Consider the following 62,033-nt stretch of genomic DNA (forward strand, 5'->3'; position numbering starts at 1 on the left):
CAGGCAGGAAACCCTATACCATTTCGGACAAATGGCTGTCCAGTTTCTTCTTAAAAACTTCCAGTGTTGGCGCGTTCACCGCTTCTGGAGGCAGGTTGTTCCACTGGTTAATTGTTCTAACTGTCAGGAAGTTTCTCCTTAGTTCTAGGTTGCTTCTCTCCTTGATTAGTTTCCATCTGTTGCTTCTTGTCCTGCCTTCAGGCGCCTTGGAGAATAGCTTGACTCCCTCTTCGTTGTGGTGGCCCCGGAGATAGTGGAATAATGCTATCATGGAGTGGCCAATATGGAGGCTGCACCTTGCCCTTCAGATCTCTGTCTCTCCTGCAGATCTCTGGAGAGGAGGGGGTGGCAGGGGAGCTGTGTGAGGGAAGGCTGCCCCAACAAGCCAGCATCCTTACCACCCACGATTGGAAATGGGAATTCCCTTTCGAGAAGGGCCAGCCTCCCTTGTGCAGGACCTAGGAATGCTGCTCTCCTGATGCCTCCTCTTGCTCTCTAGGGATCTGTTAAGACAGAAGTTGGACTTGGAGGAAACTGCTTCCTGCAAATGTCCTCCACTTCCTGCTTTGCCAGGAGGGGGCACCAGACAGGGAAACAACCTCTGAGATTGGGAAAAGAACATCTCTTGAGCGTGCTATACACACACACACACACACACACACACAGAGAGAGAGAGAGATGCGTGCACACACAAATATTCCAAGCTTGGAGATTTGTTTCCACATCTGAGCTAGCAAATTGCCAATTGTGCCTGGGTTTGAGGAGAAGGCCCTCTCCTTTCTCTGTGGCTAAAAATCCCCAAACCTGGAATGCGGTGCGTGTGCATATGTGCGCGTGCGCATGCGCTTGGCTGCTAGCAGTTTGGGGAGGCGAGCTTGTGGGGCACCAAGTTGTCTCCACATCGAGTTAGCCGGTGCGACTTGTTCCGTGGTGACCCAGGTGTCCAGTGAGCAGGCCACACCCACCTGCTAGGCGACTGCTGGTACTTAAATATTGCCATATCCTAAAAGTGGTGCAATCTCTGAAAAGGTTGAAAAGCCCTGCTCTAAATACGTACCGGTTGTCACAAGCATCCGAATTTTGATAAAGTGACCAATGGTTGTAAGTGTGAAAATGGGTCATGTCACTTTTTTCAGTGCTGTTGTAAATTTGAATAGTGACTAAATGAATGGTTGTAAATCAAGGACTGCTTTTATTTAAAAAGTTCTTGGGTCTCCCCACAGTCTTCTTTTCTTTAAATTAAGATTAGATTAGATTAGGATTAGATTGCCCTAAATTCTTTGCTATTCCTTCAAGGCCTTTGTCATCCCAGTTGCTCTTCGTCACATGCTCCAGCTTCTCAAGTGTTATTTATAAAATGTGGCACCCAAATATAACAGGATGTGTGTGTGTGTGCTATATTCCAAAGCAGAATAGGAAGGAGGAATGACTTCCCTTGATCCACTTCAATACTGTTTTCAAAAAAGTTACTCGTGACCTGGACTTAAAGTTACAACTGCTCCCCCCGCAACTGCCATTGCAGTCATGTGATCACATTTTGGGTGCTCAGGAAATGGGCTGCATTTACGTCCGTTTGCAGTGTTCCCTGGTTATGTGAGTGCTATTTATGACATTTCTTGCTGGAAATTGACATTTATTTCTAGTTTCTGGCAAAAAATGCAGATCACATATTATGGTTTTGCTCAATCAGTTGCCTTAGTGACTACCACAAAAATTTGTGAAATCAGCCACATGAGCCACTAAATAATAATAATAATAATAATAATAATAATAATAATAATAATAATAATAATAATAATAATAATAATAAAGTTGGAAGGGACCTTGGAGGTCATCTAGCCCAACCCCCTGTTCAGGCAGGAAACCCTACACCATTTCAGACAAATGGCTGTCCAGTCTCTTCTTAAAAACCTCCAGTGTTGGAGCATTCACCGCTTCTGGAGCAGGTTGTTCCACTGGTTAATTGTTCTAACTGTCAGGAAGTTTCTCCTTAGTTCTAGGCTGCTTCTCTCTTTTTCTCTCTTCTCTCTCTAATGACCCATGTAATTTCTGAGCATAATTGTCATAAGTCAATGACTTCCTGTATGGAGAATTTTACATAAAATTAAAAGACAAATTTAAAGAAAAAAAAAGACAAAAGACAAAAGAAAACCAAAGTGATTAAATATAATGAATCCCAACCTCTCTTCAACAGGTAATTATAAGCTTTTAATCCTCCCTCCGTCACAGATGTTATACAAATCCCTCCAGCCTCTCAGTCCACATTTTTTTAAATCCTCAACCTGATAAATCAGGGGTGTCAAACTCAATTTCATTGAGGGCCGCATCAGCATTGTGGTAGCATGTGTAGTTTAGCAATTTTATGACAACAACGTGCATCTATTTATTGTCATGTGCACAGCTGGAAAGTCCTTTGTACACGGATCCAGTTTAAACACATTTCCTCAAAACCAGTTTAGGATCAGTTCTGGACTTTGGTTACAGTTTTAACAAAAGCTAACTAAAGCTAATCTCTAGGCGAACTTATTCCAAAATGGAATCATTATTGCAAATACTTTTTTTTTTTTTTTGCTTCCCGCGTTGCTTTAATCTGTGCTGTAAAATCTGTTCTGCCTTCTGAATTCTGCACAGGGAAGCAGGATTGGCTGGGAGATCATTTTACAATCGTGTTAGTGAAACCGCGCAATTTTACGAAAAGCTGAACGGGTTAAACGCACAAAGTTCAGTAGCTAGAGCAGATCCAGAAATGCAGCCTGTTCTTTTTTCTTTTTTTTTTCTCCCCCCCCCCTTCCTCTTACTGAATTCCTTTTCCTGTAGTTCCTTTGGATAAAACTTTGTAGTTTGGTGTTGTCATTGTTTAGTTTTGCTGGGCGAATTTCAACCGGTCGGAAAGGGTAAGTTAAATTGGAAAGTTTCTGAAAAAAAAAAAAAGAGATCAGAGAATAAGAAATCCAGCAAGCGGCGGAGGGGTTGGGGGAGGAAGGAAAGTTAAAGGGAAATTATCCTTGAGTAAATAACTATTTTTTTAAGTGCGCCTATTTAACTCTCTCCTGGTAAAGACCCAGGCGAGTGTATCACGGTTGGTTCTTGCAGTTGGTTCTTCCTATAGTAAATCGAACCTCCATGTTCACATATAGCACACCCCCGCAATCTGTATTGCAGGGGAAAGACATTAAAAAAATACGGTGCAAAGGCGTCACGGAATGGGGTATGTGTGTGTTTGTGTGTCAAAAGACAAAAAGAGCATGGGGCAATTGAATTGCAAGCAGAGTCCCTTTGATCGGGGAAACGATCCCGCGGAGATTCGAAAGGGGCGGGGCTGGCAGGACGTCATGGCGACGCCTCTATATTGTCGCCTTCGCAAAGGTGTCGGATTCTACTCGAGTCTCCTGAAGTGCAGTTACGGGTTGACCTAAAACAGGTAGGCCACCTTGGCTCTTTTATGACTCGTGGACTTCAACTCCCAGAATTCCTGAGCCAGCCATGCTGAGGGGAAAGGGAGAGGTTTCCAAGCTGAGCCAGGCTAGCTCAGGAATTCTGGGAGTTGAAGTCCACAAGTCATAAAAGAGCCAAGGTTGCTTACCCCTAGGCTATATAAATAACACTTAGAATAGCCCTTAGACCAGGGGTGGGCAACCTTGGCTCTTTTATGACTCGTGGACTTCAACTCCCAGAATTCCTGGGCCAGCATGACTCAGCTGGGAAATCCCTCCCTTTCCCCTCAGCATGGCTGGCTCAGGAATTCTGGGAGTTGAAGTCCACGAGTCATAAAAGAGCCAAGGTGGCCTACCCCTGACATCAAAGAAATCTCGGATTTCGCTTGCTTGCCAGTCCCAGTCTTCTAAAAGCTCAAATGGTCAGCATGCAGCTTTAAAAAAAGAAAAATCTATTCCCCACTGTTGAAGTTGTTCTTGGGAGATATGCTGTTCCCGAGTCTGTTTTTTTTGTTGTTGTTGTTTTTGCAGCCATTATCTTGAAAAGTCCATCTCCTAAGCTAGAAATAAATGACATCCTGGGGGCTCTCTTTGCTGTATCTGGAAGCAAGCACTTCAGTGGATTAATTGTTCTGCAATATTTCACTGCTATTTTTTAAAAAAATCTTTCCAGAAGCTCTTGTAAAACCAAGGATTTTCTGAATAGTTTTCTAATACAGGTAGTCCTCGATTTAACAACAATTAGTTCATTTAGCGACCGTTCAAAGATGCGATGGCACTGACAAAAGTGACTCAGGACCGTTTTTCACAGTTGCAAGCTTTGCCGCATCCCCAGGGTGACGTGATCAAAATTCAGACGCTTGGCAACTGACTCATATTTATGACGGCTGCAGTGTCCCTGGGGTCAGGTGATCGATCACCTTTTGTGACCTTACAAACAGAGTCAATGGGGAAGCCAGATTCACTTATCAATTGTGTTACTTACTTAACAATTGCAGTGATTCACTTAATACTGTGGCAAGAAAAGTTGTAAAATGGGGCAAACCTCACCTAACAAATGTTTCACTTAGCAACATAAATTTTAGGCTCAATTGTGGTCATAAGTCGAGGACTACCTGTATGCTGTTTGTTGCTACGAGATAACGCAAGGCCATGGCTTCGGGCTCTTAGCTGCCCGAAGCCATGGCCTTGCGTTACCAGACATGTCAAACTCGTGACGTCACATTGCACAATGTTTCGAGACGGTTTTGCCATTGCTGGCAATGGGGTAGGCGCAGCTTCCAGTTGACATGTCCGGCCTGTGGGCCAGCAGTTTGACACCCGATCTATCCCAGGGGTTCCCAACTGGGGGTGCTTGAACCCCCTGGGGGTGCGAGATGATATTCTAGCGGGTGCGAAAACTTGGGTTTTCAAAATTATAGTATATATGCATAATTTGTTGCCATTATTTTGAACTTTTGTGAGGGGTGCAAGAATATATCAGAAGCGTTTTAGGGGTGCAGGGTATAGAAAAGGTTGGGAGCCACTGATCTAACCCCTGTACGCACATGCCCAGTAGCTGTTTGGCTATGTCAGTGGTGGCGAACCTATGGCACGCATGCCAGAAGCAGCACTCAGAGCCCTCTCTGTGGGCACACGCGCCATGCCCCGGAGATGGCAACCGTCTTCTTCAACCAGCCCCTGCTAACTTGCCGAAATCCCATGCACTTGCTGGCCTTTGTGTGCGGAGGCCGATGGTGTCAGGCAGCAGCCCCCTGGCCCCTTGCCTCACCTAGCCCTGCAACATGGTACCCCCGCCCTGCCTCGCCTCACCACGCAGAACCAGCCTCCTGCCCACCGTCCCACCCACCAGAGACCCCAGGAACTCCCCCAACCCTGCCCAGCCCCCAAAGGTGTCCCTCCCCAGGAGCAACATTGAGTTGCCCACCCTGGCTATGCCCACCCGTCTGCCATGACCATCGTAGCCACGCCCACCCAGTGGGCCACATCCACCCAGCACCTGACAATACATAAGTGGGTTTTAGGTTGAAGTTTAGGCACTCATTCTCTAAAAGGTTCGCCATCACTGGGCTATGCCATATCCTCGGGACAGGACTTAATCTCACCCGGTTTCATGTTGCTAGAAGGGACCTTGGAGGTCTTCCAAGGCAGGAGACCTTATGCCATCCCAGTCAAATGGGTGTCCAATCTATTTAAAAAAATCTCCAGTGATGGTGCACCCACAACTCCAGGAGGCAAGATACTCCATTGATTCATTCTTCTCACCATCAGAAAATTTCCCCTGACTTCTAGGTTGGATCTCTCTATAACAGTGATGGCGAACCTTTTAGAGACCAAGTGCCCAAACTGTAACCCCAAACCCACTTATTTATTGCCGGGTGCCAGGTGGGTGTGGCCCACTGGGTGGGCGTGGCTGTATGGTCATGGCAGATGGGGTGGGTGTGGCCAAGGTGGACGTGGTCACCTCGATGTTGCTCATGGGGAGGGATGCCTGTGGGGGCTAGGCAGGGTTGGGGGAGATCCAGGGGGTCTCTGGAAGGTGGGGTGGTGGGTAGGAGGCTCGTCCTGCGAGGTGAGGTGAGGTAGGGTGGGGGTGCCATTATCTCAGGGCAAGGCAAGGCAGGGGCTGGGGCAGCTGCTGCCTGACACCATCGCCCCCCCCCACAGGCCAGCAAGCACATGGGGGCCGACAGTGCCCGTCAGCAGCTGCAGCCTGCCGGCCCCTTGACCGGTGCACTCTGGAGCTCCGCAGCCCGCCACCAGTAATTCAGATAAGTGCCCACAGAGAGAGCTCTGAGTGCCGCCTCTGGCACGCGTGCCATAGGTTCGCCACCACTGCTCTATAACAAGCTTCCACCCATTACTTCTTATCCTATGCCCGAGGCCTAGAGAATGAGTCAATTCTCTCTGCTTTGTGGCAGCTCCTCAAGTACTGGAAGACAGTTGTCATGCTCCCCCCAACTCTTCTCTTCATTAGATTAGACCAGGGGCGAGGAACCTTGGCTCTTTCATGACTCATGGACTTCAACTCCCAGAATTCCTGAGCCAGCCATGCTGAGGGGGAAAGAGAGGTTTCCAAGCTGAGCCATGCTGGCTCAGGAATTCTGGGAGTTGAAGTCCACCGAGTCATAAAAGAGCCAAGGTTGCCTACCTCTGCCCTAACTTAAAGAAACACTGAATTAAAGGATATAGGAATGCTCTCAGAGTCTTCTGCTGAAGGGACTTTTCAAGACAAAAGTCCAGTCGAGGGACTTGCACCCTCTCAGCTTTTCCCCAAGTCATATGCGGCCCCAAGGAAGCCTGACCCAGAGCCCCAGATGGCAATTCAAGGGCCCATCTGAACTTTAGGGAAAAAAGAATTAAGTATCCAAGTTGTCCACCATATGATCTGCGTAGCCCTAATTCCTATTCAGCAAACGGACCTTCCCTACTTTGGGGGGGGGTGCAGCCCCCCCCAGGAGGCCCCTAAGAGGCGAGATGTACGGGGGAGGGGCGTCGTGGGCCGCTCTTTGAAATGGGAGACCCTCCTCCGTTCATTGATTCCTCCGCCCAAAGCAGAGCGCGTCGCTGGATCGCCCTCTAAAGGGTTGAAACCATGAAGCTGCCGGGGCTAGAGGGGCAGGGGATTTCAGGGTGGGGTGGGAGAATAAGGGGAGAGAGCTGGATCCCATAAATAAATACGGCACTTCCTGTCCGTCTCTCTGGCAAAAGTGGGGTTTTGAATTAAGCTTTGCGGGCGGGCGAGCGAGCGAGCGAAGGCAGGTGAGTGGCTGGCGCGGGGAGAGGGAGGCGGGGGGGAGGCGGTGATTTGGGGCGGGGGAGGAGAGGAATGGGGGGGGGGGAAACAGAGGAACCCCAAATTGCAAAGCGGGGTAAAAAAAAACGCCAGCGTAGAAATAAACAACAGAACAAGGCAGGAAATTGCTTTCCGATCCTGGCAATGGGCAGGGAAGGCTACACGGGCGCGCCCCTCCCTGCTGATGTGTTCATTGTGGCTACCAAAAGCAACACACACACACACACACGCACACACACACACACACGTCCCCTCCCCCCCCCCAAATAATCAGATTTCAAATCCGACGTTTTGGCTTTGGTTGGTTTCCGTTGCTTTTCCTATCGGAGGAGGGATCTTGCCCTTTTTAAAACGTTGCCCTATTTTTCCTGGCTTTCTGAGCTTTTCCCACCTCCGGCAATGGGAACCTAAAAGTCGTAGGGGGATGTTTGCAAATCCGTCAAGGACTCTGGGGACCTTCGGGGTTTAATCTTTAAAGTAGCGGGGGACTTGTGGGTTGCGCTACCTTCGACGTTGCCTGTTGGGCGGGGGCTGTTTGGTGATTTAAAAAAAACCATGGGTATTAGGTGTGCAAGGTGTGGACGCATACACCCACGAGACAGCACTGTACAGAGGTTGGGTTCGTGTCCTGGACAACAAACATTTTGCTTCCTGAACACTTCTGGGTGTATCTTATAAATTTTTGCCTGTTAATCCTTTTGAGATTACATTTGTATTAGTTTATCTAAGTATAAAATACGAAGATAAATTTTTAAAAAGTAATAGAATAGGCGGGGGAGGGAAAAAGAAAATAGAGAGTAAAGAGGGGAAAGGGAAAAAAAAACTCTCTTTAGCACAGTAGAAGATTAACATTACAGCCTCAACTTTTTACTTTTACACAACAGTATATGCTAGCTATTTCTATAGCAACAAACCTATCTGGCTGTTAATCCTGAAACTAACCTGAAATTTAACTTAGCACTTACTGCTTTATAAAAATCTTGTTTTGTAATTTCTTCTTAGATATATTTTAAGTTTACTCATTTTCGCTTGCATTGTAAAATGCTTTGTGTAGCTCATGCGTGTTCAGGCATGCATCTGAGGCATATTGCATAACATTTGTAGATCTGGTATAGTTTGGGCATGCCTAGGCATGCTTAGGCTGGATGGATGCTGCCTGGAAAGGCTATAAAGCAGCTTGCATGCACAGATGGTATCATTTTGTCGATATCAATTTCCATGCATTTTGATACATGGCAAAACATTGTCTGTGTACATGTAATTTGCATAACAAGTAAACCGGCTCTAGATTTCTTGTTAAAGGATGACGGGGGACAGCAGAAATGGCTGACCAATGTGGGAACGGCCATGATACGTTCTGCTACATTTGTGGCGTCTATATGCTTAAGCCTCAAAAACGCACCATGACTGCAATTGTTAAGAAAGTATATGTACTCTATTTTGATTGTGAGGTTGGGGATCAAGACAAGGCCTGGGCTACTTTGTTGTGCAAGATGTGTTGTTGATCTTAGAGCTTGGCTCAGAGGAACTCAGAAGTCAATGCTGGTTCCTGTCCCGATGATATGGCAAAAACAGAATGTCCATGTGACAATTACTTTTGTCTAACTTGTGGTGCGGCCAGAACAATCTTGAACTGAACACACTCAGAACTTAGAGATGATAGTAGATTTTAGGAGAACCCCTCCTATTCCCCACCTCTTGAATATGAGCCAGCAGTGTGCAGCACCAGCCAAAAAAGCTAATACAGTCCTGGGTATAAACAGAGGCATAGAATCAAGATCACGTGAAGTATTCGTACCACTTTATAAAACCTTAGTAAGACCACACTTGGAATACTGTAAGCAATTTTGGTCACCATACTACAGAAAAGATGTTAAGATTTTGGAAAAAGTTCAGAGAAGAGGAACTAAAATTATCAAAGGCCTGGAGACTAAAACATATGAAGAACGGCTGCGGGACTTGGGTTTGGCTAATCTAAAGAAAAAAAGAAATAGGAGAGACATGATAGCAGTGTTCCAGTATCTGAAGGACTGCCACAAGGCAGAAAGGGTCACATTGTTCACCAGAGAACCAGAAGGCAGGACGAGAAACAATGGTTGGAAACTGATCAAAGAGAGAAGCAACCTGGAATTAAGGAGAAACTTCCTAACAGTGAGGACAATTAAACAGTGGAACAGCTTGTCTCCAGAAATTGTGGGCACTCCATCAGTGGAGTTTTTTAAGAAGAGACTAGACGGTCACTTGTCTGAAATGGTATAGATTCTCCTGCTTGAGCAGGGGGTTGGACTAGATAGAAAATCTCCAAGGTCCCTTCCAGCGCTATTCTATTCTAAATTCTTATAATACTAGACAACAAAATATCAACAATACAGACCTTCAGGTTTCTGGGTTCTATAATCTCCCAGGATTTGAAATGGACACGTAACATAAAAAATGTCATCAAAAAAGCACAACAAAGAATGTTCTTGTGCCAACTAAGAAAGCTCAGATTGGAGGAGCTGCTGATACAGTTCTACAAAGGAATGATTGAATCTATCATTTGCCCTTCTATAACTGTCTGGTTTGGCACAGCAACCAAACATGACACAGACTTCAACGAATAGTTAGGACTGCGGAAAAAACAATTGCAACCAGCCTGCTTTCCACTGAGGACTTGTGTACTGCATGAGCCAGAAAGAGGACTGTGAAAATACCTACAGATCCCTCACATCCTGGACATAAACTCTTTCAACTTCATCCCTCAAAACGATGCTATAATAGGACAAGGCTTTTCAACCAGTGGTACGGGTACCACCTGTGGTACATTGGCACCTGGCAGGTGGTACGCGACCATCCTAGAAAAGTAGTAGGGGAGGGGAATGAGCTGAACTGGTGGCGGCACCACACAAGCCTGAGCCAGAGATGGCTGGAGCTGCAGGGCTGTCAGGGCTCAGTGGAAGCGCCAGGATCAGTGCCAGGCTCCAGCTGGAGCTTGGTGCTGATCCTGGCGCTTCTGAGCCCAGAAGAAGCATTGATCAGCTGGAATGTTGCAGCATCTCCAGGGTCTTGTGATTTATATTTAGATGCTTGGCAATTGATTCATATTTATGATGGTTGCAGTGTCCCAGGGTCATGTGAAGTGACCAAAACCTGCTGCAACCACCCAGCAGACGGGGGGAATAAAAACCAAACACCCCCATCCCACCCCCACTGCCAATCCTCAACAGAAATGCTCACAACAATGAAAACCTTGGACAGGAGGAAGAGTGCCACTGGGTAGGCAGGCAGGTGTCTTGCTCAGCTGTGGCTTGGGGGGCACAGTGCCATTGTAACTTCGAACAGTCACTAAGCGAACTGTTGTAAGTCAAGGACTACCTGTACTTTATCACTTTTTTCCTTTTTTGGGGGGGGGTCATCAAGTTTTTGACTCCTTGCTAGGCGACTGGTGGTACTCAGATGTGGCCATATCCTAAAAGTGGTACAATGGGTGAAAAGGTTGAAAAACCCTGCTAAAACAACTGGACACAAAGACAGTTTCCCCTCTGCTAAATTGTTTAGTCTGCTAAACAATTAATTCCCACAACACTGTTTTATGCCCTGGGATGTCAAACCACATAGTAGGGCTGTATTACTATTGTCCTTCTCATCTTTCCTATTACCTATTCCTTTAGCATCTTAGGACTATCATTTTGTTGTTTGTATCTTACAATTTATGTTGATTGCTTTTAGAACTTTATGACTAGCATGGAGTATTGTATCTTATGATGATTGTATTTTATGATTATGATCATGATTTATCACTTGTTGCTTGTATGTACAGAGAGTTTATTTACCAGGGACCAATTCCTTGTGTGTCCAATCACACTTGGCCAATAAAGAATTCTATTCTAATGTTGCTGGTTTCTCTGCTAAAAATAAGAAATCAATTAAATACCTCAACCTGCCTCCAGCCAAGACACCAGTGCCATGGGACAACAATCTGCCAGTACTGAAACCAGCAGAGAAGTGGAGCTTAGACAAAACAGATGAAGATGCTGCAATGCGCCAGCCAGGGATGAACAGTGACAAAGTTCTGGATTTACCCTGCCAACAAAAGTACGTATAGTGAAGGACATGATTTTCCCAGTTGCAATGTATGGCTGTGAAAGTTGGACCATAAGAAAGGCTGAGCGCCAAAGAATTGAGGCCTTTGAACTATGGTGCTGGAGAAGACTCCTGCGAGTCCCCTGGACTGCAAGGTGATCAAACCGGTCAGTCCTAGAGGAGATCAACCCTGACTGCTCTTTAGAAGGCCAGATCCTGAAGTTGAAACTCAAATACTTTGGCCACCTTATGAGAAGGAAGGAATCACTGGAGAAGAGCCTAATGCTGGGAAAGACTGAGGGCAATAGGAGAAGGGGACGACAGAATGAGGTGGCTGGATGGAATCCCTGAAGCAGTAGGCGTGAGCTTAAATGGACTCCAGAAGATGGTGGAAGACAGGAAGGCCTGGAGGAACGTTGTCCATGGGGTCGCGATGGGTTGGACATGACTTCGCAACTAACAACAACAACAACAACGTTTGGTGATCCTCATATAAAACACATGGAAATGACCTGATCAAGGACTTAGGTTCAAGTCAAAATGAAAAGCAGAACTACTGGGTTGAAGACTGCAAGGACGGTTTTTGCTGTCACTAGGTATGAAAATTTCTGCCCTCCAAAGCCACCAAAATGATTTTGCAAATTTGTTTGCACAAGTAGACAACCTGGTTTCCTGTGCTGACATTGATGGATTGAGAGCATGACCCCCTAGAAGGGTGCCTCATTATTCATCAGTATTAAGCCTCAAGGCTGCCTTGTAACTTAATGGCAATGTACATCCTTCAGTACCTGTTGGCTAAGCTGCACATGTGAAAGGATCATATAGAAACGTGGAACTGTTGTTGAAATACAAGCAGTACGCAAGTACGACTGGAATAACAAAATAACAAGAGTTGGAAGGGAGCTTGGAGATCTTCTAGTCCAACCCCTGCTTGAGGAGGAAACCCTATACCAGTGGTAAGCCACCTTGGCTCTTTTATGATTTGTGGAGTTCAACTCACAAAATTCCTGAGCCAGCTGTGCTGAGGGGAAAGGGAGAGGTTTCTAAGCTGAGCCAGGCTGGTTCAGGAATTCAGGGAGTTGACGTCCACGAGTAATAAAAGATAGATCAAGGTTGCCTACCCTTGATCTATACGACAGACATGTCAAACACAAGATTGGGGGGGGGGGCTGGATGCGGCCCGTGAAGTGGTTTTATGTGGCCACGAAGCCATCCTGGAAACAGTGAGGGAACAGCCCCCACTGCCTTGGCCTGGCCCAGGCCAGCCGGGAGCTAATGTACAATCTATGCTGAAACGCATTCAGTCTTAGCTCCACAAGACCGTCTGGAAACAGCAAGGAACCAGCCCCTGCCGTATCGACTCCACCCCCTGGGTGTATGCTTAGAATTATACTTCTAAAAAATCTTTTGGTGTCCAGTGAAATTGGTGGGTGTATGTGTGCGCGCCTTGCACTCATAGACACACGTTCCTGCTTAACACTAAAAACCTATTTTTGTTGGTTTACTGAATAATATACAATAATTGGTTGGGTTTGCTGGGGTTCGCATCGCCACGGTTTCCTGAAATAATCTCATTGGAACATCATGACTGAATTAATCTATTTTTCCGGGTTCAGTCCATTAGGCAACAAAGGCAACCACTAGGCTTTTAATTTTTATGAACTCATATATCAAATTTCTTTTTTTGGGACAACACTATTTCAGAACATCTGGAAGGAAGGAGATTCTCTTGGTGTAAAGCAGTGTTTTTTCAACCTGGGCAACTTTAAGTAGTGTGGATTTTAACTCTCAGAATTTCCTAGCCAGGCTGGGGAATTCTGGGAGATGAAGTTCACACATCTTCAAAGATGCCAAAGTTTAAAAACACTGCTTTAAAGCAGAGTTTTTCAGTGATTCTTTTTTTCCCCCTTAACTAACAGGTTTTGCAGCCCGAACAAGTTTGAAAACATCTGATTTAAAGCATCTCCCAGGGAGTGGAGAGAACTGTAAACAGAGAGCTTTGCAAACAGAGAGTTAACCTATCAAAAGCACATTTAATTAATGTCATCCCTGTCTGAAGAGATCCAATAAGAGCTGTAGAGTTTTGTGTGGGTCTCAGCTGTCAAGCCCTAGAATTCAAAAAAAGCTTTTGCCTCATTTAAATGGATGCTTACAATCTGCTACAAGTTGCACGAAATGGGGCACTGATGTGCAGTGGGCGATGGGGAATGGAGTGGACCCCAAAGATGGTTTTTCAAGAGGCAACTGGACTTTTTGGGGGGTTTTCCTTGTAGACATTTTGCTTTTCACCCAAGAAGCTTCTTCAGTTCTGAAGGTTCTGAAGAAGCTTCTTGGACGAGAAGCGAAACATCTTCAAGGAAAAGAAACAAAGAAGAGGGGGGGTTAAGTTATTTTCCAAAGCAGCAGAAAGCAAGAAAAAGAAACAATTATGGAAACCAATTCAAGGAGAGAAGCAACTTGGAATTAAGGAGAAACTTCCTAACAGTGAGGACAATCAACCAGTGGAACGGCTTTGCCTTCAGAAGTTGGGGCTTCAACACAGGAGATTTTTAAGAAGAGACAGGACAGTCACTTGTCTGATATGGTATATGGCAGTGGTGGCGAACCTATGGCACGGGTGCCAGAGGCGGCACTCAGAGCCCTCTCTGTGGGCACGCGCACCATCGTCCTAGGCCTTCAGCTGGGTTTTATAAAAACTTTTTGCTTTAGGCCTCCACCGCCGTGTGCAAAAAAAAAAAAAAAAAGGTTCAATCAATCAGTCAATTTCAACCTCTCGGGGGGAAAAAAAGATCTTGTAAAGTTAGAATTGATTGAACTTTTTAGTCCCACCCAGTCTGCTGTTACCACTGCAGCCATGCCCACCCAATGGGCCACACCCACCCAATGGGCCACACCTACCCGGCACCCGACGATGCATAAGTGGGTTTTGGGTTGCAGTCTGGGCACTCGGTCTCTAAAAGGTTCGCCATCACTGGTATATGGTCTCTTGCTTGAGCAGGGGGTAAGACTAGAAGATCTCCAAGGTCCCTTCCAGCTCTATTCAGATTGAATGAAAAGCAAAAACAGTCCAGTTGCCTCTTGAAAAAGCACCTTTGGGGTCCACTCCATTCCCCATCACTCACTGCACATCGGTGCCCCCTTTCTCGCAACCCTCGTGGAACTCGTAGCAGATTGTAAGCACCCATTTAAATGAGGCAAAAGCTCTTTCTGAATTCTAGGGCTTGACCGCTGAGACTCACACAACCCCTCAAAACTCTACAGCAGACATGTCAAACACAAGGCCTGGGGGCTGGATGCGGCCCGTGAAGAGGTTTCATGTGGCCCGCGAAGCCATCCTGGAAACAGTGAGGGAACGGCCCCCACTGCCTTGGCCTGGCCCAGGCCGGCCGGGAGCCAATGTACAATTTATGCTGAAATGCATTCAGTATTAGCTGCACAAGACCGCCTGGAAATAGCGAGGAACCAGCCCCTGCCGTGTCGGCCCCGCCCCCTGGGTGCATGCTGGGGAGGTGTCACCGCTTTGTGAGGAATGAAGAAATGCACCATCGCCTGGAAGTGGCCAGCAAATGGCCCTCACCTACTTCACATATCCAGCTTGATGGACTCCGGCGGAGGGGTTTCAGCAGGCAGCGAGGCTCCTCCAGTGGACCATGCCTTGGCACTTGCCCCGGTCCCACCCCCTTCTGCCAGAGATCCTCAGATCTGTCCCACTTCTGTCCCCAAAGGCCCCCTTGATGTGAATGATGTAGAGCTGACCATGCCCACCCAATAGGCCACACCCACTCTATCCACACCCACCCAGTAGGCTGCACCCACCCTGGCCACACCCATCCGCCTGCCCCCCCCCCGCAACCGCAGTGTTGATGCGGCCCTCAATGAAATTGAGTTTGACACCCCTGCTCTACAGCTCTGATTAGATCTCTTCAGACAGGGATGGCATTAATTAAATGTGCTTCTAATAGGTTAACTCTCTGTTTGCAAAGCTTTCTTGTTTACAGTTCTCTCCACTCCCTGGGAGAGGCTTTAAACCAGATGTTTTCAGCCACGTCCTGGATGACTGAGAATCTCTCCGTAGAGGAATGGAGTTGATATTAATAATATATTGCCTAGCTCTCAGTCGACTCTAGGAGAAATTGGCAAAAAGGTTTTCGTACTTTTAAAGTCATTTTAGGTTTCCCTCTGGCTTTTGGTGTTCCCTGATTCAAGAGGGCAATTTCCCACACCCACCCAGTTCCTGAAGTTTTAGCAACTGTGATTTGAGCAAAGTCTAGGCCAGAGGTAGGCAACCTTGGCTCTTTTATGACTGGTGGACTTCAACTCCCAGAATTCCTGAGCCAGCATGGCTCAGCTTGGAAACCTCTCCCTTTCCCCTCAGCACGGCTGGCTCAGGAATTCTGGGAGTTGAAGTCCACGAGTCATAAAAGAGCCACGATTGCCTACCCCTGGTCTACGCACTGCCAGAAAAGGAGAGTGCAAGGTCATGGAACAGTGTGCCCTCAAATCATTGATTGTGATTGTAAAACAAAAACAAAAACAAAAAACATTCAAATCCTTGCTCAGGTATAAAACTCACTATAGTTCAGGGGTAGGCAACCTTGGCTCTTTTATGACTCGTGGACATCAACTCCCAGAATTCCTGAGCCAGCATGGCTCAACTTGGAAACCTCTCCCTTTCCCCTCAGCGTGGCTGGCTCAGGAATTCTGGGAGTTGAAGTCCACGAGTCATAAAAAAAGCCACAGTTGCCTACCCCTGGTCTAGGCACTGCCAGAAAAGGAGAGTGCAAGGTCATGGAACAGTGTGCCCTCAAATCATTGATTGTGATTGTAAAAATAAACAAAAAACAAAAAAAAAAATTCAAATCCTTGCTCAGGTATAAAACTCATTATAGTTCAGGGGTAGGTTGGCTCAGGAATTCTGGGAGTTGAAGTCCACGAGTCATAAAAGAGCCAAGGTTGCCTACTCCTACTATAGGTCATCCTCAACTTGCAATCACAGTTGAACCCAAAATTTAGGTTGCTGAGCAAGACTTTTGTTAAGGGAGCTTTGCCCCATTTTGTGACTCTTCTTGCCACAATTGTTAAGTGACTCACTGCAGTTGTTCAGTTAGTAACACAGTTGTTAAGTGAATCTGGTCTCGCCCCCTGACTTTGCTGGGCAGAAGGCTGCAAAACGGGATCACATGACCCTGAGACACTGCAGCTGTCATAAGTGTGTGTCAGTTGTCAAGCATCCAAATGTAAATTACATGACCCTAGGGATGCTGCAACGGTCGTAAGTGTGAAAAATGGTCATAAGTCACTTTTTTCAGTGCCGTTGTAACTCTGAACGGTCGGTAAGTGAACTGTTGTAAGTCAAGGGCTCCAGTCTGAACTGCCTCACGGAGTTATTCTGCAAATATTATAGTCCTGAAAGGACTCTAATTCAGGAGCTCTCTGTCTGCTTTACCTACAGAAGATATTTGGCACTATTAATCGAGGCAGTCAAAAACCCTGCACAGATGGATTTGACTGATTAGTTTGATTCAGGTTGCATTTTTTTTACTTATTATTTGTTCCAGCCTATGTATTCAGAGATATCTGCAGGATTCCTATAATCAACCTTGCTCATGCAATAGAATAGAGTAGAGTAGAACAGAATAGAATACAGAATAGAATACAGTAGAATATAATAGAGTAGAGTAGAACAGAATAGAACAGGATGGAATAGAGTAGAATACAGTAGAATATAATAGAGCAGAGCAGAGTAGAGTAGAATAGAATAGAACAGGATGAAATAGAGTAGAATAGAATAGAGTAGAGTAGAGTAGAGTAGAGTAGAGTAGAGTAGAGTAGAGTAGAGTAGAGTAGAGTAGAGTAGAGCAGAGCAGAGCAGAGTAGAACAGACTAGAACAGGGTGAAATAGAGTAGAGTAGAATAGAATAGAGTAGAGTAGAGTAGAACAGAATAGAATACAGTAGAATATAATAGAGCAGAGTAGAGTAGAATAGAATAGAACAGGATGAAATAGAGTAGAATAGAATAGAATAGAGTAGAGTAGAGCAGAGCAGAGTAGAGTAGAGTAGAACAGACTAGAACAGGGTGAAATAGAGTAGAGTAGAATAGAATAGAATACAGTAGAATATAATAGAGTAGAACAGAACAACAGAACAGAATAGAATAGAATAGAATCTGGAAGGGACCCTGGAGGTCTTCTAGTCCAGCCCCCTGCTCAAATAGGAAACCCTATATCATTTCAGACGTGGCTCTCCACTCTTTTAAAAATACCTCCAATGATGAAGCACCCAGAACTTCTGAAGGCAAGCTGTTTGCTAATTGTGCTATTCCCTCCCTCCCCCCTGAAAGAAAGTATTTTAAAAATGATCTTTTGGTTTTCTGACTGCCTTTTTGATGGTTTGGCTGATGAGCGGAGTGTGCCTGGTTGGGAAGCTCTCTGTATATTGCAATTGCTTGGTTGGTCCTTTTATTAGATTAATAAAAGCAGTTTGTCTCCAGCTCTTTGTTAAGCACAGCCATAAAGAATTAGGACAGCAGACATAAATGCACCAAGCCACATGGCTTTTGATTTTATGTACATGAGACGAGAGTAATCCATAATCCCCCCCAGTTACATTTCTTGGGGGGGGGGGAATGTGTCTCTACTTAGACCACCATAGATATACCTATCCCCTATATCTCTTGAGGCTATAAACAGAATTGGTTTGTATGGTGAATCTGCATTTAAGTTCTAGATAGCCAGTATGTTGAAAATGGCCAGTGAAGAGAAGCTGATTCATTGCTATAAAAGGCAATATGACAACCTAAATCTCAGGAAATAATGATAATCTTGAAGGTTTGGACAGATTAAAAAAGAAGGATGATTGGATTCTGCTATCTTCCTTTGAAAGGAAAAATTGAGAGAAGGAAGTTTGCTACAAAATCGTGGCCAAGTGATATAGCGAGGCAGTGGGCCACGCTTGGCTGGCTGTGGAGCATGGGCTCCAGTGGGTGTAGTAACAGTGGCTGATGTCAGTGGGCTGAGATATTCCATTGTTTTCCTGTTTGGGATAGATGAATTGTTTTTTTTTAAATGGTGTCGGACATAATTGGGGGGGGGGTTATAATAATAATAATAAAGTTGGAAGGGACTTTGGAGATCATCAAATCCAACCCCCTGCTCAGGCAGATAACCCTATACCATTTCAGACAAATGGCTATCCAGTTTTTTCTTAAAAACTTCCAGTGTTGGAGCATTCACCGCTTCTGGAGGCAGGTTGTTCCACTGGTTGATTGTTCTAACTGTCAGAAAGTTTCTTCTTAGTTCTAGGTTGCTTTTCTCCTTGATTATTTTCCATCCGTTGCTTCTTGTCCTGCCTTCAGGCGCTTTGGAGAATAGCTTGACTCCCTCTTCTTTGGGGCAGCCCCTGAGATATTGGAACACGGCTACAATGTCCCCCCTCATCCTTCTTTTCATTAAACTAGACATTAAACTAGACATACCCAATTCCAGCAACCGTTCCTTATATGTTTTAGCCTCCAGTCCCCTAATCATCTTTGTTGCTCTTCTCTGTACTCTGTTGTGTCAAGCTGTCCTGCGTTTTTAGTTAAAAATATTGGGGGGGGGGGGAATTTAGTGTGCATTTTCCATGGCTTGTTCCCTTCTATTTCAGCAGAGGTTCCTGCGTAAGACATTGCCAATATCTTGTAGTAATGTTATTTTATTTATTTATTAAATTTTTATCCCCTATAAGGTAATTCTGGATGGCTTACAAGTTATAAAATAAGTAAAAAAATAAAAATAAAATAAAATACTAAACTGCACAGATTATGACCGTAAAACTATACTTAAGGTGACCAACTTTTTTGCAATGAAAAGGAGGACACAAATAAATTGAAGAAAAAAATATCGTAAATAAAAGAAACATTTTATTCATTGCAACAATAATACAGAATACACTATAATATGATAAATGCATAATAAAAAACATTTGTAACAATAACATTTTATATTGTAATTATGCTTACATGCCGCGCCCCCACCCACAGCCGCCCCGCCAGCACTGCTGCTCCGCCGTGTAGAGCGGGCCCCGCGGCTCCCAAAGCACTAGCTATGCCAGCTCCGGCCCAGGAGGCAGCCCGCCGTCGACACACCTCGCCTGCAGCTGTCCCGCCAGCACCACCGCCCACCCGGCACAGCCCCATGTAGAGCAGGCCCCACGACTCCCACAGCACAACCACCGCCGCCCCTCACACCCCCGCCCGCAGCAGCCCCGCCGCCCCTGCCTCTTGTGCCCGCAGCCATTATTTACCTAGCAGGGCCGAAAATCAAGAGAAAGTTACCGTGGCATTGCTGCTCCAGTCTCCTCCAGGTATCTTTGGAACTAACTAGGAGATGGTGTAGTTGGGTAGCAGGGAGGGGTGCAATGTTCCTGCCAATTCGCCTTCGCTTCAGACAACTTACATGTGCAAAGTTTGCCGGCCGGGTGTTTTGGCATGCTCAGCAGCAATTCCTATTGGCTTTTGAAAGCCAATAGTGGGAGTAGCACAGCTCGTGCAAAAGTTGAAAAAAAAAACCCCATCAAAAAAAAGTTGCCGGAATGCCGTTCTGAGCGTTCTCTGAGAAAAAAAAGCCCTGCAGATTAGTCTTCAAATATCGAAAAGGAGGACATGTAAGAGGACACTTTTCGAGGGAGGACAGAACTCACAAAAGGAGGACTGTCCTCCCTAAAGGAGGATGGTTGGTCACCTTACTATACTGACACCAGAACCAAGAGAAGACATTTTAGCAGTATTTTTCAGTGCTAATTGCTAATTATATTGTTATAGCGAGATAACCTATCTTTATTAAACTTCTATCACTGAAAACAATTCTAAACTTTCTGGTAACTTATCTTGATAAAATGGCAAGAACTGGAAATTGCCTTTTGGTTTAATCATTCCATTGAGAAATATTGTCAACCAGATTACCAGGTAGGGCTTGGAGTGTGCTGACCCAGCAGCCATTTTGACTTTTTTGACCTCTCCCCTGTACTTCCATGCTTTGGAATTCCCTAGGCCCAGAGGTTCCCGTAGCCCCCCTTCTAGTTTTCATAAAACAGTCTAAACCTTTTTATTGTGCTGAGCTTTCAGTTGATTTTTTTTTTTATGGTCTCCATTTTGGGTTGTTTTTGTGTGTGTGTCTTTGGGTCTGTGTTTCTTAATGCTGTTTGATGTTTTTACTTTGTTAAGCTGCCCAGTGTCTCTTGAATAGGGGCAGGCTAGAAAAACTGCCAAGGAAGTAAATGAAATTGGAGCTGAAGGGATCAGCTTTTGGAAAAGATCCACCTCTTGATATCCAGTTAGCATTTTGTGCATTTTTTTGAGAGATGGGCAGGAATGCTGTAAATCTAATTTCAGGGCTGCCCACTCACAAAGCCAGCGGACAAACGTGATTAAAAATGAACAAAATCAGAGTCCCGGCCGAGTGGTAATTTGGTTGTGGGTGACTAAGAGGCCAGAGAATGGGCAGGGAATCTGGCTTTTATTTATTTCTCTCATTTAATGATCCTGTGCCTAGCTTTTTCTTATACAACCAACCAAAGGAGCCGGCAACAGTGAATAAACAGATTAAAGCAATCAATCATAAAGCAATAAAATCTGCAAAAAACAAAGAAACAAAGCAAAGCAAAGGACTGGAGTCAAAGAAGGCGGCAGGAGGTAGTCAGTTGACGGGGGGGGGGACTAGCAAAGGGGGAGGAAAGCAGAAAAAGCAAAATACCAGAAGCTGATAAACAAGATCTCAATAGCTCAGAGCAGAGACGATGGATGGCCGTGCCCAGTTAGTTCTAGCCCAGAAGTGTGAGATTTATATGTCCCATTCTCCACATTTGGCAAGACAGTTGACTTACTCACTCAGTCACCGTTCAGAGTTCCAGCAGCACTGAAAAAAGCAACTTATAACCTTTTTCAGGCTTGCAGTGTCCCCATCATCACGTGATTTGCATTCAGATACTTGGCAACTGACTCACGTTTATGACGGTTGCAGTGTCCCTGGATCATGCGATCCCCTATTGCAACCTTATGACCAGGAAAGTCCATGGGGAAGCCAGACTGCAGCGATTCACCTCACAGCTGTGGCAACAAAAGGTCGTAAAACGGGGCAAAACTCCCTTAACAAATGTCTCACTTGGCAACATAAATGTTGGGCTCCGTTACAGGTAGTCCTCGTAAGTTGAGGATTACCTGTATTTTATAATAATTTAAATTGGTGTTTCCTAACTTGAGCAACTTTAGGATGTATGGACTTGTAGAATTCCGGTTCGTCATTGGAAAGATGTGTGCCGATTTAAGCTGTGGTTTAATCATTGGAAATCACTGTCTTGAGGCAATACAGTTGGTTTAAATATAATATTTGTCTTGCCTGATTGTGTGGATTTTCTCTAGTGCTGGCATTGGAGAATGGCAGTGGAACAGGTGAGAAAATGCCACAAGTTTGAAAAACGTCCGTGAAGTTTTTAAAAGGTTTCCAATTGCATGCAGCTGCTGGTGTTTCAAAGGAACAACAATTGTTGCGTTTACCTCCTGAGATTCTTAAATCTCATTTCCTTCCTGGAAATTTGTCCTCCTTCTATAACAGTGGTTCTCAACCTGTGGGTCGGGACCCCATTTGGGGTCGAACGACCATTTCACGGGGGTCGCCAAACAAGGCTGTCCGCCATTTTTTCCCCCTTTTCTTTGGACACGGCCCTGGCAACCGGTGATGTATAAGTGATTGGGGGTCACCACAACATGGGGAACTGTATTATGGGGTCACGGCATTAGAAAGGTTGAGAACCACCGTTCTATAATCACTGTCCCTGGATCATGCCATCCCCTTTTGCAACCTTCTCACCAGCAAAGTCCAAAGCCAGACTCACTTAACAACTGGGTTATTAATTAAGAAGCAGGAGACTAACTTATCAACTGCAGTGATTCACTTAATAGCTAGTAGCAAGAAAGGTCATAAAATGGGGCAAAACTCACGTAACACATGTTTGCTTGGCAACCGAAATTTTGAGCTCAATTGAGGTTGTAAGTCAAGGACTGCCTGTATTTCATCTGACAATAAGGTTAAGTAAGTAAGTAGGTAGGTAGGTAAGTAAGTAGGGAAGGAAGGAAGGAAGGAAGGAAGGAAGGAAGGAAGGAAGGAAGGAAGAACGAATTGAGCTTGTGCAGACACAGTGCTACTTAGTCTTCCCTAGCTGAATGTCAAAAGTTTTTGCAGCAGAAGAGGCAACGTACGGGGATCTAAAGCAGGGTTCTCAACCTTGGCTACCTGAAGATGGGTGGACTTCAACTCCCAGAATTCCTGGCTGAGGAATTCTGGGAGTTGAAGTCCTACCAAATGGCCCCGGTTGAGAAACATGCTCTAAACATGGCCACATTCCAGTTGCAGAGATGAGAAACAGTGGAGAGGAAGTTAAATAGCTCTTGGAAACCTCACAAGGTTGTTGTTTGTGGGGACCATGGGAAGTGGAAAACGTTTGAACTGTACAAAATGTAGTGGTAGACAATGGCAACAACAGTAGTAGATGTGGCTGTAAGACTCTCCCAATCTGGTTCAGTTGTTTACAATTTGTATTTGGGCACATGGTGCATTTTGTGTGTGGGTGGGGGGAGAAAGAGAAAGAAAGAAAAGAAAAGAAACAAAGAAACAGAGATAAAGAGAAAGAAAAGCAAGCAAGAGAAAGAAAGAAGGAAGAGGTTATCATTTCACGCAAATGTAAAGAAATTAAAAATAAAAAAGAAGAAAAGAGGGAAAGAGACAAAGGGAAAGAGAAAGGGAATGGGGAAAGAAAGAAAGAGAAAGAAAGAAAAGAAAGAAAGAGAGAAAGAAAGAAAGAAAGAAAAAGAAAGAGAAGGAAGGGATTATCATTTCATATTCAGGGGATTAAAGTGTTTTTAATCATGTTTTTCATTGTGCTTTGATTTGCTTTTGTTATTTTTCCTGGCCGCTCAACTGGCAAATGCGATGCTCATCTATATTTCATGGGCACAGAATAAATGAATCAATACAGCATTTTATTTTATTTTTTTTGCCCTGGCGTCTCATCCATCAACCAACGTGCCACGCTCACTGCTTGTACAGCTATGGGGCATGCTCGGTAAAATGTATATTAAATTAACTACCCCTCCTCTCCCGACATCCTGAGATAAGCTTGGGCTACAGCATCCATCATCCCTGGCCAGCCTGCCCCTGGGCAGTTCTGCTTTTTAAAAAAGTGGGACGGACAAAATTTGGCTCCCCGTTTCTGGGTCTCTTAACCTGGCTGGGATGAGTTTTGAGTCCTTTCCGATTTGCTGAAGGGTTAAGTCGAGCAAGTTCTGCTTCCTAGAAAAGCAGTGGAAATTTGATTCACAACTGGGAAGGGAGGCAGGTGGGCAGGCGGTCTCCCCTTCTCCTCCCCTTCCCGCCCCGCCTCTTGCCTCCGGTGACATGAGAAACTGCCTTTTGCTTCTTGGTCCCCAGTCTGGGAGCCATCAAAGAACTGCAGCTGCAGCAGACACAAAGGCTGCAAGGCGGGGGTGAGTTTGGGCAGGCAAAAAGGGGAGGGGGGGAGAAGCCTCCTGCAACGGAGGAGGGGGAGCCAAGTGCTGGGGGAGGACAAGGCAGGGGGAGAGATGGAGGAATCAAGGTCTGGAGGGAAAGGGGTGCCAGGACCCACGGGCAAACTTTAGCTGTGCCGTTAGATGGTAAAGGAATAGATTGAGGGCGCTGGTCTAATAAATATACTAGTCCTTAAGGTGCCTCAGGATGCTCTGTTGCTTTGCTGCAATGGACCGGCCCTCGCATTGGGCTGGGAATTGTGAATGCCCAGCTGCAGACGGACAGCTGGTGGGTGTGCATTTCGTGGTTGCTGCACATCTCCCTTGCCTGCAAAAGGACTCTTAGGGCACAAGGCCTCGGTTGGTGGGCTACGGTGTCCTTGGGACTCCAGGTTCAGGGATGAGTAACGGTGGAGAGACTTCCCTGGAGAAGCGAGCCTGTGGTCTGTGGCTGTTTTCCTCCTCTTGAAGTCTTTTGATGGAGCATGACTAAGGTGGCCTCTTCATTTATTCCAGCATGAAAAAAAAAAAAGGACAGTCAGGATGGGGACCCAAAGGAGGGAGGGGGTCTTAGGGAAAGGGTCCCCAGCACATCTTCCCAAATTTTGGGGTTCCCTAGCTGAATGCCAAAAGTTTTTGCAGCAGAAGAGGCAACGTAGGGAGGGGGGGTTGGTCTAAAGCAGGGTTTCTCAACTTTGGCTACCTGAAGATGGGTGGACGTCAATTCCCAGAATTCCCGCCAAATGGCCCCGGTTGAGAAACATGCTCTAAACCTGGCCACATTCCAGTTGCAGAGATGAGAAACAGTGGGGGGGGGGAGTTAAATAACCAGGTTTTGAAGATCTAGAACAGTGGTTCTCAACCTTTTTAATGTCGCGACCCCCAACCAGTCGTAAGTCGAGGACTACTCAACTGGTGCAGCACCGTTTGCAGAATGGGACTTTTGACGGGCTCAGCAGGGCAGAGACAGCCTGGACCATTCCTATTGGCTTTGAAAGCCAATAGAATTAGACTCTATTCAAGAGAGTCTATTCTATTGGCTTTCAAAAGCCAATAGAATAAAAGGGAGTAGCACAGCTAAGGAAAAGGGGGGAAAAAATGGCAGACTGCGTTGTTTGGCGACCCCCGTGAAATGGTCGTTTGACCCCAAATGGGGTCCCGACCCACAGGTTGAAAACCGCTGATCTAGAATGTGACACATAGACAATCCGTAATCTTAGTTGGTAGGGCATAAACTGCAGATCCAGATAACCAGAATTTGTAGTTTAAATCCACGGGCCACTTCCTCATGACAGGAGTTGTTTGGCTGGACCTTGCAAGAAAGAAAAAATCTTTGGCAGATTGTTTTTGCTGGGCAGCCACCTACCCATCCATCTTTGCTTTATACCTCAATATAGATAGGCTGCAGGAATTGGAGGAAACTCCTCTTTGGAGAAAGCTCCAATGTGACCTTGGTCCTAGGGATCTGCACCGGGTACTCCTACCAGAGTAGAGCTACATTCTGCAATAGTGAGTATGCTTAATCAAAAAAGAAAAAAAAAAAGCTTGCTTACTTCATTGTCCTGCCCAAGTTATCTGATTAACATCCTTTAAAATCCTTGTTTTGTTTTAATTTAGGCCTGATTGTTGGGAAAAAAAGAAAGAAAAGAATTTCAGAGCATTTGCCCATTATTTTTAAAGTAAAACAAGTTTATTTAAAAAAGATGTTTTGAAGCAGCATATGCTAAGGTAGATAAAAAGAATTTAAAACACTAGTATTCATACAGGTAGTCCTCAACTTACCACCACAGCTGAGAGTGAGAAATTTGTTCAGTGAGTTTTGCCCTGTTTTACGACCTTTCTTGTCACCGTTGTTAAGTGAATCGTTGCAGTTAAGTTAATAATATGGTAGTTAAGTGAATCTTGTTTCCCCCTTGGCTTTGCTTGTCAAAAGGTGGCAAAAGTGGATCACATGACTCCGGGACACTGCTTCCGTCATAAGTGTGAGTCAGTTGCTAAGCATCTGAATTTTGATCACCTGACCATTGGGATACTGCAGTGGTCACGAGTGAAAAAGGGTTGTAAGTCACTTTTTTCACTGCCGTTGCAACTGTAAACGGTCACTAAAAGAACTGTTGTAATTGAGGACTACCTGTACTGAATTTTAAGAATAATTACGGCATATTTTTTTTTTTTGAAAAAGAACGAGCTAGGCAGGTGAGAGTTTCAACAAATTAATGCATATACTGTAGGTAGCCCTTGACCTATGACCACAACTGAGCCCAAACTTTCTGTTGTTAAGTGAGATAATTATCAAGTGAATTTTGCCTAATAATAATAATAATGATAATAATAGTAGCAACAATGGTGCATTCGAAGATCTGCAAAAAATATCATTTGCCTGTAAGCAAAAACTGGTGGGATCATAAAATAGAGAAAGTCATAGAGAATGATAAAATTAAACTGCTCTGGGACTTCAGAATTCAAACAGACAAGCATTTGCAACATAACACCCCAGACTTAACAATTGTCGATAAGAAAGACAAAAAAGTCTGGATAGTGGACGTGGTAGTGCCTGGAGATAGAAGAATAGAAGAGAAAGAACTGGAGAAGATAACAAAATACAAAGACCTACAAATAGAAATAGAAAGACTGTGGCAAAAGCAAGCAAGGGTAGTACCAATAGTCATAGGCGCCTTGGGTGCAATCCCAAAACAACTGGAGCACCACTTGAACACCATTGGCATTGACAAATTCGCTATTAGTCAATTGCAAAGGCGGCCTTACTAGGAACTGCTTCCATCCTGCAACGATATCTGTAATACCATCAAACATCCACATCTGCCTATCCCAGGTCCTGGGTAAGGACTCGATAGGTAGACAAAATGCCAAATCCAGTCTGAACATCTAGTTGACTGTGCGATGATCAATAATAATAAAGTTGGAAGGGATCTTGGAGGTCATCTAGTCCAACCCCCTGCTCAGGCAGGAAACCTTATACCATTTCGGACAAATGGCTGTCCAGTCTCTTCTTGAAAACTTCCAGTGTGGGAGCATTCACCACTTCTGGAGGCAGGTTGTTCCACTGGTTAATTGTTCTCATTGTCAGGAAGTTTCTCCTTAGTTCTAGGTTGCTTCTCTCCTTGCTTAGTTTCCATCTGTTGCTTCTTGTCCTGCCCTCAGGTGCTCTGTAAAATAGCTTGACTCCCTCTTCTTTGTGGCAGCCCCCCTCGTCCTTCTCTTCATTAAACTAGACCAGTGGTGGTGAACCTATGGCACATGTGCCAGAGGCGGCACTCAGAGCCCTCTCTGTTGGCATGCGCACCACCACCCAGGGCAGGAGCCCCGCCCAGCACAAAAGAGGTGAAGCGGCCAACTAGCAAGCTCGAGTAGAGGTGGTAGAACAGAGGTCACCAACCATTGTCGATCGGTAGACTGGAAGAAAAGGGAGAGGGAAGCATTTTACATGTGTGCATGTGCGCAAGGGGCTACGAGCAAGCACTTGCCTGCCTGCATGATCCTCACTAGCCCTGCCCCGTTCTTACGTGGTACAGCGTCTTGTATCTGCACCCCGCAGTGTGGTGGCGGCCATTTTTGTACCGTGCAACACGGTGGCCCATTTTTGTGCCCTCAGTTTTTGTGTGCCAGAGGCACCACAATGCTGATGCGACCCCGGCATTTTGCAATAAATAAGTGGGTTTTGGGTTGCGGTTTGGGCATTTGGTCTCTAAAAGGTTTGCCATCACTGAACTAGACACACCCAATTCCAGCAACCGTTCCTTACAACCTTTCCTGCTACAGTTGTTAAGTTAGTTACACGACGTTTAAGTGACTCTGGCTTCCCCATTGACTTTGCTTGTCAGAAGGTCACAAAAGAGGATCACGTGACCTTGGGACACGGCAACCGTCCGTTGGCAAGCTTCTGAATTTTGATCACGTGACCAGGGGGATGCTGCCACGGTCATAAATTTGAAAAGTAGTTATAAGTCACTTTTTTCAGTGCCACTGTAACTTCGAATGGTCACTAAATGGAACTTTTGTACACTGAGGTCTTACCTGTAGTTTGGGTGTTCTTATCTGAATGAAGAGTAGGACGAGGGGGGACATGATAGCAGTGTTCCAGTATCTCAGGGGCAGCCACAAAGAAGAGGGAGTCAAGCTATTTTTCAAAGCGCCTGAAGGCAGGACAAAGAAGCAAGGGATGGAAACTAACCAAAGAGAGAAGCAACCTAGAACTGAGGAGAAACTTCCTGACAGAACAATTAACCAGTGGAACAACCTGCCTCCAGAAGCAGTAAATGCTCCAACACTGGAAGTTTTTAAGAAGAGACTGAACAGTCATTTGTCTCAAATGGTATAGAGCAGGGGTAAGCAAACCTTGGCTCTTTTATGATTCGTGGATTTCAACTCCCATAATGGCTGATTGCCGGGAGAAATATCAACAACCTAAGATATGCAGATGATACCACTCTAATGGCAGAAAGTGAAGAGGAACTAAAGAGCCTCTTGATGCAGGTGAAGAAGGAGAGTGCAAAAGTAAGCTTGAAACTCAACATTAAGAAAACCAAAATCATGGCATCCGGCCCTCTCAATTCCTGGCAAATAGATGGGGAAGAAATGGAGGTAGTGACAGATTTTATTTTTCTGGGCTCCAAGATCACCTCAGATGGGACTGCAGCCAAGAAATTAAAAGACGCTTGCTCCTGGGGAGGAAAGCTATGGCAAATCTAGACAGCATTCTAAAAAGCAGAGACATCACCCTGCCAACAAAAGTGCGTATAGTCCAGGCCATGGTTTTCCCAATTGCAATGTATGGCTGTGAAAGTTGGGACCATAAGAAAGGCTGAGCGCCAAAGAATTGAGGCCTTTGAACTATGGTGCTGGAGAAGACTCCTGCGAGTCCCTTGGACTGCAAGGCGTTCAAACCGGTCAGTCCTAGAAGAGATCAACCCCGACTGCTCTTTAGAAGGCCAGATCCTGAAGTTGAAATTCAACTACTTTGGCCACCTAATGAGAAGGAAGGACTCACTGGAAAAGGGCCTAATGTTGGGAAAAATTGAGGGCAATAGAAGAAGGGGACGACAGAGAATGAGGTGGCTGGATGGAGTCCCTGAAGCAGTAGGTGTGAACTTAAATGGACTCCAGAAGATGGTAGAGGACAGGAAGACCTGGAGGAACGTTGTCCATGGGGTCGCGATGGGTCGGACACAACTTCGCAATTAACAACAACAACAACAATGGCTGGTTCGGGAATTCTGGGAATTGAAGTCCACAAGTCATAAAATAGCCAAGGTTGTCTACTCTGGTATAGGGCAATGATGGTAAACCTTTTAGAGACCGAGTGCCCCAAAACTACCCTGCCCATCCCGTCCTGCTCCCTGGCTCCCCCACTCTGCCCCCACCCCGCCTGCCCACAGGGTCACCCACCATCTCCACGGCCCACCGCAGCAGATCGCCCAGGTAGCCCTGCAGTGCCCAGGCAGCCACGCCCTCCGCCTGTGCCCTTCAGTGTCATCTGCGGGCAACGGGGCGTGAGGGTGGAGTCTTGTCTCCACTGCCCGGCTGCCATGTCCTTGGCTACGCTGGTCTGTGTGTGCCGCACCGGGGACAACTCTCCTCCAGGAGGACTGCTGGTGAGGAGGGGGGCATGGGGGGAGGTGGGGCTGGGGCATGCCATAGGTTCACCACCATTGGTATAGGGCAGGGGTAGGCAACCCAAAACACTTAAAGAGCCACTTGGACCCGTTTCCCACCAAAAACAAAACACTGGGAGCCGCAAAACCATTTTGATATCTAAAATGAAGATAACACTGCATATATCCTTTTTTACCTTTATTATAGGTGTGTGTGTGTTTGTGTGTGTGTGTTTGTGTGTGTGTGTGTATGTGTGTATATATATGTATATCTATGTATGTATATATATATATATATATACATACACACACACACACAGAGATAAAAAAGGATATATGCAGTGTTATCTTCATTTTAGATGTCAAAAGGGTCTCTCTCTCCCTCCCTATCTGCCCTTGATCTGCCACTCCTCTTCCCCCGCTCTCTTTCTTTCTCTCTCTCTCTTTCCTCTCTCTCTCTCTCTCTCTCTCTCCCTCTCTCTCTTTCTCTCTCTCTCTCTTTCTCCCCCCCTCTCCTATCTGCTGCTCACCTGACAAGCTTCAGGCTGTTGTCCAACAAGATCAGGGGTAAGCAACCTCGTCTCTTTTATGACTCATGGACTTCAACTCCCAGAAGTCCTGAGTCAGCCTAGCTGGGCTAGCTAGCTCTCTCCTGCCCTTCCTGCTTCCTGCTTCCTGCAGAGATGCAGCAAAGGGAAGAGCTCAGCCCAGTAAGCTTTTCAGCTCCTCGGAGAACACTGTGAGTGCACTCTCTTTTTTTTATACACACACACACACACACACACAAAAAACACACAGAGAGAGAGAGAGAGAGAGAGAAGCAGGGAAGCGCAATTCCTCTCTCTGTCTCTGTCTCTCTCTCTGCAAAGGCAGAGGAGGCTGGGAGCCGCATGGGAAGGCTCAAAGAGCCGCATGCGGCTCCGGAGCCGCAGGTTGCCGACCTGTGGTATAGGGTTTCCTGCCTGAGCAGGGGATTGGACTAGAAGATCTCCAAGGTCCCTTCCAACTCTATTATTATTGTTGTTGTTGTTGTTAATCATCGCACAGTCAGCCAGATGTTCAGACTGGATTTGACATTTTGTCTACCTATCGAGTCCTTACCAAGGACCTGGGATAGGCAGATGTGGATCTTCGATGGTATTACAGATATCGTTGCAGGATGGAAGCAGTTCCTAGTAAGGCCGCCTTTTGCAATTGACTAATAGCGAATTTGTCAATGCCAATGGTGTTCAAGTGGTGCTCCAGTTGTTTTGGGATTGCACCCAAGGCGCCTATGACTATTGGTACTACCCTTCTTGCCTTTGCCACAGTCTTTCTATTTCTATTTGTAGGTCTTTGTATTTTGTTATCTTCTCCAGTTCTTTCTTGTCTATTCTGCTGTCTCCAGGTACTGCCATGTCCACTATCCAGACTTTTTTGTCTTTCTTATCAACAATTGTTAAGTCCGGGGTGTTATGTTTCAGGTGCTTGTCTGTTGTTGTTATTACTACTGCTACTACTACTACTACTATTATTATTATTATTATTATTATTATCTGACTGGCTGACTGGAAACCTTGCCCTTTGCAATGATACCACTGGAGGTAGGCGATCTCATAGAGAAGCAACATATTCTGATCCATGAGCAGCTTTAAAAGTGACAATCCTCAACTTGGATTGACCATCTGGGAACATCCTATCCTGGCAGCCAGTGAAGCTGAGGGCAAATTGACTATCCTACTTCTAGCTGTTGTGCTCCAGACCTCTTGCCTTCAAGGGCAGCCCCATGTGGAGGCACACTGCAGTAGTCCAACTAGGACAGTGGTGGCGAACCTATGGCACGGGTGCCAGAGGTGGCACTCAGAGCCCTCTCTGTGGGCACGCGCACCATCGTCCCAGTCCTAGGCCTTCAGCTGGGTTTTATAAAAACTTTTCGCTTTAGGCCTCTACCGCCGTGTGCAAAAAAAAAAAGGTTCAATCAATCAGTCAATTTCAACTTCTCGCGGGGGAAAAAAGATCTTGTAAAGTTGGAATTGATTGAACTTTTTAGTCCCACCCAGTCTGCTGTTACCACTGCAGCCATGCCCACCCAATGGGCACACCTACCTGGCACCCAATGATGCATAAGTGGGTTTTGGGTTGCAGTTTGGGCACTCGGTCTCTAAAAGGTTCACCATCACTGAACTAGGAGGAGACTAGGGCCCAAGTGATAATAATGAGGGCCTCCCCAAAGGGAGGGCCTCCTAGTCTGGCATGTTTATGGGATCCCTGATTTCAACAGCATTCAGAGAGAGCGATTCGGAATCATAGAGGAAAAGTCTATGATGATGGTCCATATTTACGGATTTTTGTCTCTGAATGCCAGTAGCTGCCCCTTGTGGACTCTTCACCAGAAGCCTCTGTCTGATTAGTGGGGGAAATTGAAGGATAGATGGGGAATGCCTTTGCTTTAATCCTGCATCATTAATCTTCCCCTAATCCAGGGGTCCTCAACCTTGGCAATTTTTAAGACTTGTGGACTTCAACTTGCTTAATTTGATCTATTATGTCAACAAATTGGAACTAGAGAATCTCTGTTCTCAAACATTGCCTTAGATCAGGGGTTGGCCACCTTGGCTCTTTTATGCCTCGTGGACTTCAATTCCCAGAATTCCTGAGCCAGCATGGCTCAGCTTGGAAACCTCTCCCTTTCCCCTCAGCATGGCTGGCTGAAGAATTCTGGGAGTTGAAGTCCACAAGTCTTAAAGTTGCCAAGGTTGAAGACCCCTGACCTAATCTATGCTGTTGTCTTTTTTCCTAATTAGATGTAATCCTTAAACAGATAGTCCTTGACTTACAACCATTTGTTTAGTGATCGTACAAAGTTAGAGTAGCACTGGGGGAAAAAAAAACCCCTTATGACCTTTTTTCACGCTTTACGACCCTTGCAGCGTCCCCCATGGTCACGTGATCAAAATTCAGCTGTTTGTCAACTGCATGTATTTATGACTGTTCCAGAATCCCGAGGTCGTGTGTTTTGTGACTTTCGGCCAGGCAATGGGGAAGCCCGATTCTCTTAACGCTTAACATTAAACAGGATTCGTTTAATAGTTGCAACGATTCGCTCAACTGTGACAAAAAATCTGTTTTTTACGGTACTGTTTTTGATAGGTTGGACTGTTTCTTCCCTTTGTGTAAAGACGGATGCAAAAAAACGAGTTAAATAGTTCTGCTTTCTCCCTGTTTCTTGTCACCAGTTAGAACTGAAGAAGCCTCTTGGATGAGAAGCGAAATGCTTTAAAGAAAAATCAGAAAATCCAGTTGTCTTTAAAATAAAAGCACGTTTGGCTCAGTTGCTCCCATTTCACCATCAGCTCAGATTTGTAGCTTTCCTACGATTCCTGAATGTGTACAAACTTGGATAGCCTCTGTCTTCTAACCCAGATGTATTGCAACCCACAAGTGCCGGAATTGTATTCCAACTGGGGATGTTGCCCTGTCTCACATGTCTGGAGAAGTGAGACTTAATAAAAGCCCGGTTGAGACCCCTAGACTCTTTTTTGCATGCTTAATTTACTTTGCTCTCTCCTTGCAGTCTGTTTTGGGGTGGGGTCTGGATCCCTGTTTGGTACTGAGGTAACCTGGTTTTTCATTTTCAATGCAGGAGCTGGATTCAGAAGCCCAAATGGAGGAACAGGAAACTGCTGGAGCTGAATCCCAGGAGAGTTTGGAAGGCAAAGCACCAGACCTCCACGTGGTTCAAATCGGGGCCACTGGGGAGTTGCTGGAGGGGGCTGTGCCCCCCCAGCAGTTTAAGCAGGAGCCCGAGGACCAATGCTGGGAAAACCAATTACAAGACTTCCTGAAGACCATGCAGCCCTCCCGTTCGGGCTGGAGGAACCCCCGGTCCCCTCACTACATGTTAGGGGAAGACTCCAAGTATTGCCCAACCTCCTTTAAGAGAGCAGAAGAAGAAAACCAGTGGCCGAAAGTAGAGTGCATATCTGAAACCACACTGGGTGACAGTAAGCCCTACGGGAGCAGCCAGGATTCATCCGTGAAGGTGAAGGAAGAGGTCCTGGATGAGGATCCCATCCACATGGAGGTACGGCGACAACGGTTCCGTCTTTTCTGCTACGAGGAAGCCGAAGGGCCAAGGGAGGTTTGTAACCAGCTCTGGGAGCTGTGCCATCAATGGCTCAGGCCGGAGACCCACACCAAGGAGCAGATCCTGGAGTCACTGATTCTGGAGCAGTTCATGACTGTCCTGCCCCCTGAGATGCAAAGCTGGATCCGGGAACAGGGGCCGGAGACCTGCACGCGGGCCGTCGCCCTGGCTGAACGTTTTTTGCAAGACTCTGAGGAGCCGGAGCAGAAGGTGAGTAAGCATGGCTCTTGGGAGTTGGCAGCTAATTAGTCCTCAGCTTACAACCCTGCATTTAGCGACTGTTGGGAGTTACAAGGGTGCTGGAAAAAAGTGATTTATGACCCTTTTCACACTTACAACCATTTCAGCATTCCCTGTGGCTATGTGATCAAAATTCGGACCCTTGGCAAATGTCTCATATTTATGATGGTTGCAGTATCCCGGAGACATGTGATCACCTTTTGCGACTTTCAGACAAGCCGCATCAATGGGGAAGCCGTCTTCACTGAACAATTGTGTTATTAACTGAACCACCACAGTGGTTCATTTAACAACTGTGGCAAAGGAAGGTTGTACAGCGGGGCAAAACCCATTGAACAGCTATCCTGCTTGGCAAAATTTGGGGCTTAATTGTGGTCACAAGTTGAGGACTACTTGTATAGATTACAGTAGAGACAAAGTCATGGCATTTCAGAATAGAGTAGAACAGAAGAATAGAATAGAATAGAATAGAAAGGGACCTTGGAGGTCATCTAGTCCAACCCCCTGCTCAGGCAGGAAACCCTATACCATTTCAGACAAATGGCTGTCCAGTCTCTTCTTGAAAACTTCTAATGTTGGAGCATTCACCGCTTCTGGAGGCAGGTGGTTCCACTGGTTAATTGTTCTCACTGTCAGGAAGTTTCTCCTTAGTTCCAGATTGCTTTTCACTTTGATTAGTTTCCACCAGTTGCTTCTTGTCCTGCCTTCAGGCACTTTGGAAAATAGCTTGACTCCCTCTTCTTTGTGGCAGCCCCTGAGATACTGGAACACTGCTATCCTGTCCCCCCTCGTCCTTCTCTTCGTTAAACTAGAGACATATCCAATTTTAAGTGTGAGGCTGTGTTGTTATGGACTGTGAGAATAACCTTGGGAGGAGAAGCTGCAGCCTGGACAAGAGATCTCTCAGCCCACAGAAGGAAAGGGGGTGGGGTGGGGTGGAGAAAGAGTCTCAGGAGGACCCCATCCCCCAGTTCTTTAGTAAGTAAAGGGTGGGGGGGATGGATGTGCTTTCAGATTTGCAAAATTCTGTTACTATAACATTACAATAAAAATAGTATCAGTGTTTGTAGTATGAGTTTCTTGCCTGGCCTACCTCGAAGGGCTGATATGCCTCCATGAAGCTTTAAGGTTTTCCATGTCCTTTGTGTTTTATCAGAACAGTTAACACAGGTAGTCCCCACCTTAGGGCCATTCATTTCGTTTACAACGGCACTGAAAAATGTGACTGATGTTGAATTTGATAATAGCTGCAAGGTTGTTAGTAGGGCAATATTGGAAGAAGGATTGCTTGCCTACTATAGAAGAATGGACGCTTAAAGTGTCAAATTTAGCAGAAATGGCTTTCTGCTTACTTGAAGGATCACTCACAAGAAAGATACATTTCGGTTTGGAGACGATGGATGAATTATATTCAGAATAAATATGGGACTAAAAAGTTTCATTTAGCTCATGAGTGAATTTTAGAGTATTATTATGATATTATTATTTTTAGTATTAGTATTGTTTAATTATTTGGGGACTGCATTGTTTAATAATTAGGATATTAATTTGTTTATGTTCTCATTATTATTATGTTTACTTTTAATTTGTTTATATTTATGTTAAGGGGGAGTTAAAGTGCATTATGGATTTGGTTATTTATATAGTTTGTTAATGTTAGTTAGATTATGATTATCATATTTGTAACCCTGTACTCAGCTCTGGGAAGTGGGGGAGGGAGAGGGGGGGTTGGGTGGGTTGATATTGTAATTTTTTATAAAACGTTTTAATAAAAAAAAGTGACTTATGATCGTAGGTCACACTTACACCCTTTGCATCCTCCCCATGATCATGTGATCAAAATTCAGATGCTGGGCCTGCTGACCGATACTGAAAATCTGGAGGCATAAACACATTCCTGTTGCTACAGCAGAGATTAGGCTGATCTCCAGCCGACAAGGTTTACTCGTTCAAATTTAAAACATACAGAACCTCCACATTCAAGAGGAGCAGTTTAGTACAGCATAGGTGGCATCATGCTCAATAGTAGTAACTGTGAGAGGGACCTCGGAGTCCTAGTAGACAATCACCTAAATATGAGCCAGCAGTGTGCTGCAGCTGCCAAAAAGGCCAACACAGTGCTAAGCTGCATTAACAGAAGGATAGAATAAAGATCACGTGAAGTATTAATACCACTCTACAATGCCTTGGTAAGGCCACACTTGGAATACTGCATCCAGTTTTGCTCACCACGATGTAAAAAAGATGTTGAGACTCTAGAAAGAGTACAGAGAAGAGCAACAAAGATGATTAGGGTACTGGAGGCTAAAACATATAAGGAACGGTTGCTAGAATTGAGTATGTCTAGTTTAATGAAGAGAAGGACAAGGGGGGACATGATAGCAGTATTCCAATATCTCAGGGGCTGCCATAAAGAAGAGGGAATTAAGCTATTTTCCAAAGCACCTGAAGGCAGGACAAGAAGCAACGGGTGGAAACTAATCAAGGAGAGAAGCAACCTAGAACTAAGGAGAAACTTCCTGACAGTGAGAACAATTAATCAGTGGAACAGCCTGCCTCCAGAAGCAGTAAATGCTCCAACACTGGAAGTTTTTAAGAAGAGACTGGACAGCCATTTGTCCGAAATGGTGTAGGGTTTCCTGCCTGAGCAGGGGGTTGGACTAGATGACCTCCAAGGTCCCTTCCAACTTTACTACTATTACAATCTTCTATGACCAGATGTTTGAGACTGTCAACAATTTTGATTGGGAGGCAGACCCGTAAATGGCTCTCTGATCATTCTGTTTCTCCAATGCGAACTATATTCAAATGCATTTTTTTGCTTTGTTTTTGCATTTAGGTGTCAGGAACGTTAGAACAGGGGTTTAATTCTCCCAAATCGGATCATTCTTCGCCTCATGTCCTGAAGGTGCAGCTCCCTTTGGAAAAGAAGCAGGAAGATGATTGGGAGGCCACTTTGTCAGGCAAGTTAGCTTGAACCTTTCCTTTTGTTGGTGGTGGTGTCGTTATTTTCTGCTGTAGTTTCTTTGTGGTCTCTTTTCCCCTTCCTCCATCGTCCCTGAAGAGTTCCCAGGCAGGAGTGCAAGCGCCTCCGTTGGCTTTGAGATGTTCCTCCTTTAACTTCCCCAAACACTCGTTCTCAACCTTTTTAATGCCGCAACCCCCAACCGGTCGTAAGTCGAGGACTACTCAACCAGTCGTAAGTTGAAGACTACTCAACTGGTGCACAACCGTTTGCAGAATGGGACTTTTGGCGGGCTCAGCAGGGCAGACAGCCTGGACAATTCCTATTGGCTTTTGAAAGCCAATAGAATTAGACTCTATTCAAGAGAGTCTATTCTACTGGCTTTCAAAAGCCAATAGAATAAAAGGGAGTAGCACAGCTAAGGAAAAGGGGGGAAAAAATGGCAGACTGCGTTGTTTGGTAACCCCCGTGAAATGGTCGTTCGACCCCAAATGGGGTCCCGACCCACAGGTTGAGAACCACTGATCTAGTCCAACCTTTGTGGCTTGGCGGCCCGGCTGGGGAGAGAGAACTGAGCCGCTTAAGTGACTCATACGAGTAGCATGCCGGCGTGAACACACAGCCCAAGTAGGTGAGCTGCGCATATGTTGACCCGCCACTCACATGGCCTAGTTCCCCTCTCCCCCCTCAGCCAGGCGAGCTGCAGTGTGCAAGTTGCGAGCTCACACCCCAGCCCGCCACTCGTGCGAGTTGACCTCGCATGCACATCCACACCACTCCGCCGTTCATTTGGCCCGATTGCAAATAGGCCTGGGCCCGGTAGTGGGCCATGGTTTGGGGGTTGGGGACTTCTGTTCTGGTCCAACCCCTTTCTGAAGCAGGAAACCCTATTACATTTCAGACAAATCATTGTCCGATCTCTTCTTTAAAATCTCCAGTGTTGGAGTACCCAGAGTTCTCAAGGTCCCTTCTGATTCCTCTAGGTCAGGGATAGGCAACCTTGGCTCTTTTGTGACTTGTGGATTTCAACTCCCAGAATTCCTGAGCCAGTCATGCTTGAGGGGAAAGGGAGAGGTTTCCAAGCTGAGCCAGGCTGGCTCAGGAATTCTGAGAATTGAAGTCCATGAGTCATAAAAAGAGCCAAGGTTGCCTACCCCTGCTCTAGGTTGTCATTCTGGGAAGCAGGAATTTCAGAGACACAGGGATCAGGTGGATCATCCACAGCCAGCCTTAGGCAAGGCTCTTAGCCTCTTAAAGCTGTGTCGCTCGGACTGGCAAAGGATTGTCCTGGAACAATCAATATTAGAGCATTAAGGTGGGCATCAGCCAACTTGCTTCAACGGCAATAGGTCCCAAAGCCTATACCAGGGGTAGGCAACCTTGGCTCTTTTATGATTCGTGGACTTCAACTCCCAGTATTCCTGAGCCAGCATGACTCAACTTGGAAACAGCTCCCTTTCCCCTCAAGCATGACTGGCTCAGGAATTCTGGGAGTTGAAGTCCACGAGTCATAAAAGAACCAAGGTTGCCTACCCCTGTCCTAGCCATTTCTATAATAACAAACGTATCTAATCAGCAAAAACCAAAGTCAAGGTTTCATTTTTTTCCATCTCAAGTTCAAAGTCCAGAAGCGTTTTCCAAGTGGAAACAATCTGTATTCTTTTCTTTGGTTAGGGAAGTTAATTTAGCCATCTCTGTTAATTCCATCAGTTTTCCCAGCCAGTCATCCGTTGTGGAATTAAAATATGTTTCCAATTTTTGTGCATAAAGCATTCTTCCTGCTGTCAGTGTATACGACAACGAAGTTCCTCTTTTTTTTTTTTCCTAAGTCTTTCGTTCATTAAACCTAAAAAAGAAAAGTCTCTGGTTTTATCTGTATATTTGTTTCTGTGTTAAGACGTGAATCCTACTCCAATATTTTTTTTGCTTTGTTGCAAGTCCACCAGCGATGGTTAAAAAGGTCCTCCTTTACCTTTACAGATTCCAAGGAGTTCTCGTGCTGCTGAAGGCTGAAGAGTTGGAGCGAAGCTTTTGTGATTTCCAGATTTGGTGAAGATGGAGAGACTGTCCTAACTTTTATCTGTTTTTTTTTTTTTTTTTTTTGTCGTCACAGGGAACGAGCAAGTGCAGGAGGAGGGAGAGGAGGAGGAATCTTTCCCACCCAGCCATCCTGAACCGACAATTAGTGGCGGGTTATCCCTGGAAAGAGCTGTAGGGAAGGGTTTCCAAGGCCCCGAGTCGGACGAGAATCCTGAAGGTCACTCCGAAAGCCATCCTGGAAAGGCGACCAAGCGCTTTGAGGAGAGCAGCAGGGGCGCCCGGGAAAGCTCCTCTCAGGAGGGGATTCCCCGGCACGTCGACTCGGGGGAAAGTTCCGGCAAAAGTATTGGCCCTCAGGAAATTCAACCGATGGAGAAACCTCACAAGTGCTCGTTCTGTGGGGCCAGTTTCTATGAGAGAACTCACCTCATCATCCACGAGAGGATCCACACCGGAGAGAAGCCCTACAAGTGCTCGGTCTGCGAGACGTGGTTCTCTCATCCTTCCGAGCTGATGCGGCATGAGGAGACCCACATGCCCGAGAAGCCGCACAAGTGTGCCGTCTGCGGCAAGAGCTTCAACCAGAAAGCCTCCCTCATCACCCACGAGAGGACGCACACGGGGGAGAAGCCCTACGAGTGCTCCGAGTGCGGGAAGAGCTTCAGCACCAGCTCCCAGCTCATCACCCATAAGAGGGTCCACACGGGGGAGAAGCCCTACAGTTGCTCCTACTGCGGGAAGAACTTCAACCAGAAGGCCTCCCTGATCACGCACAAGCGGACGCACACGGGCGAGAAGCCCTACGAGTGCACGCTCTGCGGGAAGAGCTTCAGCGCCTGCTCCCAGATCATCAACCACATCCGGGTGCACACGGGAGAGAAGCCCTACGAGTGCCTGGAGTGCGGGAAGCGTTTCGGCAGCAGCTCCCACCTGACGGATCACAAGCGGACGCACACAGGCGAGAAGCCGTACAAGTGCCCCGACTGCGGGAAGAACTTCAGCCGGAGTTCCAACCTTACGGCTCACAGCCGGATCCACACAGGAGAGAAGCCATATATATGCTCAGGTTGCGGCAAGAGCTTCAGGCAGAAGGCCTCCCTCATCACCCACAAGAGGACTCACACGGGGGAGAAGCCCTTCGAATGCGCCGAGTGCGGGAAAAGTTTCATTTCCAGTTCTCGTCTCGTCAGCCATAAACGGGTCCACACGGGAGAGAAACCCTACGAATGCTTAGAGTGCGGGAAATGCTTTATCTCCAGTTCTCACCTTCTAAGCCATAAAAGGGTCCATACGGGAGAGGAACCTTTGAAATGCTCGTAGAACGGAAAGCGTTGCCGATGTGGCACCGGGCTGGCTTCCATGTGACTCTAGCGGGGAATCCTATATCTCCAGGATGGCGTAGCAACCTGTAGCTCTGAAGGCCGTTCCATTTCCTCAATGCACCATTGAAAAGTTTTAAAAGAACTTTTTTTTTTTTTTATAAGCCCAGGGATGTTCCTGCAAGATCTACTTTCTGGTTTTCTTGGTAAGGCCAGCTGACATGCACTCTGGCCCTTATGTATCTCCGTGCACATCAGCATGTAGAAGATGCAGGCTTGGCTTGCGTGAACAGTGCTCTCCGCTTCCCAAAAGAGGCAGAAGGGATCGCCCATGGATGCAGGATACTGACCAAGCTGGTGGGGCCACAAGCATTGAGTCAAAAAAAGGTCTGTCTCACAGCGTCCCACATGACAGCTCTGCCAGTCTCAGCAGATGAATCAGCCTTGCTATAAGATAGAGCAGGATGGGCAACTATAGCTCCTTTACAACCTGTAGACTTCAACTCCCAGAATTCCTGAGCCAGCCATCTAATTCGTTGTGCAAACTGATCCCAGTTCAGGAGCACTGCCAGGATACATGGGCTCTTGTAACTGCCCAGACTAGCTGCTCTGAGAGGGAACAATGGCCCTTTTATGACTTGTGGACTTCAACTCCCAGAATTCCTGAGCCAGCATGGCTCAGCTTGGAAACCCCTCCCTTTCCCCTCAGCATGGCTGGCTCAGGAATTCTGGGAGTTGAAGTCCACGAGTCATAAAAGAGCCAAGGTGGCCTACCCCTGCTCTAAACCAATGTTTCTCAGACTTGGCGTCTTTAAGATGTGTGGACCTCAACTCCCAGAATTCTTAGCAATGGCGATGCTGGCTGGAGAATTCTGAGTGTTGAGGTCCACACTTTTTAAAAGTTGCTGAGATTGAAAAACTGGGCTAAACCCTAACTTCAGGTTGGCAAAGCACAATTGCTCGGTGTTATTCATCTAACACACTAAACAAATAACTACGGCTTAATGAGATGGCCCAGTTCACTCAGCTTTCCAAGACGAGAGATTTACAAGTAGTCCTCGACTTACAACCATAATGGAGCCTGCCCATCGTGGTCATAAATCAGGAGTCTCCTACTTTGGCAACTTTATGACTGGTGGACTTCAACTCCCAGAATTCCTCAGCCAGGCACACTGGCTGAGGAATCTGGGAGTTGAAGTCCACCAGTCATAAAGTTACCAAGGTTGGAGACCGCTTTCATAAATCATGATATTGTAAAACAATTCTATGGCCTTTTTGCAGCAGTCCTCTGCTACAGTCATAAAGTAAATGCCATGGTAGTTCAGCAAACATTGTGGCCTTTAAGCAAACCAACGGCGCACTGTGAGCCCTGTTTTGCCGAAAACCGGAAGCAAATGCCAGTTTTCAGCATAACTCGTGTAAAATGTGGCCACATGACTGTGGGACAGTACAAATAGCTGTAAATGTGACCGTGTTGCCAAGCTGCCAATATTTGGTCACGTGACTGCAGGGGGGGAAGCAACCATCAGCGCTTTGAATCCAGGTTGTCAGTAGTCACAAGGTAGGCCTGTCTTAACTGGTTGCTAAGCGACCGGTTGTAAGTTGAGGATGTCTGTAGCCCCTCTGTAGCCTAATCTAGTTCATTGTGCAAACTGAACCCAGTCCAAGAGTACTGCCAGGATACTTGGGCTCTTGTAACTGCCCAGACTAGCTGCTCTGAGAGGGAACAATGGCCCTCTTGTGACTTATGGACTTCACCTCCCAGAATTCCTGAGCCAGACATGTTGGAAGTTGAAATCCATGGGTCATAAAGGGGCCATAATTGCCCACCCTTGCTCTTACATCAGCACTGCAATTCTGTAATGTTTGGGGACTTATGGAATGAGATGTCATGTAGCTCGTGTTTAGTGGATGATGGGAAGCAGAATGCAGGAGTAGATGGCGTGAACTTCCAAAGTCCCTCTTCTTAATTTCTGTCATCTGTCCCTCTGTATATGAGGCAGTGCTGTACAAAATGGGTATCAGGAGAGACATACTTGCCAAAAAGTGTGTGCAAGAGAGAATTTTAGGAGTATGTTGTATTTTGGGGAGAAAAAAAACCATTCTCACATAATTCACACATGCGTGGGCTGCAGACTTGAGTAGTGGTCTCACTGCAAAACATGGGGATATGGAAGAAATACAAGGTGGTGACATCTGGTCTCTAAGTGAATCTTTTCACCCGTACAAAGTCCTTATTTAAAGCTTCCTGCATCCAGCAAGCATGTAGTTTGCATGTCTGAACTGCTCCAGGGGGTGTTCTGTTTATGTTCTGGAGGATGGGGTGTTTCCCCCCCCTCCCCCATGCATGTGGGAAAATAGGGAAGAGAAGGGTCTGGATCCACTGGAAAGAAAGGATCTTATAGGCAAATAGGAAGGAATAAGCTGGGATATGTTTATGTCAATATCAAATGGGTGTGATGGAAAGAGCAACATATATACTGAATGTAGAAAGTCTGCATCCCCTGTTAAAATGCCAGATTTTTGAGATGTAAAAAAAATCAGACTAAGATTAATCATTTCAGAATTGTTTTTCCCTCACCTTTAATATTACATATAAGCTGTACAATTCAAAAATTATTTAGTGGGGGGGGGGAAATGAAAATTAAAAAAACTAGAATAATGTGGCTGTTAGTGTTCACACCCTTTTATAGGTAGGGATGTGGCTATGTTCAGAAGTAACCCGCATTCAAGTGGAGCTTAAATAGCAGTCAGTACATGCCTGCCATCAATTAAAGTGACTCTGATCAAGCCCATTAATATTCAGCTGTTCTAATAGGATTTTTCTGACGGTTTTTACTCAGTTACCTCTTACAGCTAAGGCCGCAGCCTGCAAAGAGCTTACAAAGCCACGGAGGAATCTTTTGTCGGAAGGTATCAGTCAAGAAACAAAGTCAAAAACTTTTTGAAGGCGTTGGATGTACCATGGAACACAGTGAAGACAGTCTTCAACAGTGGAGAAAATATGGTACAACAGGGACATTACCAAGAACTGGAAGTCCTTTCAAAATGGATGAAAAAGGGAAAACTAATCTGAGAGGCTGCCAAGAGAATTACAGCAACATTAAAAGGAGCTGAAGGAATTTCTGGCAAGTACTGGTTGGGTACTACGTGTGAAGACAATCTCCTGTTTTGAAATCAACATCAACATCCCAATCGGCATCTAAAAAGCCACATACCACAGGCACCATATAAATACCACACACAGAACAGCCCAAAGCACACACACTCCTAGAGAGAAGGTCCCTGAAGATGGGCTCCAGCATGAATCCAAAAGCCTTGGATGGAAAATAAAACTTCTGGTCCCGGTGGCCGACCCAGATTGGATCCTGCAACATTAACCCTGGGACACGTATGTTCGCTTTCATTCGTGACAATCTCCCCGTATTCTTCATACGTCTGGACTGTGGGGTAGGATGGCAAGATGGAAGCCTTTTTCTTACAAAAAATAAATAAAAACAAATCCCCCATCTAAGCCTGGCTATATTTTGCAAAAAATCTACATTTAGTCTGACAAAAGCATGTGGGAAAAAAATGTTAAGTTCTGATGGGAGCAAGGCTGAACCTTTTGGCCGTAATTGCAAAAAAAATATATGATCGGCGCAAAAACAACACTGCGCATTACCCAAAGCGTGGTGATGGCCGCATTATGCTCTGGGGCTGCTTTTCTTCAGCTGGAACTGGGGGCTTTAGTCAACGTGGAGGGAATTGTGAACCGTTCCAAATGTCAGCCTATTTTTGGCAAACCTACCCTTCAGGACTCTGCTACAAGGCTATAAAATGAAGACAAATTTTTACCTTCCAACACAATGACCCAAAGCATACCTCCAAATCAATAAAAGAATGGCTTCACCAGAAGAAGGATCCACGTTTTGGAACGGCTCGGATCCGAACCCAATTAAAAATGTGCGGAGTAACTTGAAGAGGGGCCTGGCACAGGAGATGCCCGAACAATCTGACAGATTAGGAGCACTTTTTGCGAGGAAGAGCGGGCAAAGATTCCCAAGGCAGGATGTGGCTATCCCGAAAGATTGCATGCTGTCATAAAACCAAAAGGGGCTTCCACGAAGCGTTAGCTTAAGGGTGCATCTTTATGCAACCCACGTTATTGTAAATTTTTCATTTGTTAGTTTTCCCTCTAGAAGATTTAGTTTTTCAATTGAGTTGTGCAACTCGTATGTTATATTAAAGGTGGGGAAAATTTTTTTAAAGTGATTTATTTTGATCTTTTTTTTTTTTGCTTCTTAAAGCCTGGCATTTTAACGGGGGTGTGTAGACTTTTTATATCCACTGTACATGTAGAAAACAAGCCTTGAGCCAAGAGAGGAGCTGCAAAAACATATGTCCCCTTTTTAATGTGTTTTTTTTCCCCTTTGCTCTGCAGTTAATGAACACAAAGGTGAGGAAACAGCTCTAAAATATTTCTTCCATTTTTGGGGGTCGGTGAGATTGAAAACAGGGAGGATTCTGGGAAAATGAGAAGTTGATGTTGGCCATCTCTTCCTTCCTAGCCTCAATGTCTGGAAGCCAGGAATGTACCAAGCTATCTAGGAAGTTGTTGTTGTTGTTAATTGCGAAGTCGTGTCCGACCCATCGCGACCCCATGGACAACATTCCTCCAGGTCTTCCTGTCCTCTACCATTTTCTGGAGTCCATTTAAGCTCACATCTACTGCTTCAGTGACTCCATCCAGCCATCTCATTCTCTGTCGTCCCCTTCTTCTATTGCCCTCCATCTTTCCCAGCATTAGGCTCTTCTCCACTGAGTCCTTCCTTCTCATTCGGTGGCCAAAGTATTTGAGTTTCAACTTCAGGATCTGGCCTTCTAAAGAGCAGTCGGGGTTGATCTCCTCCAGGACTGACCAGTTTGAACACCTTGCAGTCCAGGGGACTCGCAGGAGTCTTCTCCAGCACCATAGTTCAAAGGCCTCAATTCTTTGGCGCTCAGCCTTTCTTATGGTCCAGCTTTCACAGCCATACATTCAGGTTCCTATGGAGAAAAAATCTTTACAGCATCGGACTTTCCTTTCACCACCAGATATATCCACAGCTAAGCGTCCTTTCGGCTTTGGCCCAGTTGCTTCATTCTTTCTGGCGCTACTAGTACTAGCCCTCTGCTCTTCCCCAGTAGCATATTGAACACCTTCCGACCTGAGGGGCTCATCTTCCAGTGTCATATCTTTTTGCCTTTTAGTACTGTCCATGGGGTTTTCATGGCAAAGATACTGGAGTGGTTTGCCATTTCCTTCTCCAGGAAATGGAGAAGTTAGAAAGTTAGGGGGTGGATTTTCTGACTGTTCTTCCGTAACATCTTCCCCGTCCTCTGCATTAACCCTGATTTTATCGCTAATGCCAGCCATCCAACTAGGTTAAGACAGCAAAAGAAACTCCTGGGGCATTTTTTTACCAAGACTATAACTTTACCTGAGATTCCGTGTGGGTACAGAAGTAGAAAAGTTCTAACAATTTCACGCGAAAACAGCACAGGAAAACTTTCCCTTTTTCCCTTGGACCTCCCATTGTTCACCATCCACCGTCCACCAATCATTTGCACTCTCTTCATTTTGGGAAGGATCTGTCTGTCTCAGAATTCCCCAACTGGTGACCTTGAGGTGTTGGGTCTGTCTCAGGCTTCCCATCTGCACAGGTGCATTGCAAATTTCCCTCCCAAGCCTCCCTTACATTCCAATGCATTCCCTCCCCCCCCCATTACAGTTGTCTGGAGCGTAGTGAGTCAACCATGATGATCAGGGCAATATTTGGCCATTTTTAAGGTGTGTGGACTTCAACTCCCAGAATTCTAGATTCGAAAAACATTGGTTTATAGCAGTGGTGACGAACCTATGGCACACGTGCCAGAGGGGACACTCGGAGCCCTCTCTCTGGGCGTGCACGCCGTTGCCCCAGCCCTGCCTCCCTCCGCAGCCCCCTCCTCACCAGCAGCCCCCCCCCGGAGGAGAGTCGCCCCCGGGCGCGGCTCACGTGGAGCAGCACAGCCAAGGACATGGCAGTCGGGCAGTGAGGCAAGACTGCCCTCTTGCCCCGTCGTGCGCAGATGATGCTGCGGGGTACAGGCAGAGGGCGTAGCCTCCATGGCGCTGCTGGACCGTCTGGGCAATCTGCGGTGGGCCGTGGAGGCGATGGGTGACCCTGTGAGCTGGTAGGGCACGGGCAGAGGACGTAGCCGCCATGGCGCTGCTGGGCTGCCTGGGCAATCTGCTGCAGCAGGCAATGGGTGGCCCTGCGGGTGAGTGGGGCAGGGGTGGTTTTGAGGCACTCCGTCTCTAAAAGTTTGCCATCGCTGGTTTATACAGTAGCTTCCCTGCTGGCTTACATGGATTTGGGTTCATTTAGAAATTGGGAACATGGACTCTTAAAGTTCCGGGCAGAACATAGTTGGGTAAAATTGATACTGGCCTATTCCATAAATGGTAATCTATTTTATAGTATCTCAGGGCAACTGAATAGGCGAGAAGGGGGAATCTTAATTTGTCTTACAGTAATCCTGCTGCTAGACTAGCCTGGAAGGCATGTTAAGAAGGATCTATGGGGTTACCTTCTCCCAGTCAGAAAGGTGGAGAAGGGAAAGATTTATGAAACTGCAGTGTAGAAACTGACCTTGGTTGTTAGAAAAACTAAGTCTTGGATGGGAACTTTCAGGAGATGCTAGGCCAGTGGTTCTCAACCTGTGGGTCGGGACCCCATTTGGGGTTGAACGACCATTTCACGTGGGTTGTCAAACAACGCAGTCCGCAATTTTTTTCCCCCTTTTCCTTAGCTGTGCTACTCCCTTTTATTCTATTGGCTTTTGAAAGCCAATAGAATAGACTCTCTTGAATAAAGTCTAATTCTATTGGCTTTCAAAAGCCAATAGGAATTGTCCAGGCTGTCTCTGCCCTGCTGAGCCCGCCAAAAGTCCCATTCTGCAAACGGCGCTGCGCCAGTTGAGTAGTCCTTGACTTACGACCGGTTGAATAGTCCTCGACTTACGACCGGTTGGGGGTTGCGGCATTAAAAAGGTTGAGAACCACTGTGCTAGGCTGTAAGGTTCAGAGGTCAACCAGGAGGCACTTCTGTACTCATCTCTGAAAACTGCATAGATCTGTCCGTGAAGTCATCAGGAACTAAGCCCAACTTGAAGGAGAGTTGATGTCGTTGGGTAGAGCATTTGACCAGTCCAATAAAAGGGGGGTTGGGGTCTCCTTCTTTGTCTCTTTTATTGTCTTGATCCAAAATTATGGGCAACCAGTACAGGCTCATGAGCCCAAGTTCAGTCCAAACTCTGCATTTAAGAAATCCTCCTTCAAACTGATTTGAGCCTCAATCAGACGGGGCCTATTTTAGTCTCAGCTGGCCATTTTTACACTTGAGATATTCTTAAAGCGAGAAGGCTCCGCGTACTTCTCTGTTTTTTGCTTGGTATTCTTGAAATTCCTAGTTGGGTGGCTATAATAAATTTAAATAAATAACCACACATGATTGTAGGCATGCTGTCCTCTTGTAATCCTAGGTTGTTCTTTCGCCAATGCTTGTCCTCTCCTGCTCAAGAGGAAAATTGAGATCACACATAGCTATAATTCCATCCCATCTGATTTGGGGTTCTGTTTCATGAGTCAGGGAAGATTTGAATACAGGTCTTGCCGGTCCAGGAGAAGTTCCACAAGAGCTTTGCCAACCTAGTGCCCTCAAGATAGTTGGACAGGAACTCCCACCGTACCAGGTAGGCTGTCCTCCTCCAACGACGGGCATTACGATCTGATGTTGCGGGAGTGGTCCAGGGTGGAAAACTCTAGTGCTGAGCCCACCTGCATCCCAGAATTCAAATTGTTTATAATGTGTATCTAGCTAGAAGGAAATCCCTTTCTTCCATGAAAAACAACAACAACAACGTTCAGCAATGTTCCTGATTAAGCCGCTGTTTCTCAGAATCTGCCTTTCCTTCAAGTCCAGATTAGCCAGTGCTTCCTTCTGAGATGCTTGTGACCATTGCCTTTCCTCCAGCCCTCTGTGGCTTTCTCTTCACACGAAACGTCACCTTTTGCACCCGTCTGTAGCCCCTCAGCCTGTATGCATGCCTGCTTTATTCGCACCGAGAGGCACTGCTTTCTTCCCATGAACGTTTGTGATTCTGTAGTTGTAAATGCATTAAAAATATCTTTAATTTACCCTTGGGTGTTTTTTATCGGTTATATCTTAAACTTTTTGTGTCTGTGTGTGTATGGATTCTTATTTCATTACATCAGGGGTAAGGGAGATGCCTGCCTCTGCTCTGTTGACTAATAAAACTGAACTGGAATGGAATGGAATAGAATAGAATTGGAATGGAATGGAATAGAAGAATAGAATAAAATTGGAATAGAATTGAATTGAAATAGAAGAATAGAATAGGAATGGAATAGAATAGGAATAAAAGAATAGAATAGGAATGGAATGGAATAGAATTGGAATAGAAATAGAAGAATAGAATAGAATAGGAATAGAAGAATAAAATAGAATTGGAATAGAATAGAATTGAAATAGAAGAATAGAATAAGAATTGGAATGGAATAGGAATAGAATAGAATACAATAGGAATAGAATAGAATAGAGCTGGAAGGGACCTTGGAGGTCTTCTAGCCCAGCCCCCTGCTCAAGCAAGAGAACCTATACCATTTCCGATAACTGTCTAGCCCAATGTTCTCAACCTTTTTAATGCCGCGACCCCCCAACCGGTCATAAGTTGAGGACTACCCAACCGGTCGTAAGTCGAGGACTACCCAACCGGTTGTAAGTTGAGGACTTTCCCTGCTCGGGAGCGCCGCGCATGTGTGGTGCCGCCCCCTGCACCGGCCGAGGTGTAGCTGGCAAGCGGCAGAGACGGCGTAGGCCGACCACCGGCTGGGCCACCAGCTGGCCCAGCCCAAGGCAGGTAAGGCACCCGCCGGGCCCCATACACGCCAGCAATCCTCCCTGCGTTCGCTGGCCTCCCACCCCTGGCCCTCTTTTACTTACATTTTTAGTAGTTGCTCAGCAGGGAGGGGTGGAAGCTTCCAGACAGCTCGCCTTCGCTGCAGACAACTTGCAGCACCGTTTGCAGACTGGGGCTTTTGGCGGGCTCAGCAGGGCAGAGACAGCCTGGACAATACCTATTGGTTTTTGAAAGCCAATAGAATTAGACTCTATTCAAGAGAGTCTATTCTGTTGGCTTTCGAAAGCCAATAGAATAAGAGGGAGTAGCACAGCTAAAGAAAAGGGGGAAAAAATGGCAGACAGCCTTGTTTGGCGACCCCTGTGAAATGGTCGTTTGACCCCAAATGGGGTCGCAACCCACAGGTTGAGAACCGCTGGTCTAGCCTCTTTAAAAAGTGATGCTAGACTTATTTATGGAGAGATAGTGATTTCTTTACAAACTCAGCTCCCACTAGCATCCTATAGCTTTTTTGCTATCCTGATTTGAATGCCCCCTTTTAGAAAGTTGGTGGCAGTGGAAACTTTCATTAAGAAAGACATGGAAAGAATTATTGTGTGCTGCCCTGAGTCCCTCTGTGGGGGAGATGGGTGGCCATATAAATCTAATTAATAAAAAAGAATTCAGGAAACAGCTGAGAAGGGAAGACTTAACATCTCTTGTTAAATTTTACTTTATTTTTCTTTAATTCACCACATCTAGAAACTGCCCATTACCCTTACGGAGGGACTCTGGTGTTGTACAAATGAAATGTTAAAAATACAAAAACTGAATATAAAACTTGAAAAAGAGGCACTGGCTACTTTTGCTGTTACTACTACTACGGTTGATATCCTGCCTATCTTGTAGGAAAACAATGAAGGAAATAGGGATGACATGATTCCTTATGGACCTCCAGCAACAGAAATGCAAGTAGTTACAAGCACAAAGCCACTAGTAAATAATCAGGCAAACCCAACTCTCGTAGCACTGATGATACTATCTAGTTTGGTAAGGAAACGCCTGCAAGAAAACAACCAACCATAGAGACTACAATTCAGCCCTGAACTACAAATGTTCTATTAGGTCAGGGGTAGGCAACCTTGGCTCTTTTATGACTCGGTGGACTTCAACTCAATGTAAATATATATATACATTGCTTACTGGTGTACACCGCTTAGAGAGTGCTTGCACTTAAAGCGGTATATAAGTCTCATAAATAAATAAACTCCCAGAATTCCTGAGCCAGCCATGCATGGCTGGCTCAGGAATTCTGGGAGTTGAAGTCCACGAGTCATAAAAGAGCCTACCCCGTATTAGGTCTATCAAAGTTCTGTACCATTCAACTGGAAATCCATCTGGGCCTGGGCTTTCCCAATTTCACAGATCACAGAAGACACCCATGAGCATCCAGCTAACACCCATAAGCATCCAGCTTCTCTTCTAAAGATTTTAACTTTATTTTTTTTTTATTTTCATTTTTCTAATTTTTATTTATTTGATTTTTCCAATGCAAATTTCTTTTCTTCTGCATAATCCATAGGTGGGCCTTTAAAATATTCCTATGGATTTGGAAAAAGTCGATGTTTATTTTTGTTATTTTTTTACTTTGATTCATTTTTAATGCATTACCTACATTATTTGTACTGGCGACCCTGACTTATGATCGTAATGGAGCCTACCCATCACAATCATAAGTAACAATGGTTGTAAAGCAAGTCACCCACATGACCAACCAATCCTGTGACCATTTTAATGGCATTAAGCAAATGCTTTGGTCGTAAAGCACCCTCGGTGTTTGCAATGGGCCAGTTTTGTTGAAACCAGGAATAAATGTCAGTTTTTGGCAAAACTATCATAAAATTCAGTCGTGATTCTGAGAGGCTGTGTGATGACCCAGGGCACAGCACCGAGGCAATGCAGTCAGCTGGCAATTCAAACTGCCCTTTAATTGCCCCAAATTTTCCCTTCTGGCAAGCCTCCAAACACAGGAAGACACACACACCTCTGGTTGCAAGTAGTTAAACATACAGTCTGATTAGGAGAGGAATTTACTCAAGGCCATGGAGATAAGAAAGAATAACACATACATCATAAACCTAAGGAGTCTGTGTGAATACACACTTGCCTGAGCAGTTTCAGTAGGGGAGCCAAAATACGGTCCGAGTTCCTTAAACATCCAAGCAATGTTGTCAGCCAGTCCAATGGTCAGAGTGTCTTGGTTTCCAAGCAGAAGTCACCAAACAAGAGATCAGCAACAACGCACACAAAACTCCCAAGGAATCAGGATTTGTTCCCGACAAAAGCCTCTCCCCACAGCGTCTCCTTAAATCTCATTCTCCATGTGTGCCTTGTGGAGAGGGACAGGACTCTCTCCTCCCAAGTAGTTGAGCCTGCCTGCGTTGTTCCCTCCTCTTCCCTCCTCTCCACTCTCCGTGCTCTAGGATCATGTGGGGGTGGCCCTTGCTCATTGCCTGAATTCTGCCTCTCCTGTTCCTCCCGTCCCAATCCTAAAGGGCCCCAGCCTGCCAGCCTGCTCTTCCCCACATTCCTCTGAAGCCACAGACACCTCTCCCTGGACCTCCATAGGGTCCCGTTCCAGCTCATTTTCCTCCGCAGGCTCAGATGAGGCATGACAGGCTGCAAACCACCATAAATGTAGGCTGGTTGCCAAGCACCTGATGGGTGGTCATGTGACATGGGGTGGGGCAGGTGTCAGAATTTAAGCGATACGTTGAAAGTTGACTACCTTATTTTGACCTGGAATATTTTGCCTGCACTGACGATTGCTTTCACATGAATATGCAAATGGTCTACTGTTCACAACCAGGAAGACACACTTAAAGCAGGTCACTAACCAAAATAGAAACCCCTTTTGGGGATGGGTTTCTTGGCTGCTGAGCTGGACAAAGCTCTTTGGGAAACCAATTAACCAGTGGAACAGCTTTGCCTTCAGAAATCATGGGCGCTCCATCACTGGAAGTTTTTAAGAAGAGACTGGACAGCCACTTGTCTGAAATGGTATAAGGTCTCCCGCTTAAGCAGGGGGCTGGACTAGATGACCTCCAAGATCCCTTCCAGCTCTATTCTGATCAATTGACTGAACAGGAGTGAATTTTGTGCTGCTATTTTCAAAGCTGGATGATGCCACTTTAACATGGGTTACAAACACTTCAGTGGACAGCCAAAGTAGCTCAGCTGGGAGAGCATTAGACTGAAGATCTAAAGGTCCCTGGTTCAATCCCGGGCTTTGGCAAGCTTGTGACTAGTGCACATTTTTTTATAGTCTCCGACTACTCCTTTTGATAAGTGTCCGACCCATCGCAACCCCATGGACATCAACTTCTGAAATGAAACTGGCTGAAGCCACCTTTGTCATTCTCAGTTGCCACACAAATTGGGAGGAAGGGGATGGGGAAGAAACTGAAAGGATTGCTAGACTAAACACAATCCCGTGGGAACCAAGGTCATTCCCACAGGTGCTGGAAGATAGAGAGAAGAAGTGTCACGAAGCCCGCCAATTGCCCTCATTGGATAGCATGATCAATAGCATAGTACAGTGATGGTGAACCTATGGCACTCGTGCAGTGTGCAGTGGCTGATGGTGTCAGGTAGCAGCCCCCCCTGCCTTGCAATGTTCCTCCAGGTCTTCCTGTCCTCTACCATCTTCTGGAATCCATTTGAGTTCACACCTACTGCTTCAGTGACTCCATCCAGCCATCTCATTCTCTGTCGTCCCGTTCTTCTATTGCCCTCAGTCTTCCCCAACTTTAGGCCCTTCTCCAGGCTAATAGAATAAACTCTCTTGAATAGAGTCTAATTCTATTGGCTTTCAAAAGCCAATAGGAATTGTCCAGGCTGTCTCTGCCCTGCTGAGCCCGCCAAAAGTCCCATTCTGCAAACGGTGCTGCATCAGTTGAGTAGTCCTTGACTTACGACCGTTGAGTAGTCCTCGACTTACGACCGGTTGGGGGTCGCGGCATTAAAAAGGTTGAGAACAACTGAGAATGACAAAGGTGGCTTCAGCCAGTTTCATTTCAGAAGTTGATAAACATCCAAAACATATAAATGCTCATTCAGTTCCTTTCAGTCTCTACTAATTACTATTAAACCTCATGCCCACTCCATCGGGAGAAATTGAATGAGGTCTGGCACAGGGTTCTGTCTTTGGATGCAAAACTCTCAAAATGTGCAATCCCGCCTTTAAATTTGCTTACAATGTACCCCAGGTTTGCAACCTGCAGTTTGAGAATCTCAGACCTTAAAAACAAGTGCCCTAAGGCTAAAGCTTGCATTCGTGGAGGATCACTTATCAAAAGGAGTAGTCGGAGACTATAAAAAAATGTGCACTAGTCACAAGCTTGCCAAAGCCCAGGATTGAACCAGGGACCTTTAGATCTTCAGTCTAACGCTCTCCCAGCTGAGCTACTTTGGCTGTCTTCTAAGCTATTTGTAACCCATGTTAAAGTGGCATCATCCATCTTAGAAAGTAGTAACACAAAATTCACTCCTGTTCAGTGAAAGTTTGGCTTTTCAAAGAGCCCTGTCCAGCTCAGCAGCCTAGCAACCCAACCCCCAAAAGGGGTTTCTGTTTTGGTTAGTGACCTGCTTTAAGTGTCTCTACCTGGTTGTGACATGTCAAGGCCATGGTTTTCCCAGTTGCAATGTATGGCTGTGAAAGTTGGACCATAAGAAAGGCTGAGCGCCAAAGAATGGAGGCCTTTGAACTATGGAGCTGGAGAAGACTCCTGCGAGTCCCCTGGATTGCAAGGTGATCAAACCGGTCAGTCCTGGAAGAGATCAACCCTGACTGCTCTTTAGAAGGCCAGATCCTGAGGTTGAAACTCAAGTACTTTGGCCACCTAATGAGAAGGAAGGACTCACTGGAGAAAAGCCTAATGCTGGGAAAGATTGAGGGCAATAGAAGAAGGGGACGACAGAGAAGGAGGTGGCTGGATGGAGTCCCTGAAGCAGTAGGCGTGAACTTAAATGGACTCCAGAAGATGGTAGACGACAGGAAGGCCTGGAGGAACGTTGTCCATGGGGTCATGATGGGTTGGACATGACTTCGCAATTAACAACAACAACCTGATTGTGAAGAGCAGACCATCTGCATGTTCATGCAAAAACTATGGCCAGTGCAAGCAAAATATTCCAGGCCAAAATACAGGTAGTCCTCAACTTTACACTGGTCGCTTAGTGATTATTCAAAGTCCCAACAGACTTCTCCAGGGTACTTATGACCCAGTTCCGAAGTTCCCACAATCACCCCACCTCCAGGGTCATGTGGCCACATGTCAAGTGCTTGGCAACCAGCCTACATTTATGGCTGTTTGCACCCTCCTAGAGTCATGTGACTGTGTTTCATGATGGTTTTGCCAACACCTGGCATTTACTTCTGGTTTTCAGCAAAATTGGCACATAGCAAACAGCGGAGTGCTTTACGGCCGCAGTGTTCATTTAATGACTGCCACAAAAAAAGACTGTTAGACCCGCTTTATGGCTTATGACTGTGATGGGCAGGCTCCATGCAGTTATTATTATTATTGATCATCACAGTCAGCCAGATGTTCAGACTGGATTTGGCATTTTGTCTACCTATCGAGTCCTTACCCAGGACCTGGGATAGGCAGATGTGGATGTTTGATGGTATTACAGATATCGTCGCAGGATGGAAGCAGTTCCTAGTAAGGCCGCATTTTGCAATTGACTAATAGCGAATTTGTCAATGCCAATGGTGTTCAAGTGGTGCTCCAGTTGTTTTGGGATTGCACCCAAGGCGCCTATGACTATTGGTACTACCCTTGCTTGCTTTTGCCACAGTCTTTCTATTTCTATTTGTAGGTCTTTGTATTTTGTTATCTTCTCCAGTTCTTTCTCTTCTATTCTGCTATCTCCAGGCACTGCCACGTCCACTATCCAGACTTTTTTGTTTTTCTTATCGACAATTGTTAAGTCTGGGATGCTATGTTGCAGGTGCTTGTCTGTTTGAATTCTGAAGTCTATGATGATGATGATGATGATGATGATGATGATGATGATGATGTCCGTCTGATGAAAACCCCAGATTCAGAAAGTGCCTCTGTCAGGTTCGCCCAGAAAATGAAGTACTTTGAGAGCAGCTCAGGAACAGTGCCTGCTTCAAGGCTTCTGGCCAGTACGTTACTGCACATTTTTACCAAAAATAAATCAATCAATTTACAAAGCCTCTAGAGAGCAGCAGCAGCCAAACAGCCACTTCCTCCCCCCCCCCCCACGGAACAAAATAAAAAGTTTACTTTAGCCTAGCAGAGGATGGTTTCGATCCATCGACCTCTGGGTTATGGGCCCAGCACGCTCCCGCTGCGCCACTCTGCTGGATTGAAAGCAGAAGCTGGAGGGGAGAAGATTAGGCTGATGTGATTTGCCAGCCCGTTTCTGCACTTGCAAGGTCAGCTGCAAGCATAATGAGGATGCTTGCTGAGCAGAAACATCTCAGTTCCGGCTTGTGACAGAAAGAGAGTGCCAGGCTGTACCTTTACACCACACACACCACTCCGCAACACGCCCAGCCAGAATCACTTTGAAGTTCCTGAAGGACCAAAGATGGTGGTTGTATATAGGTAGTCCTTGATTTATGACCGCAATAGAGCCTAACGTTTCTGTTGCTAAGTCAGGCATTTTGTTAAGTGAGTTTTGCCCTGTTTTACAATTTTCCTTGCCACCGTTGTTAAATGAATCACTGCAGTTGTTCAGTGAATCTGTTTCCCCGCTGACTTTGCTCGGCACAAAAGGCGAACGCGTGATCGCGGGACACTGCAACCGTCCTAAATACATGCCAGTTGCCAAGCATCTGAATTTTGGTCACATGATCACGAGGATATTTCAACGGTCATTCAAAATTGGTCATAAGTCACTTTTTCCCCGTGCCATTCTAACTTTGAACGGTCACTAAACGAATGGTTGGAAGTCAAGGACGTGGTGACGCAGTGGTTGGAAGGCAGTACTGTGGGCTACTTCTGCTGCCTGCCGGCTGCCAGCAATTCTGCAGTTCAGTTCTCACCCGGCTCACGGTGGACTCCGCCTTCCATCCTTCCGAGATCGGTAAATTGAGGTCCCAGATTGCTGGGGGGGAGGCATATGCCGATTCTGTATATACAGCTTGGAGAGGGTTGTAAAGCATTGTGAAGCGGTATATAAGTCTAAGTGCTCTTGCTCTTGGTACCTGTATCCGGTCTACATTTAGCACACACTGGAAGGACAGCATCAGAAGGGGCAGCAGGCATGTTAAATCAGAAGACAAGTCAAACTAAGAGCCTAGAAGGGTTTGAAATGAGACTTCCTGGCTCAGCCTTGTTCTGGAAACTTTTCCAAGGTCCGTTGGTCAAGTTCCCTAATTCACAGCAACCTCTGACTTGGCCTAAGTCAGGGGTAGGCCACCTTGGCTCTTTTATGACTCGTGGACTTCAACTCCCAGAATTCCTGAGCCAGCCATGCTGAGGGGAAAGGGAGAGGTTTCCAAGCTGAGCCAGGCTGGCTCAGGAATTCTGGGAGTTGAAGTCCACAAGTCATAAGAGAGCCAAGGGGGCCTACCCCTGGCCTAAGTCCATGGCCAAGTCAGAAGATGTCTTCCTTCAGCTCCTATACTGCTCCTAAGTATTTCTTTTGGCCAGGATCAGATGATTCTTGGCTTAATTCCCAAGGCTCCATTTTCAGATGGTGGTGATGTAGAGCAGGGGTTCTTAACCTGGGCGATATCGCCCCCCTAGGGGGCGATTTCATTTTTCAGGGGGGCAATGGAACGAAAAGGGGCGACGCGGGGGCAAAGGAACGAAAAGGGGGTGATATGGGGGCGATGGAGTGAGAAGTTTGGGGGACACTTTTGAGACTTTTTCGTACAGCGAATGGCTTTATGTCTGTCGTACAAAAACATCAGATCGCTTGCTATTAGTGGATTGAATGGTGTTTTCAAATGTTCCTCCAGCTAGCTTCAGTACAGAACGCCGTACATATGTGAAGACGCATCGCTTATCTTCATGCACGTTGCACAGCAGCCTCTACCCATACAGTGGCGCACCGTTGGCCAGAATATGGGAGATATGGGAAAAAGACTGGAAATAAATTATTTGCATCGATATGTCCTGATGACAATTTTAAAGAAAACAAAAAAAGTGTTTGCATAAATTGAAGAATTATTTCCTATGTTGTGATTGAGGGGTTATGTTGGGCGAGGGGGTGATGACAACTTCCTCAGTGGCTCAAGGGGGCGATTCGTTCAAAAAGGTTGAGAACCACTGATGTAGAGCAGTGTTTCCCAAACTTGACAATTTTAAGGCATGAGGACTTCAACTCCCAGAATTCCACAGCCAGCAACGCTGGCTGTGGAATTCTGGGAGTTGAAGTCCACATGCCTTAAAATTGTCAAGTTTGGGAAACACTGATGTAGAGGATCAGGAGAAGGAGAGTTCTGGTCAGGGTAAAGAGGGTGAGGTTGGAAGCTGACTCAACCTTAAGTCTGTAGCCTAAAAGCTTGTTATGAGGGGCTGGGTATGGCGCTCTTCTCCATCTGAAGACAGTTCTTCTGACAGGACCCTCACACACACCACTATTATCAGGTAGCTCCAGCTCAGCAGCTTTTATGGAGGAATCGATAATACGGGGTTCTCTGGCTTTTAGAAAGGCAATGAAGACCATATATTTTAATTGTGCCTTTGGGACGGCTGCTTTCTGCAGTTTTTCATTTTTGCGATGGTGGACGTAATGTTCATTTTCATTGCTATTTTTATTGCTACGGTACTGTTGTACTATTCGAAGCATGTAGGGCTCAATGAGGCAGTAGGATAGAAATTGGTGTAGTGAATAGAAATAGAAAGAAATAATAGAAATAGAAATAAATAGAAATAATAGAAATAGAGCTGGAAGAGACCTAGGAGGTCTTCTAGTCCAGCCCCCTGCTCAAGCAGGAGAACCTAAACCATTTCAGACAAGTGACTGTCTAGTCTCTTCTTAAAAACCTCCAGTGATGGAGCGCCCACGATTTCTGGAGGCATTTCTGGTTAATTGTCCTCACTGTTAGGAACTTTCTCCTTAATTCCAGGTTGCTTCTCTCTTTGATCAGTTTCCAACCATTATTTCTTGTCCTGCCCTCTGGTGGTTTGGAGAATAATTTGACCCCTTCTTTGTGGCAGCCCCTCAAATATGGGAACACTGCTATCATGTCACCCCTATTTCTTCTTTTCTTTAGTCTAGCCAAACCCAAGTCCTGCAGCTGTTCTTCATATGTTTTAGACTCCAGGCCTTTGATCATCTTAGTTGCTCTTCTCTGAACTTTTTCCAAGATCTCAACATCTTTTTTGTAGTATGGTGACCAAAACTGGTTGCAGTGTTCCAGGTGTGGTCTTACTAGGTTTTTATAAAGCAGTACTAATCCTTTGTGTGATCTTGATTCTATGCCTCTGTCTATATGACCCAGGACTATATTGCCTTTTTTGGCTGCTGCTGCACATTGCTGGCTCATAGTCAAGTGATCGTCCATAAATAAAGGAGACTTGTATATGCTGTATGTATTGTTACTGTACTTGTAAAGATACGTTTAGTCCAACCTCCTGTTTAGAACAGGTTCTACAGCGGTGTTTCTCAACCTTGACAACATTCAAATGTATGGATTTCAATTGCAACCTTGCACCAAATCGGAGAAAGGGGCCATTGGCTCTTTAAAGACAGTAAAGATGGAACTGGGGAATTACTTCACCTTTAAACTGACATCGATCTTAATCCAGCCCAGCAGTGGGAGCTCTCCAGGGTCCTGACCCAACCACCTTCTACCAGACTCTGCTTTGTTTGTAATGCTTTTTGTCTATGGAGATTCTCAATCATCTAGGTCAGGGGTGTCAAACTCAATTTCACTGAGGGCCACATCAGCATTGCGGTTGCCCTCAGGGGGCCGGGTAGGTGTGGCCAGGGTGGGCGTGGCCTACTGGGTGGGCGTGGCCAGCTCTACATCGTTCACGTCAAGGGTGCCTGTGGGGGCCTGGGCAGGAGTGGGACAGATCTGAGGGTCTCTGGCAGAAGGGGGTGGGACCAGGGCAAGTGCCAAGGCATAGTCCACTGGAGAAGCCTCACTGTTCCTCTCAGGCCAAGGCAGTGGGGGCCATTCCCTCACTGTTTCCATGATGGCTGTGTGGACCATATGAAACCACTTTGCGGGCCGCATCTGGCCCCCGGGCCTTGTGTTTGACATGTCTGATCTAGGTCATGGTTGTTCCAGAGTTGCTTTTTCCCCCCAAAAGGGAATTGGACTTTCTTGGTTTTCCCCCCCCCCTTTTGAAAACAGAACTGAAGAAGCTTCTTGGATGAAAAGTGAAACCTTTTCAAAGGAAAAAAATCAAGAAAGTCCAGTTGCTTTTTGAAAAAAAAGGCACCTTTGGGACTAGATTTTTTTTTTTTAATTAATCCATCATTGGCTATCTTGAAGTTCTGTGTTAGGAAGGAGACTTACCTTTTTCAAGTAACACAGAGTTGTTTTGCACCAGACACAACGCTGCAGACCCAATGACAGCTGCAATCGTGGTGCATTTTCTTCCTAACACAGCACATTTCCCTGTGCCAAGAACACTCCCCTTGTCCTGTTGAAAAAGAGCTGGCAGTGTCCCTTTTCCATTTGTTCTTGGGTAGCCAAAGTTCTGTAGCTCAGCATGGATGGCGTTTGACTGTAGATCTGAAGAGTCCCGGTTGTGATCCCAGGCTTTGCAAGAAATTGTGCATGGACTTGGTTTGCCAAGGCATTCTCTCTCTCCTTAGATTCAAATGCATTTATTTATCTATTTCATATCCCTCCTTATTTATTTTTATAAATAACTCAAAAGTGGTGAACTCTTGAATTACTCTTTCTATGTTCCCCACAACAACCCACCCTGTGAGGTGGGTTGGGCTGAGAAAGAGGGACTGATCCAAAGTCACCCAGCTACCTTTCATGCCTAAGGGAGACTAGAACTCACAGTCTCCTGGTTTCTAGCCTGGTGCCAGGAGAAATAATAATAAACTCAGTATGCATGATAGCCAACATCTAAAGAACTGGCAGCTATGATTTTACAATGCTGTGTATATAATAATAACAATAGTAATAGTAATAATAAGTCATAATCATAATCATATAATACACTTTATTAATCAGAAAAAAATGCTGTCAGACTCTTCCTGAATTTTTGAAATCACAAATTAACAAAGCTCTCCTATAATATAGGCATCGTTATTGCTGACATTGTTGTTATTATAGTGTGGGAGATGAAAATGTAGCCTCCTTCTCATATAAGGCTAGAATAAAACCTGAAATAGGCCCCACAGAAGTGATTTAAAGCTTTCACTTGAACTTTATGCTGTTTCCCAATAAGGACATACTATTTGTAATCTGCTGAGCTTTGAGCAATATAAATTGCAAAGTTGGTAGTTCTACATATATCTGACAAAGAGGGGAAGAGAGCTGGTGGCCCGGTGGTTAATACAACTGCCTAGCATGTAGGCTACCTAGGCTCAAATCCCATAAAGAGTATGGCTAGCTGATGAGGGCTAATGAGCCCGAAATAGCTATACTAGTCTCCCACTTAATTATTTAACTTTTTGTCAGCAAAAAGAAATCTGAATATATATATATATATATATATATATATATATATATATATATATATATACACACACATACATACATGCATACATACATACATACATACATATATATTTGGAACATAAGTATTTTACCTATGAGAAAAGAAGAAGTGAAAATAGCAAATGTATAGAACACAAGTCGGCAACCTGCGGCTCCGGAGCCGCATGTGGCTCTTTGAGCCTCCCCCTATGGCTCCCAGCCTCCTCTGCCATTTGCAGAGAGACAGAGGCTCTCTCTCTCTCTCTCTCTCGTGTGTGTGTGTAAAAAAGAGTGGACTCACAGTATTCTCCAACGAGCTGAAAAGCTTATTTGGGCGGAGCTCCTCCTTTTGCTGCATCTCTGCAGGAAGCAGGAAGGGCAGGAGAGAGCTAGCTAGCCCAGCTCTGCTGACTCAGAAATTCTGGGAGTCCATGAGTTATAAAAGAGCTGAAGTTGCCTATTCCTGAGCTTGTTGGAGAACAGCTTGAAGCCAGCTTGCCAGGTGAGCAGAAGATGGGAGAGAGGGGAGGAAAGAAAGAGAGGGAGAGAGAGAGAAAGAAAGGGGGAAAGGAGAGAAAGAGGGAGAGGGAAAGAGAGAGAGGAAAAGGAAAGAGAGAGAAAAAGAAAGAAAAAGAGAAAGAGGGAGAGAGAGGGAGGGAGGGAGGGAGGGAGGGAAAGAGCCAGAGACCCTTTTGACATCTAAAATGAAGATAACACTGCATATATCCTTTTTTACCTTTATTATAAGTGTGTGTATTACACGCACACACACACTAAAGGTAAAAAAGGATATATGCAGTGTTACCTTCATTTTAGATATCAAAAGGGTTTTGCGGCTCCCAGTGTTTTGTTTTCAGTGGGAAACGGGTCCAAGTGGCTCTTTCAGTGTTTTAGGTTGCCTACCCCTGGTATAGAAGTTTCAGATGGGAACCATCTTTGCAAAGTAAGAATTATGAGTGTGTGGTCGGTAGCAGAAAAGTATAAAAATGTTGGTTTAAGTCTGGTTCGGGGCCATTGGTCTATAGCTGTCTTTTGGAATTTGCTATACCATATGGTCCTCATTGCAATGGGTTGTTAATGTAACTGATGTTATTATGCTATGTTTCAAATTATTAGAGAATAAACCTCTGAATCTTAAAGTAAGAATTGTTTTGTGTTGCTATCTCTTGTCTTTTCCATTGGGTTTTCCCACAATAGTAATAGTAACGATGACATCATTGCTATTATAGTTATAGTAAGGATGACATCATTATTACTCTAGTGGTTAACAATATTTTTATAGCCATAATTATTATTGTGGTTTATTGCAGCCAGC

The 62,033-nt window shown here is 45.7% G+C and overlaps 1 protein-coding gene and 3 non-coding genes across 8 annotated transcripts; 2 read left to right on the forward strand and 2 right to left on the reverse strand.

Annotated features, from left to right (window-relative positions):
* The first annotated feature begins 2,792 nt into the window (after positions 1 to 2,792).
* On the forward strand, positions 2,793 to 40,872 carry LOC120318217 (zinc finger protein 436-like). 5 transcript variants are annotated; one of them, XM_039365634.1, is made up of 5 exons: positions 2,820 to 2,894; positions 25,230 to 25,341; positions 33,067 to 33,780; positions 36,650 to 36,773; positions 38,889 to 40,872. In XM_039365634.1, the coding sequence occupies exons 3-5, from the start codon at positions 33,088 to 33,090 to the stop codon at positions 40,133 to 40,135; spliced, it is 2,064 nt and encodes a 687-aa protein (XP_039221568.1). In that variant the 5' UTR covers positions 2,820 to 2,894; positions 25,230 to 25,341; positions 33,067 to 33,087; the 3' UTR covers positions 40,136 to 40,872. The 5 variants fall into 5 exon arrangements, with proteins under 5 accessions (XP_039221564.1, XP_039221568.1, XP_039221565.1 ...); XM_039365635.1 differs by lacking the exon at positions 2,820 to 2,894 and adding an exon at positions 22,418 to 23,811; XM_039365630.1 differs by lacking the exon at positions 25,230 to 25,341 and having other exon boundaries at positions 2,793 to 2,894.
* Positions 40,873 to 52,281: 11,409 nt separating this feature from the next.
* On the forward strand, positions 52,282 to 52,354 carry TRNAF-GAA. Its single transcript has one exon. It is a non-coding gene; the product is annotated as a tRNA-Phe (tRNA).
* A 1,106-nt stretch (positions 52,355 to 53,460) lies between these two features.
* Positions 53,461 to 53,533, reverse strand: TRNAF-GAA. The gene has a single exon. It is a non-coding gene; the product is annotated as a tRNA-Phe (tRNA).
* A 1,850-nt stretch (positions 53,534 to 55,383) lies between these two features.
* Positions 55,384 to 55,455, reverse strand: TRNAM-CAU. Its single transcript has one exon. It is a non-coding gene; the product is annotated as a tRNA-Met (tRNA).
* Between the last annotated feature and the right edge of the window lie 6,578 nt (positions 55,456 to 62,033).

This window comes from Crotalus tigris, unplaced genomic scaffold (genome assembly GCF_016545835.1).
Source record: "Crotalus tigris isolate CLP2741 ecotype Arizona unplaced genomic scaffold, ASM1654583v1 scf7180000020145.1122116, whole genome shotgun sequence".
Taxonomy (NCBI): domain Eukaryota; kingdom Metazoa; phylum Chordata; class Lepidosauria; order Squamata; family Viperidae; genus Crotalus; species Crotalus tigris.

Bases quoted from the DNA above. Each gene is read 5' to 3' on its own strand.
- LOC120318217 (XM_039365630.1), top strand. From the start codon at position 33,088: ATGGAGGAACAGGAAACTGCTGGAGCTGAATCCCAGGAGAGTTTGGAA. The intron at 33,781-36,649 runs GTGAGTAAGCAT...TTTTGCATTTAG, and splicing joins CTGAGGAGCCGGAGCAGAAG to GTGTCAGGAACGTTAGAACA. The intron at 36,774-38,888 runs GCAAGTTAGCTT...TTGTCGTCACAG, and splicing joins TTGGGAGGCCACTTTGTCAG to GGAACGAGCAAGTGCAGGAG.